The sequence below is a fragment of the Ostrea edulis genome, chromosome 1 (assembly GCF_947568905.1).
Source record: "Ostrea edulis chromosome 1, xbOstEdul1.1, whole genome shotgun sequence".
NCBI lineage: Eukaryota > Metazoa > Mollusca > Bivalvia > Ostreida > Ostreidae > Ostrea > Ostrea edulis.
The window spans coordinates 63,993-136,081 of record NC_079164.1 but is presented as its reverse complement, the minus strand read 5'-3'; the positions used below and the strand labels follow the sequence as shown (position 1 = coordinate 136,081).

The window sequence follows — 72,089 nt, the reverse complement described above, 5'->3', positions numbered from 1 at the left end:
CCTGAGTTAAAAACGTTCTTACAATAATTACTGCAGAATACTACCGCGCGTTCGAACCATTTTCACCTAGTAGATAAATAAATAAATCGTTTCTACGATTTAAAAAGCAAAAGTTGCTACTCGCCATGCAAAGACGCATTGAATTAAATGAAATAATGTAAGAACAAGAGACGATATTGCCCAAAATTGGCCGCGTTTCAAAAGTCGACCATATCTTGCAGGTAGAAAGGTGATACTTTTCTCGTTTCATTTATATACAACATATACCATTTACTTGTTCCTGATATTGAGAAAATGACGTTACAATATAGGATTTACAGTCCTCTGATTCTTCTAGAATATTTTATCTAAAAGTTACACGGTATTAGTGTAACAGGTATTAGTTATTCTTAAAATGAACTCTGGGAAGTTATTTGAGTACCTATATAGACAATGTGGTACATCTAACTGCTTTTCCCAGGCACGTAGAATCGTATATAAGGGGGTGGGGGTGGAGGTGTCCCACTTTATTTTGTCAACGATCAATATTTGTTATTTTCATAAGCGAATACAGATATATTGGGTGATATCCCCACCCTTTTTGATAGTAGTTTTGAATGAGAAAAAAGTAAACTTGAAAATCATAAATTGAATTGGATGAGCTTTCGCCCCCTCCTTCTTATGATTATGATCTGTTATTTTCATATGCAAATGAAGATATGTTGAATGACACCCCAACCAAAAATTATGCCACATGTCTGTTTCCAAGAGACAATCAATGTAACTACAACGGAGGTTTTTGAAAACTAATTTTAATATATATCATGCATGTATTTTTGTTTTTCAATGTGAGAACCAAGTATATCTACAACACATTGAGATGAGACGGAGAGAGAGAGAGAGAGAGAGAGAGAGAGAGAGAGAGAGAGAGAGAGAGAGAGAGAGAGAGAGAGTCGTTAGATGTATATGCGTGTCTTTGATTTGATTTTTTAATTCAATTTATTCTTAAATAATTTTATTTTGAAAAGACAGGGCGTCCAAATATATTCCAGTCATCCTAAAAAACGAAAGTAGAGTAATTCTCATTAAACATGCAGTGGATTTTTCATCCGCCTCCGTAACTTAAAAGGCAGACATCTTCTGCATTTAGTATGTGCAGATCTTTATGTCGAATTAGGTAAAACATTATTTTTTTTTAAATTTTGTTTGCATCCAACAACCGACACCATATTAATATTGAGAGAGGAGCATTAATGGATAATTAAACATGCAAAATATAAATCTGATTGTGGCATGCAAAAGTGTTTGTTTTAGTTTAAGTTTATTAATATTTTATTTCAAAACAACAGATTCTGGGAAACAACTCATCTTTAGCGTATATCCATGACGTCAAAATAAAATATTACGTTATTTTCATGTCAGCGGGATAAGAACATCCTAGTTGTGTAAATAAAAATTAAGCATGGTAAAGTTGAAAAAATGGGGAAAAAATATCGGCGGTATGTAGCTAATAACGTCCCCTATTTTTTACTCCGAAGCAAAATAGTATACGATATGATACATTTATAATCTGATGTGGTAATTTAGTGACCGAAGTTGTGAATCATTATATGAGTTGTAAATAATTTGTACGATTTACTAAATTCTTGAACGATTTTTTTTTCTTCATATCTTCGAAATAACTCTTCCTACGAAGGAAGAAGATATACATGTAAAAAGTAGTTTCAACCATTTAAAAACAATCTTTTCGCAAATTTAGTAAATCGTACAAAGGATTTAAAACTCATTAAATGGTTCACCTCAGTTTCCAATCCTTACAGGTAGTGGTGAATAGTGGGCTTTACTCGGGGGATTCTATTTTTTGTTTGCCTACTATAAATATGCCCCTGCAGAAGAATATTAAAATATCGCATTTGACCTATTAAAAAAACGTATGTACCATCTATAATTGTTTGTTTAGTAGACAAGGAGTGATAAAAGAATTACATAGGTTACATAAGGAATATGTTTTGGTTCCAGCTGACAAAGCTTGTAACAACATTGTCTTTGTCTGTAAGGCTCATTTAGAATGAACTTGTCATTGATCTCACATTTGGTAATCGTACTTATACTCAAACTGCCCTTTCAAGATATTAAATTCCTCAAAACTATGCTTCAGCTTTAAACATATTTAATATCCCTGTCAATGAGGCGAAGGAATATGAGTTACCATAAGTATGCTGGATTCCTAAAGTACATACAAACCCTTACAAACAAAGATACATTGCTTGATCCACTAAGTGCTCTACCAAACCCCTATCTTTCCCCTTCACGAAAATATTAACAGTTGTGAAGGGGAAACTTCAAACTTGCTGTGCGACTACATATGCGAAAAGTGGTGAAAATCAAATGTGGATTCTAAAACATTCTAAAGAAGTTTTGTGTAACTTGACATCGCAGAAGTTTTCTCAGATCAACAACATCAAAACCTATGACTTTTCAACACTTTACACGACCATTCTTTAAGATAAACTAGTTCTAATTGTAACGGGGACCGTTACAGATGTTCCCCAAACCTCCCCAATTAAAAAGTGATGTCCTTGTGAATCTATAGGAAAAAAATCATTTTATTTTAGCCTTTAATTACATGTAGTACGTTCAATATGGTCATTTCAGTACCAAGAAATGAAAGAAAGCGTTGCACGTGCAATTTTTGTTGATGTCGTTCAACAGGCATTTGTATCATATACCCACAGTATGAATTTCATAACCTTTCCACCAAATATAAGGAAGTTATAGCGATTTCAAAATCGTCCAATCAGAATTCAGCACACGTGCATGCACGTGCTGAGCAGTAATTCTAACCACAGCAATTTGTAAGGAGTACCAAGACACATCTAAACCCCTAATATCAATAGAATTTGATGAAAAACAAAAACGTTATCGTTCTTTAAATATTGAACATTTGAAAAACGTTGCACGCGCATGCGCGTGTGCATTGGCATTTTTTGTTACACCAAAATAAAGATACACATATTGTCTACGTATGCTGTGAATATCATCTCATTCGCTTCATCAATAAGATAGTTACAGACGTTTTAGTACTATCCAATCAAAATGAAGCGAACGTGCATGCGCGTGCAAATTGGTAATTTTGACCATGCAAATCAGTTAAGGGTCTCAATATCTACCTATGATATGAATATCAAGCCATTTCAATGAAGAACAAAAAAGTTAGACTGATTCCAAAGTTAGAGTACAAATTTTGTAATGCACGTGCACGCGTATGCGTGCGCGTGCAGACAAAATAAATATCATTTTTGATATCTACAAATGATACACTACCATCCTATTTAGGTTTCATATCGATCCCTTTAATATTCTGATTTTCCATTTTTTGTACCCAAATTGCAGTGCACGTGCGCGCGCGTGCATGCATGTGCAGACAAAATGACTATCACTATGCACATCTACAAACGTTATACTATCATCCTGGAAAGTTTCATATCGATCCCTTTTGTAGTTTCTGAGAACACTACCGGACAAAAAAGTACCGGAGAAAAAGAACAATAATAATAATAAGAAACAGAGTAAAAACAATATGTTCCCAAACTTTGTTTGGGGAACATAATTAAAGACTAGACTTTTTTAAATCATAGGCCGTTGCTTCTTCAACAAAAATGGAAAACGGTAACATTCATATCTAGTGATCATTCATCGAAAGAAAAATGTTTTTTTAAACGCCGCTCTGATTCGACGCACAACACTGAAATAAAGAATATGTTAGAGTTCCTGATTGATGATGTCTTCGTGGTCTTTGGTGATCTGGTCTTCCAACAGTCTGTTGGAATTCCCACGGGCACGAATTGTACTCTTTTGTTAGCTTACCTGTTTTTATACTCATATGAATCAGAATTTATTTAGAAACTTCTACGTGAGAAGAAAAATATCTTGCCGTGGCCTTTAATTCGACATTTAGATATATCGACGACGTTTTATCTATTAACAATAATAACTTTCATTCATATGTCGATTCGATATATCCCTGTGATAGACATCATGTTGCCTATCAAACATTTCTGATGTTTAGGATATATAGAATCGTCTAACATGTTTATCATGGAATATAAAACATATCATTTCTTCTCATAGAATTCATGAAACAATGTTGGGACAGATTTCTCAGAGTTTCCTGTTAGCTGACTTATTTTCTTATTGTAATGAAGCACAGCACAAGTTATTCAAAAACTTCTACCTGAGAAGAAAAAATCTCTTGCTGTGGCCTTCAATGCGTCATGTAGATATATCGACGACGTTTGATCTATTAACAATGATAATCTTTATTCATTTGTCGATTCGATATATCTCTGTTACTTGAAATAAAAGACACAACATAGTCGTCCACTTTTGCTTCATACTTTGATATTTTATTGAAAGTAGATATTAACGGCAAACTAACAACTCCACTCTATCACAAACGGGATTATTTCAGCTTCTCCATCTTTAATTCTTCATAATTATGTAGCAATATTCCATTTTCACCTGCATATGGTGTTTAGATCTCTTTACTGATTCAATACGCAAGAGATTGTTCTACGTATGATCAGTTTTTAGATCGAGGCAATCTACTAACCAACGAGTTGATGGTACAGGGGTTTCAATAGTCTCGTTTAAAGTCAGGATTTCGCAACTGCTATGGTCGTTATTACGATTTAGTTTGCCAATATTCGGTCAAATGCTATCTGACGTGTTTAATACCGATTGTTAGACCGTTCTTGGCACCATAATTTTGACTACGGATAACTCCATTTACCTGATCAAGATATAGGGCTCACGGCGGGTGTGACCGGTCAACAGGGGATGCTTACTCCTCCTAGGCACCTGATCCCACCTCTGGTGTATCCAGGGATCCGTGTTTGTCCACCTGTCTATTTTGTATTGCTTATGGGATTTAAGAGATTGATCACCGTTCGTTATCTTCACCTTTTTGAAGCATCAAAGGTGAAGATAATGAACAGCGATCAAATTCAAAACTCCTATTAGGAATACAAAATAGGGAAATGGACAAACATGGATTCCTGGATAAACCAATGGTGGGATCAGGTGCGTAGGCGTAAGCATCCCCTGTCGACCGGTCAAACCCGCTGCGAGCCTAATATCTTGATTAAGTATATAGTATATGCTAATATATTCCAAATTGTGTTACCTGGTAGAGCCGGAAAAGGTTTTAGTATATGTCATAGTATAGGCTTGCTAAAGAAATATTGTAAACATTTTTCGGAAATTCGAATTAAGAAAAGATCTTTTAAATGACAACGTTAAGCATAGTAAATGGTGCAGAATTTCAAACAGTTACGAATAAGGTGAACATTTTTGGAACGTGCGTGAAGGTTAAAATGTATGGTTTAGACAAACAGTTCTTCAGTATCCGATTAAATACTGTTAATTCATTTACAAAGGAAATATTTGAGTATACGTGCACACTTTTCAGTAAAACTTAAAAATTTTGAGATCGCTCGATTGATCTCAATATATCATTTTTCTGTTCATTATCTTCACCAGCTCATTATGTTTGTAATATTTGATTGTTTGGGTATTTACTGAAATATCTAGTATCTATATCAAATTAATGGAATGTTTATTCAAAAAGTTTTGATTCTGCAGGTTGTGTGCAAGAAAGTTACTCTACTCAACCTGCGGATCAAGTCCAATGATCACCAGAGAGTATAAACATCACCGACTGCAGTGATATGCAATACATCTACATACACATGTGTGGTGTGGACGAGTTATTCATCTTTCAACATACATTGTCGGAAATATACAATGTCATTCAAATGTATGAGTGTCAATCTTTGTGCAACCGCCGAACTGCAAATGTCTCACCAATTCATGAGCAGGTTAAATAAGTTCAAATAAGTTATGATGCAAAACTTGACCCATAAAAACTCTTTAGGTTTAAATTTTTGTCGACAAATTGTCCGCTTCCTAAAGATGATTTGGATAACCACAACATGTTGTTCTACAATAAACATCTGTGTATCTTTGTATGTTTTTTCCCTCTGTAGATTTCTTCTTCAAAATGTTGAGTATGGTATTCTTTTCCCTCTAATCTCCATCAGTAAAGTTTCCAAAAAAAAAAATAACTGATCATTTCTTGTGAAAAAATCTTTATCTGGAATGTTGTCTATGGATTCAATATTGTAGATTGGTACAACATACTATTTCCGCACTTTCTGTATAACGTCATTTATACAATCCACATAACCTCTATAACCCCAAAAAGAGTTATTAAATTTCTAATAGCGTTTTCCTTTCTGAAAATCATTGAAAGAAATTTACAACAGTATCATGGAATGGTAAGATATGTAGCTGCATTGAATTGAACATTTATTCAAAATGGGTAGCAATGGCTCTGATAAAAGAAACAAATCTAATGTACTTTGATTAAAGGGCCTCTTCTTACGCCAAGAATAACGTCTTGCTTACACTCGTCTTGAGATATTTGAGCTCTGATAGAATATGTTTTAAGCTTTTGTCACGGCTGTGAAGTTTCTCTTCGTGCCATTCTCGCTTATGTTTTCAGCAGAGTTAGTAGCTTTACTCTCTTGTCTCTCTTCCTGCGACATGTTTTCAAAGACACTCTTCTTACTTCCTTGAGGTTACAAAACAATGTTCTAGCAGACAGCACACAGTCTAATACCACTTTGTAAGTGATTTAAAATTTCGATGTGCACGTACTGTCTTTATGAAAACTGCTCATCATGGCACACACGCTTACACAATGAAAAGAAATACAAAATTATCCCGATACTAAATAATAAGAAAATAAAAGTGGCAACTTACTGCCAAAAAGTCCTTTTATCTAACGGCGGTCGTTGTCCACTCCAAAAACCTAAACATCATAAAACGTGTTGTCAATAGTACGGAGCCTTAATTTAAGCGTCCATCTAGCTCGGTGTCATTACCAGATTTCTGGAAGAACATGCATCTGATAGAAACCTGGCCAATTTAGAAATCAAAAACAAAATTTAGAAAGTTTAAGAAAACATAAATTACAAGGGCAGTACATATAAGAAGTAGAGCTAAATGGTTATACGAAGGGGAGAAAACCCACACATCAATTTTGTTCTCTATAATCTAGAAATTTTACAATTAAAATAATCCCAAAACTAGAAATTGATGATGGGAAAATAATAGTATAACAACATAAAATGTTGAAAGAAACAGTCTTTTTATCAACATCTGTATGCTAATTCTAACGATAATAAAAACACTGAAGATTTAGATGAGATGTTAGATTTTAATGATATTCCAAAATTAACACATAAAGAGTCATTAGAATTAGAAGGCAAATTAACATTACAAAAAGTCTCAAAAACTCTTAGAAACATGGAATCTAACAAATCGCTAGGTTCTGATGGTTTCTCGGCTGAGTTGTTTAAAGTATTTTGAAAACGAATTAGACACTTGTAGTGAGGTCACTTAACTATGCTTATGAGAATAAATCTCTGTCTTTTATCTATTACGCAGAGACAGTACCTTGAAACTGGCATCCAGTAATATTGTTAAACACAGGATATAAATTAGCTTCAGGTTCTATTGCCAATAGATTAAAAACACATATTCGTAAACTTAATACAGATCAAACTGGTTTTATTAGCAATAAATATATTGGTGAAAATACACGGTTGATATATGACATTATGCAGTTTACTAAATAAGAAGAAATTCATGGGTTTTTATTACTTTTAGATTTTGAGAAAGCTTTTGACACGATATCATGGGATTTTATTCAAAGCACATTACACTATTCTAATTTTGGGCCTTCCATTAAAGAATGGATAACAATATTTTATCACAGTATTACATCCGCAGTTATTCAAGGATATCATGTCTCTGAATCTTTCCATATATAATGTAGTTGTAGAGAAGGCGATCCTTTGTCACTGTAGATTTTTCTATTTTGTGCTGAAAGTTTACTTATTATGATAAGAATAAACAGTATACATTAAAGGAATTATTGTTAGAAATACTGGAAAAAATCTCAGTAGCAGAGAATCACTCCAAGAAACTGTAAGGACACTGAACAAGTTTTCTGAACTATCAGGTCTATGTATTAACTGCTCCAAAACTCATGAAGTCTGGATAGGTGCTAAGAGATTTAGTCAAGAAATTCTGTATTCAACTCTAAATTTTTCTTGGGGTACTGACTTTTGCGAGAAGGGCTGACTTTCACAATTAACGGCTGACTTGGACATTTAAACATGTCTATGGTATGGAAGCACAATATCGTTAAATATATGTAATATCGACTTGTTAGCATTTATACATGGGTATTTCTACTGCCTCGCTTTTGAGCTAGCCTTTTATTTTGTTGGTGATTTCTCTTGATCACGCAAAAGCAAAGGCGAGCGTGTTCAAACCACTGCACATTACAAAATTGTGGCAGGGTAGTGACTGATGTTTGGTGGGAGACATTATCACCTGCATATGATGTTTATATATCTCAACTGATTCGATATGCAAGAGCTTGTTCTGGGTATAGTCAGTTTTTAAATCGAGGTAAGCTACTGACAAACAAGTTGATGGTACAGGGATTTCAACAGTCTCGATTGAAGTCAGCATTTTGCAAATTCTATGGTCGTTATAACGATCTAGTTCGTCAGTACAACCTCGCATTGGGTCAAATGCTGTCTGACGTGTTTCATACCGATTGTTAAGCCGTTCTTGGCACACTGATTTCGACTGCGAATAACTCCGTTTACCTGATCAGGATATGGGGCTCACGGCGGGTGTGACCGGTCAACAGAGGATGTTTACTCTTCCTAGGCACCTGATTCCACCTCTGGTGTGTCCAGGAGTCCGTGTTTACCCAACTATCTATTTTGTATTGCTTATAGGAGTTATGAGATTGATCACTGTTCGTTATCTTCACCTTGCATGCTTCAGATAGAGTATATCTGGGATTTTGTGTCCATGTACGGACGAGGTTTCGTCCGGGGAGGACGGTGGTTGTCGTCGTGAAGGGCGGATGCCTTTGCCGAAGAGGTGCCAAACAATCAGAGAAGATCCATGCTAAGCTTCGGAATGAAGCTTTCCCGAGCGTAAGAAGTATAGCGAACAGTTTGTAAGGCATTTCTACTGCTTCGCTAGAGAGCTACATGTAGCGTTTCTAGTGATATGGTAGTATTTCTCTAAGCAACAGTGAGCGTGTTCAGATCACTGTACGTTACAATATTATTATTAATCATTAAAGCCTGTTAGGTTTTAAACCATCTGAACTTCTTTCATTTATCTGACAATTATCAAACAATAAAAACATTTCATTTCATTTTTGCATGCATACATACATTGTAGATGTAAAATCCTTACTCGCCCAGATAAATTGATTCATGTTCAAACTTTACAAAAAGTCATCGCAACATGATCAATCGAATGTACATGTAATTTTATTATTCAAGATGTTTGCGTTTTCTTTTATCATAAAAATGTATGAAGTCGTTATACAGGTTTATATAATCAAACACACACAGATACAAGACAGTACATGCTAAGCGTACCGACAATTCGGAATTACATGTACATCTGCACTAATGCAGACCTGTAGCTCTCTTGGAAAATATTTCGTCATACCAGAGAGCTACAGATTCACTCCTTATAAGAATATTCGATTTAAAGTGCAGGCCGCTGTATTCTTGCATCATAATATCAAAACATTCCTAGCATATTTCCCCAGTATATTTTTGTTCAAACATTTATCAAATTCCCATGTGAACCGAAAACTCGCAACTTCAAATGATTTCGTTTTTAAAGATAGCCATGTTACGTAGCAGTCAATTCGAACCCCGTCGATTTTTATATCCATTTATTCTATCCAATATAAAGTACGTATTCGGTTTTCATTTATGATAAACACGAATATCGGACGTTGATATTGAAAAGTAATCCTAGTTCGTTATGAAAGTCATCACTCTGGTCCACGTCCCCGATTAATATTTTCAATACTGACATATACAAACAGAACTTAGCGGGGATGGAACTGGAATTATTTCATCTAAAATATCTAACTAATAAGGGGCCCACAGTAAGGCATTAAAGAAGATATATGCTATCAATAACATTCAAAAATGGTTTACACATAAACATTATATATACTAAGTTTGGCCCCGCCTTGGAATCAGTACGTCTACCCCCGAGATCATAAAATTTTCAATTTCGGTAGAGGCCTAGATATATGCATTTTTTTTCTTACAGATGAAAGGTGAAGATAACGAACATTGATCAATCTCATAACTCCTATAAGCAATACAAAATAGATAGCTGGACAAACCCGGAGCCCTGGAAACACCAGAGGTGGGATCAGGTGCCTAGGAGGAGTAAGTATCCCTGTCGACCGGTGACACCCGCCGTGAGCCCTGTGAGGTTATAGGGAAGAAGCTTTAACTTTGATAAATTTTTACTCCATCCTTAAGGCTCCGGGGGTGCAGGATTGATTGAATAGTGTTTAGCGTCCCTCTCGAGAATGTTTCACTCATATGGAGACGTCACCTCTGCCGGTGAAGGGCTCCAAAATTTAGGCCTACGCTCGGCGCTTATGGCCTTTCAGCAGAAGGGATCTTTATGGTGTCACATTTGCTGTGACACGGGACCTCGGTTTTTGCGGTCTCATCTGAAGGACCGCCCTATTTAATCGTCTTCTACGGCAAGCAAGGGGTACTGAGGACCTATTCTAAACCGGATCCGTACAGGAGTGGGGGTGGAGGAGGAATATATGGCGATATTAGGTCACATAGTCGTTACTGTTCCAGAAACAGTACGAGTATGGAAATGAACCAGGACAACTCGGTACTCTTTGGACAACTGACATTTCTGTACAATGCATAGGTTCATCACTTATCCATGTATGTACACATATGTCACGAAAAGGTTTCCGTATTTTATGCTTGTGTCAAAGTCAGCCGTTGACTATAAAAGTTAGCCCTTTTCGCAAAAGTCCACTAGTAGATTTACTTTACTCTGAATTCCCTTTGATATTGACTTGCAAACGATTCCAAAAATAAATCATGAAACAAAGTTCATGCAGATGAAAGCAATTATCAGCCAGTGGAGCAAAATATATCTAACACCAATAGGAAGGATAACTGTACTTAAAACTTCAGTACTACCTCTTCTAAATCATATTCTGATGTTTATTCCTAATCCGTCTGAAGTGTTTTGTAAAGAATTAGAAAAACTCTTTTACTCCTTCGCATGAAATGGTACAGCCACCGCATTAAGAAAGATGTCATTACAACAACATATGAAAATGGTGGTTTACAAATGATTAAGATTGCATCTTTAAAACTTTTTTGGATGAGATAATTAATCTTTACAGATAAAGGCTTTGAACTCTTCATTCCCAAGCTTGATTTGACAAAATTAACTACATGTGGAATATATTATATACATGAGATTAAAAAAAACTCTCAAAAAATGTCTTTTGGATAGATGTCTTTAATGCTTGGATAGATTTAGTTCAGAAAAGCAGCCTTCTTATAGACCAGGCAACAGGTGATGTACAACGTTTTTTAAAAATCCAAACATTATGATAGGTGAAAAGAAATATTTCAATAAAAATCTGTTTGAGTATAACATACAATTTGTAAATGATATTATACATGAAGATGGTACTTTTTATACATGCAAGGTGAAGATAACGAACAGTGATCAATCTCATAACTCCTACAAGCAATACAAATTAGATAGTTAGGCAAACACGGACCCCTGGACACACCAGAGGTGGGATCAGGTGCCTAGGAGGAGTAAGCATCCCCTGTTGACCGGTCACACCCACCGTGAGCCCCATATCCTGATCAGGTAATCGGAGTTATCCACAGTCAAAATCAGTGTGCCAAGAATGGCTTAACAATCGGTATGAAACACGTCAGACAGCATTTGACCCAATGCGAGGTTGTATTGACGAACTAGATCGTTATAACGACCATAGAATTTGCGAAATGTTGACTTCAATCGAGACTGTTGAAATCCCTGTACCATCAACTTGTTTGTCAGTAGCTTACCTCGATTTAAAAACTGACTATACCCAGAACAAGCTCTTGCATATCGAATCAGTTGAGATATATAAACACCATATGCAGGTGATAATGGAATATTGCTACATAAATGTGGGAAGTTGACGATGGAGAAGCTGAAATCATCCCGTTTGTCATACAGTTGAGTTGTTAGTTTGCCGTTAATGTCTACTTTCAATGAAAAATTTCAGCCGTTCATCCTCATGTACATACTATTTTTAAAAAAAAATAATTTATGGGTATAGTAAAGGCAGTAAAAGCATGGATAAAAACAAAAAATAATGAAAGGGCTATATTTAAGGTACAAAATCCCTTGATTTTACCTAATATCTACAAATTGCCATGTTTAAAGAAATCGAAACATATTCATGATATTTTGAATTATAACGACACTGAACCAATCTGTAAAACAAAATGGAACACTCTACTTGGACTTCAAAAAAGTGAATGGAAAACAATTTATAAGTTACCATTTAAGTTAACAAAATATTCAAAATTTGAATGGTTCCAACATAGACTTATTAATAGAAGTTTTGCAACAAACACTTTCCTGCATAGAATTAAGAGGAAGGATGCGAAAAGCTGTACATTTTGTTAATTGGAAGAAGAAACATCACAAAACCTCTTCTGGGAATGTGTAAATGCTCAATCCTTTTTAGATACTTTGGAAAGATATGTTCAAGAAAATACAAATCTACAATTATCTATTACAAAAAGAATTTTTATTAGGATTTCTTGATTCAAACATATATTCAAAACACACTTTTTCTGTGGTTAAAGTATTACCTATATACAATTAGGTGTACAGAAAAGACATTAGATATAGTAGTAGCGATATCTCATTTGAAAAAGAACTATGAGATCTTGATATGCAAATTCTATAAAATTGGTGAAAAAAATTGACAAAACCTGCAATGCGTGGAACCTTTTATTCAATTGAAACAGCCTTTTGATATATATAATCTCTCTCTCTCTCTCTCTCTCTCTCTCTCTCTCTCTCTCTCTCTCTCTCTCTCTCTCTCTCTCTTTCTTTCTCTCTCTCTCTCTCTCTCTTACAGAATAGAAGTTAAAAAAAAGAATTATCAAAAAATATAAACATCTGTGTACCACTATCTATCATAATCAACTGTCATGATGTACAAGTATCTGTATGATATGTCTACATACATCTAACAAGCACGTTAATCCACGTAGATTTCGTCACAAAAAAGACCACAGAAAATTACATCATATAGAAACATGAATATCATTCTTGGTGCATTTTCTAATTGAAAATTCATTTCTGTATATTAGTATTTTACAGAACCGTCACAACCGGAAGCACGTTTTTTAAATCGTGTGTCCTCTGCAGAGTTTGCGTAGATACGAGTTGTAGAGGAAGTAGAGACAGAACAAGGAAACAATCCATTTGTAAGGTAGGAGTCATAACGACAAAAGACAACAATACCTGTACGTCCACATTGTGTCCACTTGAGCATTTAGAGAAAGGTGGATGTAAGGATAGCGTTCGGGTGACGCACTTTCACCGACCGTTCCTTACTACTCGTGGGTCGCAAGACTGCCACATTTCTCTTTTTCTATCTTTAGGATACACTCACGTACAAAATCTCAGACTTGTTGCTACGAAACTCTTTGGGTTTCACAGTTTAGTCTCTTTTTCTCTGTCCTTCCTCCTGCTATTTTTTTTCCTTTTTCTTTTGGTTACCTTTTCGTTCTGCGAGATCTAATTTCAAATGGCATGCTGCACGTGCAGGGGCTGTTTACGACTTTTAAACATGAAGACGTTTCAATATGAAAACTTACTTTGTAATGTCGATTTCATCCGTACGATGCCAATGCATCCGTCGTGCTCCACACTCTAAAACAAACTTATAGCTAATTACTGGACCATCTGATTTCTTCCCAAGTACTTGCTGTACGCATGCTTAGATTTTTTTCGAGAAGACCACGCGAGACCCGTAAATTCCTTGACACATTTTACCGTTAACACCCAATATAGTGGAAGTACATCAACTGTGACTGGAGCTTAATGCAATTAATCCTGTACCTCTTAGATATGTCGAAGAATGCATTCCACTATCCCCGTACTATCATTTTGCTGAAGACGTTCGCTGATGAAACAACTAACGCACGATATTTGGAGGACATTGGAAGTAAACAAATCGTACAACCTTTACACAGGAGACAAGCAGGCCCTACACAATTTCCGTGGGAGACTTGCGCACGGAGATGGTGCATAATAGCACGAGACTCAAATAATCTCCACACAGCCACCGTAGATCTACCCGAAAGCGCGTGCAAGAAACAGTACGATGACCATATAGTATCTAATGCAATACTTGTACCTGATTGACGCATATGACCTAGATTTTTCTACACGTTCAATGTTTGTCGATGTTTATCATTTCAATAGAAATATGACGTAACACTGATTATATGACTGTGTCTTTTGACTTTGTCTTTCATGAATGTTTCGGATACTTCATTTTTAGCAGAAATACACTGTGAATATAATGATACGAATATTGTCCTCTAGGAGACAATCACTTTAACCTCTTCTCAACCGTATCGGTCAGTTTGACCGGTGCGAGTAAACACAGGGCAAGTATTTGAAACTATGGTCATAAGATATATGATCTATATATCATATTTTTGTCTCTATATTTTAACTATGTAAATATCAGTCAAGTAAATAAAGCCGTTAAGTTAATAAAGGCATTTAAGTGAAAGATGGCTTTGTCTAAATATGACGCAACGCTTAGTTGCAAGGCCATTTCCCCCATCGATACGACTTTTTTAATTTCCCGTATGAATGCACTATTTTTTTTTTTATATTTTTGAAAAGCATATATCCCCTGCTTTCAGAACATATAAAAATTATTTTAATGCCTGGAAAAGTTATAAGAAAATGGCTATTTTCTGCACATGTGCTGTTTCTTACGATATTATTTATCAATGTTTAAACAGATCGGCGTTTTACCAATATTCATATATGGAAATAGGGAAAAGTTAATACAGTCTGTAAAAGTACAGGATTGTTTCTTTTTGATGGGCCCCTATTCAAGTTCTAATTCCCGGTAGTTTTTATATTACGATAACATGAAATTAAGACATGCTGTGCGGTTTCCTTAAAATCGGCGACCAAACGTTGCTGAAAGCGATCGACGCCCGTCGCACAATAAAGTAGTGAAAACTATTTGTATTGTCCTTTATTGGTAATTGAATACTTCTTGATACACTAAAACAATATACACATACACTGTATGCATGAAATAATCAGCCAGGTATTCTCTGCTTTTTAAGTATAAAACCATTATTGGTAAATGGCAGTTACACCACCTACTAGTAACTTTATAAAACACTTCATGAGAATGTTACATCGGTAGAGTGAATTAAAAAAATAAATAAAATACTTCAGATTCAGATATAAACGTTATGTAATATTTGGTCGGAAAAGAAATAATTCTTTCTGCCAAGCAAAGAAAACAAAATGACCAGTCTGCATATTGTATACACTTTTTTTTCGTGATCCGGATCGCGGTCATGGGGTTTTCTGAAAGAGAAAACAAATGTCTTGCTCCTCCAGTCACCTGATCCCACCTCTGGTGTATCCAGTGGTCCGTGCTTGCCCAACTATCTATTTTGAGCTGCTTATAGGAGTTGTGAGATTGGTCACTGTTCTTTTTTCGTATTTTTACGCGTTGATTCAGTAGAGAAGGAGTTAAGATAATCAAAAGCTTTGAATTATACTTTTTTTATGTCACAGGAAAAAGAACTCTTAGCATGGCTCATCAGCACAAGTGCTTGCTGATGATATGATCAGATATTAATACTCAAATAGTTATGTGCCCTGATGAAGCTGAAAATATTAATCACGATGATCATTTTTTGTATGAAATATTTGATCTTTTATGTATTTCTTTTCATTGTCTATTGTACTTGTTTTCCTCTGTCAGAGATCACAATTATAGTATAAAATGTTTCATAAATTACCATCATGCCAGCAGTAACATAGGGATCAGTATTACGATTGACATTGGTCTTCTTTTATTTCGGTTTTGGAAAGTTCTCCGCATGAAATAATTCATTCTTTTCTTCAGTAACTTGAAACTCTGTGTGATATTCCTGAACTTCATAAGGGAAGGGTTTCGAAATTGATTAATTTAACGGTCAAAGAAAAAAGCTTGAAAATCTTAACAAAGTCTGTGTATTAATGTATTCCCTATTACATTGCAAACACCTTTGAAATTTAAAAAGATCCATTTGTTTCCTTTAGTAAAGCTGGTTTCACTTGCCTTTGATCCTAGTTTTTAGGTCCCAGCTTTCTCACATCATTTCTGATGACCCCATGTGTCTATCAGTCCCAGTTCCCAAGTTTTACAAGGTTTTATGATCGAAGTCAAATATCAAGGTCACTGCAGTCACTTGACCTTGATACTACTTTGTAGGTTCTATCATCATCTCATCATTTATGATGATGCCAGGTCCCTCTCAGACCTGTTTTCAGAAGTTATATTAATGTTTATATTCATAGTTATGGAGTCACGTCACCTTGTTTGTAAGTCACACCATCCTTTTATCATTTTTTTAAATTCCAAATCTCTATCGGTTCCGCTTCTAAAATAATACGACTTTCTATCACTAAAAGGTAAAGGTCACATGAGTCATTTCACCTTGATAATAATTTGTATATTTCTATCTTTTCTGACTATCCCATGTCTTTATCAATTTCCGTTAACCAGTGGTCAATTTCAATGGAATCACTTGACCTTGATACTAGTTTGTAGGTCCTATCATATTCTGATGATTCTATCACATGTGTCAAGTTATATTTCTTGAATTTTGGATACAATTTTCCCCATAGACTTCTATATTAGACTCTACCCCATTTGATCCCCAAAATGTACTCTAACCCAATTCAACACAAATACAGACATATCTGCACAGCTAGACACTTTAACCATGGTACCCTTCAGTATCTACAGTGTAATACTTTTATCAACGATTTACAGAGAACGGCTGTGGATATTTTAAGCGTGAGAAAGAAGAACGTAACGAAGAAGCGGGAAAATAATTATAACTGTGCAAAACAGCAAGTCTCCAAACTTCATTTGTGAGACTTGATAAGAAACAGGGCAACCACAGTGTGTTCAAATCTTTTCGCTCAATACTCTCAGTTTGATAAAATATCTCAGTAAGATTTTTTACTCTCTGCATGAATCCCAGAATTTGGTAGAGGTCAAAGTAGTTGTAATCAATTTGATAAAACTAAGTGGGCATAAAGAATTGTTTGTGTTTATTTTCTTGGTTATAACTCATTATCTCTTGATATGACACATGGACAAGTTTCCCTTTAATACTTTTCATAATATTTGACATGTTGTAGAGGACAATGAATAGCTATACCCATACCTAATGTTTCTTGTATCACAGAAGTGTCAGACCTAGCTAACATATTTGTATTTCATGTCCTGCTAGGTGGCCAACTTTTTTGCCTTAGAAATTATTGAAACGCCAGAAAATCTACATGCTTTACTATTTTTTCTACAAATTTGTTTCTCCCCAATATCAATTATATACAGGATTTCTTTGGGGAAAGGGTTCTGTAGAAAACTTTTGTCCCGTATTTATTTGGAAAACTATTGAAAACAGTGCGGAGTTCTGCAAACTAGACATGTGTAAAGGGTTTAGAAGAGATACATATGATAATGGATAATGTCATGGTGCTTTTCGGAACATCAAACTTCTCACCAATATTTGACAATAAAGTGTGAAGAAACTACAACCGAACTGCTTAATATATATATATATATATATATATATATATATATATATATATATATATATATATATACATATACGTAACAAATTAAAAAAAAGATACACAAAGACATTTAGTAAAGCTTCACTAAACGTCTTCGTGTATCTTTTTTATTTTTTTACCTACACTCTTACCGATCATTGCGAAAAGTAATTATTATCCCTCTCTCTCTCTCTCTCTCTCTCTCTCTCTCTCTCTCTCTCTCTCTCTCTCTCTCTCTCTCTCTCTATATATATATATATATATATATATATATATATGTATGTATGTATGTATGTATGTATGTATGGAGAGAGAGAGAGAGAGAGAGAGAGAGAGAGAGAGAGAGAGAGAGAGAGAGAGAGAGAGATTATATATCATAAGGCTGTTTCAATTGAATAAAATGTTCCACGCATTGCAGGTTTTGTCAATTTTTTTCACCAATTTTATAGAATTTGCATATCAAGATATCATAGTTCTTTTTCAAATGAGATATCGCTACTACTATGTCTAATGTCTTCTTCAGTCGTGTTTATCTCTCATAGTATAGTCATATTTTAGGATGTGTCCACGAGGTTAGGTGAGTATTGTTCATTTTATTATTAGACTCTTACCTTTCTCAAAAGTTTTTGGCGCAATATCAACTTTGACGTTGATAATACTTACTGTGACGTCATAGTACTTTCGTGTATGTAGTCGTGCGTTACGTTGCTATGAGAGATAAGCACGACTGAAGAAGACCGGTAACACGGTCGAAATATTTCTACAAAGTGTTTAGAGGTTTTTTTCTAGATTTTACTTCCAAAACAGATACTTTATAGATAGATAGATATATAGATATACATGTGTGTGTACCATTTTTAGTTTCCATTACATTCTTTTTTTCATTTATCTGTTTTCATTCGGTTTATTATGTATTTGATTAATTGCTCTTTATTCACTTGAACTTCCTACATGATCACTGTACTTATCGCGGTATGATCTTTTATATTATAAGTTTCTATGACTTTCAAAGGAAATTGGGAGATTTCTTGCTTTTGCTCTCTTCTCCGAAAATCCCCAATCTTATTATCCCTCTAATAAAAACTCCAATCTCGATATCCCTATGAAAAAATCCCCAGTCTCGTTATCCTTCTAATAAAATTCAAAATTTTTTATCCCTCTAATAAAATTCCGAATCTTGATATCCCTGTGACAAAATCCCGAATCTTGATATCCCTGTGATAAAATCCCCAATCTCGTTATCCCTCTTATAAAATTCCAAATCTCTTTATCTCTCTCACAAAATCCCAAATCTTGTTATCCTTCCAATAAAATCCCAAATCTCGTTATCCTTCTAATAAAATCCCAAATCTCGTTATCCTTCTAATAAAATCCCAAATCTCGTTATCCTTCTAATAAAATCCCAAATCTTGTTATCCTAATAAAACCCCAAATCTCGTTATCCGCCTAGTTAGACCCACTCCTTGATCAGATCGATCATTAAGTTCCTGTGTAAGAAGGTGTTGAACGGTACTGACAAAATCCGGTTGGGTTCGTGAATTATGATTGCTGAAATTTTACGTTTTTTAATTGAATTCTAGAAATTATTATCTTATTCTCACATCCCAAATCATAATCTTGAAATTGATATCCATGTTTGATCATTTATACCTTACTAGAATTAATGATCTTGATTGCCCAATTAATACCTATCGTGATCTGGTGTATAAACACCCAATTAATAGTGCGGACAGCCCGTGTAGTTTTTTCAGATATAGTCCACAAGGAATTAATTACCCCGTTTGATTGAAAGCTTGTACACACAAAGGACACTGCGAATTTCAAAGAGTAAAACGTGCTGAACAAGGTATAAAGGGACCAAGAGATCGATAGTTTGTGCGATAAAGAGTAAATGCTCAGTTATATGGGAAAAACCAGTTCAAACGTTGAGCCATAGAGAGTTACTTGTTATACAATTGAATGCGTTAATGTTTTAGAAGCGTTATTTTACTTGTTACATGATTAAATGCGTTAATGTTTTACAAGATAACGATGCATTCGCCCTACTAGTAGGACGGAAAAAAAATAATGTACTATAACCTGGTAGATCAAAAGTATCATCAGCTTTTACCAAGCATTTATATAGACAAATTAAATCATATTTATTTACAAGTGCGACAAATTCAGTGTCATTTATTTTCTAACGCAGACCGCGACATACGTTCCAAGAGATAATGGAAACACAACTCTCCGTCCTGTCATTTGCTACCGGCTCGTTATCTGGATCCGCTCCTGGAGGATACACCCTGGGACCATCAACAAACAACTTGTTAGTTATGAGTACTGCTTTTTTATGTTCTGATCGTGCGCGTTTCCAAAGAGGAATTAAAGCATTTCGTCTTTCTTTGATTTCCTTTGGGAACTGTTCTTGTACCGTATTTGGTATCCTTCAGGTGTTTACTGGAAAGAAGAATTCTTTCACATTCAACATTTTTTCCTCAACATAATGCTAGGGCACTTTGTTGACTAATATTATACAAATTGGTGATTATCGTAAGACAGTATTATTGTGCATAAACTCATCATAATGGGCCGCAGCAGCTGCAGATTGTGCAGTCGTAGAGTTCGATTTTATATGCATGTTGATAAAACTTCTACAAAGATTTCCGACTATCAATTACAGCTTTAATTAACATGTCTTTTCTTAAAGCTCGTTATAAATCTTGCTCGCATATTTTTTGACGAGAATGTAGACTAACAAATACATACTATGAGATATTTTAGGTGTTTACAAGCAGATTCCCAACGGCCGATGATCATTTCAAACAGCATTTCATAACTCTCAGATACCAACTGCTTTCAAAGAAACAAAAGCTGATAGCTGGATACCAGTATCAAATGTGAAGATAACGAACAGTGATTAATCTCATAACTCCTATACGCAATACAGAATAGAGAATTGGGTAAAAGCGCAGCCCTGGATACACCAGGGAAGGGAGCTGGTGCCTAGGAGGAGTAAGCATCTACTGTCAACTGGTCACACCCACTGCGAGCCTATATCTGGATATGGTAGATGGAGTTATCTGTAGTCGAAATCAATGTGCCAAGAATACTTAAATAATAGGTATGAAACGCATCATACAACAGTAGACCAAACGACAGGTTGTATTGGCAAACTAGATCGTTATAACGACTATAGAATTTGCGAAATGCTGAATTTGAACTTTGAACTTTAAACTTATATGTCACTCCCTTGAAAATTGTTTGTATAGAAACGGCGGTTTCTACACACAAAACTATACCTTGAAGTACATGTATAAGTGGGATTTACACTTATGATAGTCGATATTCAAAACGACTAGTTATCAATTTGGTGCAATTTACAAAATCATGTACCTATGAAAGAAAACTATAAAGCAACATTTATGAAAAATGCTTAGTTAGTTGCAATGTTTTGTTGCAATGTTTAAGAAATATTTTGTGTTATATCCGTTTTTACTTGTTCATTTGTCGAACCACATTCCCTTGTTTTCTTCTGTACTGTTTTTTTTAAGTTTCTTATTCGAATTTTGTGTGGATGATTTATTATAGCTCAACTATATTTAACCTTCCAAAGCAAATACCTTTTTTTTGTCATAGATTCCCAAAGCAAATACAAATATTGTCACATTCTCCCGAAGGAAATAAGTATCGATTAGCGTACAGAACTTTACACTTGTGACTGAACTGTGGCTTATCATTTATATTTGTTAATATGAGACCTGTCTATGGAATATTTTCCTAATATACCACTTAGATTCGCATTAAAGTTATTGAAAATTTGTCGCCAATCAATTCCTTCTTCAACACAGGACTTCGATACGGCGATATTATTTACAAGATCCAGTCTTTGACTTGTAATTGTTCTTTCCATCTGACAGTAGGAATCGTAAATACATGTAAATGATCACCAAGAGAGGTTACGAGAGACAAGACCCTGGCTATATGGATGGATGAATTCGTTAAATCTATATGAACCACGGATCGACCATTTGGACGTCATTGAATGTCATATTTGGTAATCCTACGTACACTCCAAGTTCCTTTTCGAGAGATGAAATTCTTTAAAATCATGCTTCAGTTCTAAACACATTTACGAAATGAATATAAATTTCTATACCTATACTGGATTTCCAAACTCAACACAAACTTTACCGCCTTATTATGCGATACCCAGGGACACTACATACGCGATACAGGGAATATTAGATAATTCTGTAATCCAGCGCTTAAAGGGAAGGCATCCCCCAAAAATTCAGGATAAATGATAGGATTAATTATATGACAGGGGATGCTTACTCCTCCTAGGAACCTGATCCCACCTCTGGTGTGTCCAGGGGTCCCTGTTTGCCCAACTATTTATTTTGTATTGCTTGTACGAGTTATGACATTGATCACTGTTCGTTATCTTCACCTTTCACGATAAAAAAAAATTGTCATTCTATTCTGTTGCTAAACAGCCTAGATAAGTCAATTAAAATCTGCATTTCGCAAATTCTATGGTCGTTAAAACGATCTAGTTCGTCAATACAACCTATCATGGGGTGCAATACCAAGTTTGAGGTGTTTCATACCGATTATTAGGTCGTTCTTGCATGGCACATTGATTTTGACTACGGATAACTCCGTTTACCTGATCAGGATATAGGGCTCACGGCGAGTGTGACCGATCGACAGGGGACGCTTACTCCCCGTAGGCACATGATCCCACCTCTGGTGTGTCCAGGGGTCCGTGCTTGCCCAACTGCCTATTTTGTAATGTTTCTAGGAGTTATGATATTGATCCCTGTTCGTTATCTTCACCTTTCATCAACTTCAGTACTAATTTGAAAACGCTAGAAATTAAAATCCCTGCCATCTTTAGAATCTGCCATGATCTGGTACTCTTTTGTATTCAAGACCACAGAAATCAACAATTTTGACGTCACACCGTCTGTTCCGGTTTTGATAAGTTTCTAAGATCAACAAAGATGTGCATGTGGTAGATTTTACGAATTAATAGGTTGATGCCTTCCTTTCAAGATGTTAACTGCACTAATGCGAAGGGAAGACGTTATTTTTTTTTTGCAATTCCTGACCCAACCAAGTCATTTGAAAAGAAAAGACTATGTAAACTGTGGATCCATCATTTGGGTAACGACAAGTCGAGGTTCGAGATAGTTGCCTGGTCTGCGACCCGAGTGAATGTCTTTTCTCAATTTCTTCTTGCGAAATAACGGGCTCAAATCTATACGGCTCCAAACTTATCTGTTCGTGACTTGTCAAGTTTACAAAGCTGCTGATGAAATAAACCGGAACCGACTGTGTGGCATACTTCAATGGCCGCTCTCTTAGCTGCGGCTAATTTGAAATATATGGTAGATCAATATTGATCTAATCGTTAAGCAAGGATTGTTGTATAATAATAATAATAATAAATTCTTTTATTTAGACAGGATAGCACAATTAGTACAAATGACTAGTTTACATTGTCGTCCTGTATAAAACATTCACAGACAGATAAATGAGAGAATAGAAAAATAGATAACACAATATAAAATATATACATAAAATACACACACGATATCACTGGGGGGGAAATAAACACACACACACACACACACACACACACACACACACACATATATATATATATATATATATATATATATATATACACACACATACATACACATACACACATACATACACACACATACACACACATACACATACATATACACACATACACACACATACATACACATCATATCTATATATCACTTATTTGAGAAATAATGCTGCAAATATGCTGATTTAAAAGATGTAATAGAACCACAGCTTCTGACAGATTTGGGCAACTGATTCCATAAAATTGTGGAGGATACCTTAAAAGACCGTTTATAATATTCAGTTCGAACTTTTGGTAAATATAAAATGCCACTATCGCTACTTCTTGTTGTTCAGGAACTAACTTGGCTGACAAAATTAAAAACGTTCATATATTCTGGTGTCATGTTATTAAGAACCTTAAAAGCAAGCACTAGTTTGCTTTTAAACTTGTTGTTAAAGACTGTCATTTACGATATCAGTAAGTACTATCTTATTCATTAAAGGAACAGTGTGGTTAGGGTTGCCTTTCCCTTTAAAGAAAATATATCGTAATTAAACTAATCACACATAGTATATATAGTTAACATTAATGATGCATCTTCCACTAATCATATAAAATTGCATTGGTGGTCAAATTGCTGAATTTTCAAAATTAACCATAATTAACGAACTACCCTATCGTCCATTAATGATACAATTTCAAGAGAAGCTTACCGTCATAATTGCCACCCGATGAAGAAATATTATGTTCAGTAATATAAGATGCAGTACCGATATCCGCATTTCATATACAAACAATTCATTATCAGCCGCTTGAAGGCAACCGTGATTAACTGCGGGCATACAAGAGAGAATTATAAACGTAATCAAAGATATCCAAAGTTCTCATTATTATCTAATTAAATCACATTAAGGTAGTTGCACATAATTATTCAATCACAATTTTGATAGATAATTGAGATGTCTCTTAGTGTGCTGGACTTAAGACAGATAAAGGGAATTTATTACCTCTTACTATTTATTTTTGTAACGAAATAGCTGATTAACTTTATGGTTTTTCTTCAGGTACTCCGCTGTAGATTCTAGTTTTTATTTTCTCTTTATTATATGCTTTATTTGATTTATGTTTTCAATTTTCATTTGGTAAGTGGTTCAACAGCGTCATGTAAATATGATGTCCATATACATGTAAGTGTCGTAGGGCACGTCCTCAACATAATCCAATCAATTTAACTGTTTTTGTTCTATAACCAAAGCCAAAATGATTATGATTTTGATTGTGGATTAACAATTTCTATTTGGCTAAGGCTGGATTTGATGTGATCAATTAAAATGGCAATTTCGATTAAATTTAATTAATTCGTAGAAAGACACACTCACGATTGCCACTGGTAATCAGCGTCTCGGTATTTGAAGGCTACACTGTTACTCTATTTTTGGCCGAAAAGACATAAAAAGTGTTTTAAATTTACTATTTGGCATAGTTTGTAAGCTTAAAAGCGACAAAATTAAAAAAATCTTGTGATTTTTGCATATTCAATATCTGTATTTTATGCACCGTTATGTATGACGTCATATGAGTCCCTGAGCCACTCATCACGTCAACGGCTTATACACTAGGTTTTTTGAGCCGCTTACGTGTGTATTACTTGTCAAAAGAAGGGTGGTAGACCGAAAAAAGTCGGGTAATTTTGTGTCAGCGCAAGGACCCCCCTCCAAAAAAACCAATCGCTTTTGTTTTATGCACTTTTCCAAATAGCAGTTGAACAAATACAGAGCTTAACTGCGAAGGATTGACTATGTAGAAGCTAAACAAAGCTCCAATATTTGTATTTTGTTCTTGTCATCATTTAAAAAAAATACACACTCGCAAATTGTTGATAGAAATATGACCTTGTAACGTCATTGTCATCTACTTGTGCTGCCAATTCCTTTACAAAACTTTAAAAGACCGAAAATAGTTGAACTTACATTTATATATAATAGAATATTGTAATTCTTCTTATGAATTGAATTATTATGATGAATTCAAAATACCATGTGCAGTACAACATCGTGCTTGCTAAAGATGTGTATACCACTTTTCTAAAAAGGAAAAGAATGCTGCTTGCATTAAAACAAAATATGGCGATTTCTACTTTAAATTTTATTTTATTTTTCGAAACGCATCCATGACAGTAGGCCTGGTTGTCAGCGATAGTACATGTGTCATGATTGATAAATATTGATTGCACAATTTTTCATAAACACAACACAAAATACAGATGCTGAAAGGAACAACCTTATCAAATAGTGTTTAAATAGCGATCCTCTAAAACATTTACTAGTAGTTGCCGAGTCACACGGAGGTTTCTGCACTATATTCTTGGGTATTTTCATCATTATTTGCATGTACTAGTGACTAAACACATACAGTTTGAACGTTAAGACTTGTAGAATTTGTCAACATGGAAATAAATGCGATCACTGTTTATTATCTTCACTTTTGATGGTAAAGAAAAGTTGTTTAAAAGATATCTTACATTATTTTCACAATAAACAAATCAAAGAGGGTAGAATGTAACGTCACGAGACTATCTAGTGACTAATAAACGAGATATCATTTTACAATCGAGACGTACATTTAAATTCTTAATGTTACTAATTATCGAAATATTTCGGCGAACCAATTATTAGAATTAATTTCTATCAGCATAAGAAAGATAAATTGCATACGGTTTGTGTAATATGAAAGTATGCGATATGTCCTTTAAAGCAGGAACAATAACACCGTTATACCATTGTTCTGACTATAGATTATTGATGTCGAACATAAAACTCTCGGATTCATAGTTAACGATGTACAATTTGGATTCACATTCAATAATTTGTTTTAGAGAATCTGCGTAGCGAGAACCCGACTCCTATATAAAGGATCTCCAAATGATCGTTTGTCAACAGAGGGTGCATTGCCATCGAATGATGAGCAACAAATCATCGATAATTTCCTGTTTTTATTTTCATTTTCAAAAAAGGATGATACAGAAAGATTACGAAAATGAGGTGCTGAAAAAAATGTAAGTAGCATTTCAATCCTCTATGCAAATATTTTTTGCATTTATATTTGCTTTCGGATTGTACGTTATCAATGGTTTGAAATATGATATTAATACATCTAGTCTAGAGGAAGAAAATAATTTACAAAATGCATTGTTTTATTAAACGATTTTATATATCACAGTAAAATATTAATTTACAACATTTGGAATTGGATGTTGATTTCATTTCGTTAGAAAGCAGCATATCAAATCCTACATATCAAATAATTGTCATAAAATGTGGTCTTGTTAGAATAAATCATTCTTTTGCATAATTATGTTTCTTCTTTCTATACTTCTGCTTACTAGATTTCTTTTCTATTTCGAACATAAGCACATAATGTACTGTACATACATGTAGCACTATATATTAACCATCTACCAACATATAATAACGAATTTAGATTTATTTGTTCTTTTAACCTTGCATGAGGAAGATAATTACAATAGTGTATTTTCTAGTTCCAAGTTCATTTAAGACTAAGATCTTTAATATCACTTATATGCCATTATTCTAATATTGACCATTATAATGAAATTCTCTTCATTTGACATATTTCTGATGTGCACTTTTGAATTGACACTCTTATTTTGTTTAGTGCCCTTTAATGTTTTCTATCCTGCTATATTCAGTGTGTCTTCATTTATGTCGCGTTTCTTGTTCAAAAAGAAAACAAAAACATCATGAGCCATATATTCAATACACTCTCTTACTTTTGTTGAAGTTATCTTGTTTGAAAAGTGACCGTTTTCGGTCTGTACCTCATCATATGAAACATTAAGAAAGGTGAAGATAACGAACAGGGTTAACCCTAACCCTCTCATAAGCAATACAAAATAGATAATTGGGCAAACACAGACCCCTGGACACACCAATGAAAAGATCAGGTGCCTAGGAGGAGTAAGCGTCCCCTGTCGACCGGTCACACACCCAAAACAGCGAAGCTTTGAGGGTAAAAACTGTACGGATTGAGTTTTCTTTTTCATGTTTAATAGAAGAATTAATTAACAATCATTTTCGAAAGTGTTCTTTTTAAGGTTGATCGATCCTCATGTGATGTCATAGGTTTTTGCAAAAATCTTAATAATTTCAACTTTGCGCATGATAGATATATATATTTTTCTTAGAAATTTTATTCACTGGATATAATAAAAAAATCTGGTAAACTATTAATACTGAAAAAGTTTATAGGTTTCATAGATAATCAATTATTTATGATTTAAAAAATGTTGTCAAGGGCAATAACTCCTATGCTGGAATTTCCTCTACTGGATGTCTATTATACATTATGTACATTGGTTTCCCTAATATCCACAATTAATCTAAACATATTTATGAATTAGCAGTTTTTTAAACTGTTGATAGTTAAATTTTGTCATTTCAACAAGTTTTTATCTATTTTTATTATTCTGTTTAACGAAAATGTTTGATTTTCCGATGATGATGAATACTTCTGTTTTTGTATGTATGACATCTTTCAAAAGGTGGCAATGTATACATTTTCTTTGGTTATTAATTAAACTATATTGAGTGGAAATTAATAAAGTTTTTCCACTTTTAACCATTAATATCGATAAGTGACATGAGGATGAAGCTACCTTAAGATATCAAGAAGAGTTCCCAACTTAATTAAAATGTGCTCATATGTTCTTGGTCAGGGGAAATAGTTGTTTAACAACAGTAATTCGTTTTATTTCCATTCGATATCGATTGTGTGACTCGAGTGGTTTGCTGACTCTTCCGTCAACAAGTTCCCCATTTTTGAAGAGAAAACGTGTTGCTATGAAATCCATCCTATGACTCTCAATGGTCATGAAGTTATCAATACCAATAAAGTTAAATCCCAATTTTGAAATAAAAAACGAACAGTGATCAATCTCATACATTTCACAAAATATACAAAATTAATCAACCGACGTGTTTTATATCAATTGTTAGACCGTTCTTTACATGATTAATTTGACTAAGGACTATTCTGTTTACCTGAACAAGATGTGGGCTCACGGCGTGTGTGATCGGTCTACAGGGAATTTTCACACCATCTGGACACCTGATCCGACCTCTGGTATGTCCATATGTGCCCTACTCATATGTTTAGGATCTAAGAGATTGATCACTGTTCGTTATCTTCACCTTTTCATTAAAGAGCTCAGGAAAATAAAGAGAGCTAAATGAGAACAAACTAAAAATATCACTGAATAGACAAAAAGAAGTGACTGCATACAAAGCAAGGACGCTCTGTTTGATAATTTATAGCAACAATCGTTTGTATGCTCCCAGTGTATGAAACCTGTATAAGAATAACCATGTGCGTAACACAAGATGAAAACAGGTCTAAATAATAGTTACAAAGTACCATTAGCCCCAATGGCTATATAATCTAGAAAAATTCCTTTCTTTCTATCTAAGCAAACTTCTACGATTCAAACAAGGTATGAACAAAAAGTATTATTCAACTTAAATGACCCCCGAAAGTACCTATACTGATGAAAGACTTTGCATACTATATTATATGTAACATTATCAAGATATGACTAATTTGGACCCGTCTTAGAGTCAATTTTACAAGTTTGGTATATCATCTTCTGCTTTTTCTAAATATGCATTAGTTTTATACCATATCAGTAGAGTTGAAGAAGTCTTGGAGATGTTCTATTTTTGGTCCCACGCTGGAACCAACTACCTTACACCTGGGATCATGAAATTTACGATTTTGTTAAAGGACTACTGACTACTTCCGTAGATATATTTAATTGCACTCTTAATTTTGTACTCCTTATAGGAGTTATGAGATTGATAACTGGGCCCGGTTTTTCGAAAGCTGGTTAACTTTAACACAGTGGTTAAGTTTAACGCAGATTAGTTAACACTGTGTCAACCGAGTTAACCACTTGCTAATCATTTGATTACCCATAATGCACATGTACTTCCTATTTAAACAATAAGAATGCAGGTGTAAATAAAAGTCTTGTTTGTGGGAGATAGCTGATGAAATGTTCATGTATTGTTTTGTTTCAAAATACATGACAGTGACTGTGAGTCATGCACTTATACTTGTATAAATGTATTTATTAGTCTATTCAATTTGAATAATCATAGAGGTATTGGATATAATGATATATACTAGGCCTTTAGAACCCTAGTTGAGAAAAACGGTGCTTATGTTGTAGAAAGCAGGCTCAAATGCATAGTTTATCAAAGTGGGGGTTTATAGGGAGTCGAACAAGTTGACTTCACAATTGCCTGAAAGTACTTGACTAGCCAAAACAAAATAATTTATACCCCCCCCCCCACCAAAATGAGTTGTTCTGTACAATCCGAACCTAAAATCCTAAGTTGCGTGATCGGGGGAGGGGGTCGGTTTCATCCTTTATCAGTAAAATATACGGGTTCAGTTCAAGCTTACATTTCAACTACCAATCACTGGTGCTATGATATGAAAAAGCGGGGAAGTGGGGTGTCAAACTTTGCATGTAAAAATAACAGTAAACGTATGTTGTCAGAAATAAGGGGGTGAGGTGCTACATGTTTTGGACTAGGAAATAAAACATATGGTTTTCTATATTGTTTGATTCACAATTGTACAAAATTTATGGGAGGGGTTTAACGACGATGCTAGCCTATAAAAAATTCTAAATTTCTAAGAATATCTAACTTTCTTTTTTTTAAATACTCTTTAAAAGTCTTATTTTCCCCAAAACAGTTAAAGATATTCATGAAGAAAATGAGAAATAAATTTACCTTATGATAGTCTGTTCACATACATATCTAAAGCATTTTATATCTATGTTCTTTTTATGCATTTATTTATTTTAATATTCTTTTTATTTTAAACATAACACTTGATCCACCACTCCATTTCTACTAAGGGAGATTAATCTGGAATATCAACAATGAAAAACTCTTCTTCCCAAGTTTGTGTTAACAACTATTCTGTATTAGCCTGAATTGAATACTGTTCATATTAGATAGCCTTAAAAAAGAAAATACATGTATGTACGTTTCATGCTTGCAAATCTTCATTTGAATCAGTTGTAAATGATACAAGGGATTTTCAAAAGGTCAAGGCCAGTGCAGACGATAGTGTTTTTAAAGTTGGTGTTTCAATGGAGATTATCATCATGAACTAAGGGCCTGCATACACTTTGACATTTGGAAGCCAAAATTAGGTAAAAGTATATCTTAAGCATGGGTCCTGTTGCAGGATTTCATATAAGTGAATATAATGCGAGTTTTATTGACACCCCCTCCCCCCTTATTGAAAGTTTCTGCCAAAAGTATCTATAGATGCGTGCAAGATATTGCCACTGACAGAAAAGTGTAACACCATCATCCAACTGTACTAGTTTTTTCCATTAGCTGTTCCCCTTATGTAAATTTTATGAGATTTGACGAATATATCAATTTATGACAACATAAACAACACACCGTCATAGTTCAGCATCAATACACACCTCAGAATGTCTAAGCCTTTGAAATTTTCATGATTTTTGGTCTGAGGCGGACAGAAAATGAAGTAGGCGGCCATTTTTAACCACTGTGTTAAGACTCAACACAGGTACTGGAGGTGGATTAAAGTTAACACAACGTTAACACAGTGTTAACGCAAACTCGCATTTTGAAAAACAGTTAATCACATGGTTAACTTTAACACAGAAGTTAACACCGAGTTAACACTGTGTTAAAGTTAATCATCTTTCGAAAAACCGGGCCCTGTTCGTTATTTTCACCTTTGAAATTCAGTGTCAATAGTATCAAGAAGATATTACGTAAATGTTCTAAACATATACACTATATATACTAAGTTTGACGAGGGCCTGAAGTCAGAATAAATTTCTACCCAAGGGGATCATGACAACTTTGGTAGAAACCTTCCTGATTTAAATTACTATGCATTTAGTATCCCTTATATATTGTGGTTGTAGGAAGGATGTTTTTTGGAAAACCAATCTTTTTTGGCATTTCGCGTCCCATTACTAAAGCCAAGGCAGTACAGGGGTCATGACATTTACCAATTGTGTCACCCATGTCCTAAGGATCCTTCATACTATATCTAACAAGAATTGGAATGTTAGACATCAATAATTTAGAAATATTCAATTGTTAAAGCATTTAATCACATATCCCACCATCATACCAAAACCCTTCACCGGGGGCTTTGGTATTTTTACAATTTTGATAAAGGACCATCTGTTCTTTCTGAATATCTATATAGCTTCAATTTAGTATCAATAGCACTAGGGAAAATGTTATTTGATTTTTTACACATAAACACTATATATCTTCATATGGTGGGTATATATCTCAACTGATTCGAGCTTGTTCTGCGTATGATCAATTTTTAAATCGAAGCAGATTATTGACAAACAAGTTCCTGGTGCAGGAGTTTCAATTTTCTAGTTTAAAAGCAGCATTTCCGAGATTATATGGTCGTTATAACGATATAGTTTGCCAATACAGTCTATCATTGGGTCAAATGCTGTCTGGCATGTTTCATACAGATTGTTAGGCCGTTCTTAAAACACTGATTTCAGCTACGGATAACTCCGTTTACCTGACCAAGATATGGGTCTATCAGCGAGTGTGATCGGTCGATAGCGGATGCTTAGTCCATCTAGGCACCTGATCCCACATCTGGTATATCAAGGGTCCGTGTTTGTACAACTCTCTATTTTGTATTATTTATGTGATTGATCACTGTTTTTAATCATCACTTTTCATACCACATTTGGTTCCGCCCCAGAGTCAGAACCTTTATCCCGAGGATTACAGAATTTACAATTTTGATAGAGGCCTTTCTGCTCCATATGATTTTGCATGAAAATATTTGGAATGGTAGTTATGAAACAGATCTTATAATGTTAAATTGTTAACACGTGCACTGAACGGGCGACGCTGACCTATTACAAAAGGTCTCATTAGATTACTGAAGTGACCTAATAAAATGAACAAGAAGTTGTAAAAGGATCATACTGACCACCATAGTTACCATCGTCTGATGAAGCACGTCAGCTCTGTTCATCCCTATGTTTATATCGATCGCTCTCACCATCATGTACCCCAAATTAACAACCCTAGTTACATATATGTAACGATTCCATTTCGGAATTCTAAATCTAATAAAGCATAATGAACAACTCACTGATTAGTATATATGTCTGAAGACAATTTTTCATGATCTGACCAAAGCTGATATTTCTAGTCTCAAGATAAAGGGCTCACGGTGGGTGTGGTCGGTTGACAGGTGATATTTACTCCCTCCTAGGTACCTGATCCCCCCTGTGGTATGTGAAAGGCTCCGTGTTGGCCCTTCTCTTAATTTTAGATATTTCATAACATTTATTTGATCGATTAATGTTCATTATATTCACTTGTTCATTCTTACGTACCTAAACTAATTTTGGCGCATATATTAATTTCCCCACTAATCGTAACAAAATCCAATACGGATCAGTGAACCAGATGAAAATGTGATACAGCAAGGAAATTCTTAATTAAGATGAACCCCTAAAATATAGTTTAGCACTTTCCATAGCTAACCAGAAATCAGATTACAATATCACTCCATTGAATGCATCTCTGCTCTAGCTATTGGTTCCTTTATAACATGATATCTTAAAATGATAAAACCAAATGATTGTATATTCGTAAATCTTAGATGGTTATTTGTCGAAATGCGCATCTGGTGCATCAAAAGTGGTACCGTATAAGTTTTACATTATTACCCCTGGGTCGAGGCCTCTGCTGGTGGACTGTTAGTCCCCGAGGGTATTTACAGCCCAGTAGCTAAGTACTTCGTTACTAGCTTGAAAATACGGATGTATGTTTAATTGCTGTTACAAATTTTAGAAATTCATTTCAAAATTAAGGATTATCTCCCTCATGCATAGTTCTTATCCTTAGACGAATTTGACTCCACCTTTTTGGCACACTGTTTTTCCCTATAATAGCTCTAAAACTTCATTGTTATTTCGGATTTCAAACAGTTAGGTTGAGCATCACCAAAGAGACATTATTTGTCGAAATCGCATCTGGTGCATCAAAATCGGTACCGTATAAGTTTTACATGAGTAATATTTAGACAAATATATGCTATTTTCTATATTCCTTTTTCTAAAATGTTTAAAACTAAACGCAATTACATGTGACAAGAAGTTTTCACGAATTGACAATACTGATGCAATTAAAGATTTCGCGTTCATAAAGTAAAAATAAATTAGCAGAAATCAATAGTGCAATGATTTCATATTCATCGACAAAGTATTATAGGTTTCTGAAAATCACATTGGATATTAGGAAACTTTTAATTACAACTATAAAGATCAAGTCATTTAGAAGCATGGAGCTTATATGGAGAGGAATTGGTTTGTTGTCAACGTGCTTCCAATCATTTTGATGTATATGAATAAGAATATCTTCAAAACATTTGATCCTTTTGCACTCAGACATCATTGGATACAGGAAACTGTAAAGTAATATTTTGTCATACCGCCAGGCAGTACATTTATACAAATATTTCATATTCGACTGACTATGGTACCACAGACGTAGAATAGCACGCGCTCTTTTGGTCGTTTGTATGTAGTTTATGTCTTTGCATCACTTTGGCATATCGTGTTACATCTTTAGAGTTAAATGACACACGCCTTGTTAACAATTTTTGGCATGAGTTATGATGCAGTGATTGTTAAGGGGTTCTTTACATGGTGGTTTTGGCTACGGATTACTCCTTTGCCTAATCAAAGTATAGGGCTCTCGGCGGATGTGACCGATCAAATCCTCGTAGGCACCTGGGCACCTATTCACAAAATATCTTACGACTAAGATCAAATTTTACAAACACGGTAATTTCCTTATTTGTCATTGCTTGTAGCCTTTCTTAATTAATATGTAAAGTACATCCATGGTTTATAAAAGTTCAATACATACTTGTGACCTTGGGATCGGTATTTGATTATCAGACAGAATTATATTTTTCATCTTAGTCGTAAGATATTTTGTGAATATGGGCCCAGATCTCGCTTTTGGTGTTTATAGGGGTCCGTGTTTGTCCTTCTCCTGATTTTGTGTTATCTATAAGAATCACGAGATGGATAGCGCATGACTTTTTTCTTAATTGTTAATCGTCCAAAGATATTTTTAATATTTCAAAATCAAATCAAACCCATTATCAATGAAATATTACTTTATGAGTCTCGGGTACTTAGCAATAATAATGATAATGATAATATCCTTAATCTATCCAAGATGACACAAATCAGCATATAGCTAGTTTCCATTGTGGAAGGATATACTTGTTCATCCCCCCAATGAAAACATGTCAATGCAAGGTGAAGATAACGAACAGTGATCAATCTCATAACTCCTACAAGCAATACAAAATAGATAGTTGGGCAAACACGGACCCCTGGACACACCAGAGGTGGGATCAGGTGCCTAGGAGGAGTAAGCATCCCCTGTTGACCGGTCACACCCACCGTGAGCACCATATCCTGATCAGGTAAACGAAGTTATCAGCAGTCAAAATCAGTGTGCCAAGAACGGCTTAACAATCGGTATGAAACACGTCAAACATCATTTGACCCAATGCGAGGTTGTATTGACGAACTAGATCGTTATAACGACCATAGAATTTGCGAAATGCTGACTTCAATCGAGACTGTTGAAATCCCTGTACCATCAACTTGTTTGTAAGTAGCTTACCTCGATTTAAAAACTGACTATATCCAGAACAAGCTCTTGCATATCGAATCAGTTGAGATATATAAACACCATATGCAGGTGATAATGGAATATTGCTACACAAATATGTCATGATTTTCTGCATTTATGAGGGGATGACTGGATATGACCAGTTTAGAAAAAACATAGCAAACTAGGATATCAATAGCAACAACATTTATCAGCACTTCTCATTACCGATAGTGCTTTCCTCAGCACTTGTCAATATTTATAAGAACCCACAGTACAAACCACAGCATTTCTTATTACCAACAGTGATCATCAGTACCAACAGTACAAATATAGGTAGTTAGAGGAACTTATCAGTACCAACATTACAAATATAGGTAGTTATAGGAACTTATCAGCACCAACAGTACAAATATAGGTAGTTATGGGAACTTATCAGCACCAACAGTACAAATATAGGTAGTTAGAGGAACTTATCAGCACCAACATTACAAATATAGGTAATTATAGGAACTTATCAGCACCAACAGTACAAATATAGGTAGTTATGGGAACTTATCAGCACCAACAGTACAAATATAAGTAGTTATAGGAACTTATCAGCACCAACAGTACAAATATAGGTAGTTAGAGGAACTTATCAGCACCAACAGTACAAATATAGGTAGTTATGGGAACTTATCAGCACCAACAGTACAAATATAGGTAGTTAGAGGAACTTATCAGCACCAACAGTACAAATATAGGTAGTTAGAGGAACTTATCAGCACCAACAGTACAAATAATTTCACCAAATAGTAACCATGGGAACGTATCAACAAAACAATGCTACTCTCGGTACATTGTTTCCCCAAGTTGTGAATGTTAAGAGTAATTATGAATTGTGAATGTTAAGGGTATTCATGACTTTTAAATGTTAAGAGTATTCATGACTTGTAAATGTTATGGGTATTCATGACATGTGAATGTTATGGGTATTCATGACATGTGAATGTTAAGGGTATTCATGACATGTGAATGTTAAGTGTTTTCATGACTTGTGAATGTTAAGGGTATTTATGACACTTAGGGGTGTAGCAGTGAAGATTCCTTACCATAACAAGGTCTTTTGTGATATTATGCGGAGCACCACGACTTTCATTTCTAAATGCCAACTGTTTGGCGAAAGAACAATCATTAGCTATGTTTACGTTTTATGTTTGAGGCAAAATACAAGAGAGACTCGAACCCAATGCCTCCCTGTCATGAAGCGAAAATTCTCACCACTGTTTTATGGTCATATGTACTGCTTTTAACTACTACTACTACTGGACGTTTGCGAGTAGGCTGAGTTTTACAATCAACGGCTGACTTTAACACGAGTAAAATGTACGGAAACCTTTTGATGATATATACGTATACTTCAATTTAACAGTTGTTTGATGATAAACTGATGCAATATACAGAAATGTTGAAGTTTTCTAAGCACGATAGAGTCATGACTACACAACTGATACATAATGTACAGGGTTAGGGTTATGGTTAGGGTTATGAATAAATATTACTTAAAAGATATCGTAATTGACGGTCTTTAACAACAAAAATCCTTGATTAACAATTACATCAATATTAATCTATCATGTATTTTAAATTACCCGCCGCTAAGAGAGTGGCCATTGAAGTTTAATCTATGACCGTACCGTACCGTACTCCGTCTATTCCGGTTTATTTCATCCGCAGCACTGTAAACATGACAAGTCACGAACAGTTAAATTTGGAGCCGTATAGATTTGAGCCCGTTCTTTCGCAAGAATGAATTGAGAAAAGAAGACGTTCGGTCAAGTCGTAAACAAGGCAGACGGTAAACGTTCTTCATACAAATTTCTTGAACCTCAACTTGTCATTACGCAAATGATGGATCCACGGTTTACGTAGTCTTTTCTTTTCAAATGACTTGGCTGAGTCAGAAATTTCGAGGAAAAAAAAACGTTTATTCACATCTCCCCTTCGCATTAGTATAATTAACTGCTTGACAGGAAGGCATCAACCTATTTATTCGTAAAATCTACCACATGTACAACTTTGATGATATCACAGGTGCTTGGGTTCAGGACCCCCCCCCCCCTCCGAATAAGCTACATGAGTTGATTTAATGATTTTTTTTGTTGAAAATATTTCTAATGCTTGTCAACGTCTTGCATATCCATAAAGTCCAATATTCATGTAATTCAGAATAAGCCCTTTAAAAAATACCCTCACTGGTTATTATAAGTTCTGTTATTTTTTCAAAGGACTTATTTTGAATTATTTTGGACTTTATGGGTATGCAAGACGTTGCTGGCATTCAATAGAAATATTTTCAAGAAAAAAATAATTAAATCAACTCGTGTAGCTTATTCGGGGGGGGGGGGGTGTCCTTAACCCAAGCACCTGTGGATGATCTTAGAATCTCATCAAAACCGGAATAGACGTTGTGACGTCAAACTTAATGATTTTTGTGGTCTTGAATACAAAAGAGTTGCACATCGTGGCAACCTCTATAGATAGTGGGAATTTCAATTCTTAACATGTTCAAATTAGTACTGAAGCTTGTCTAGGCCGTATATCAACATAATGGTATGGCAAATCTTTATCATAGAATTATCATATCATTTATCCTGTAAAACATTTTTGGGTTGCCTTTCTCTTTAACATTTATTCATATAATGAAATTGATTGTTTTAGAATTTGTGATATTTTCACAAGACACGTTATATATATAACGGACAAACGACTAAAATGAACTCAAAATAATCTTTATTACATGAGATAGTTAGATAAACTGTTAGAGAATATAAAGAGTATCCACTCACTCTAAATACGCAGATGTTCTTCATTTATACGATTATTCTCTGGTTATATCTGCGCGATCGAAGCATATATCTTCAAATATATTTGTATTTACATTTCATACTGTTTTGTTTCTGTGATAACCCTTTGAAGTTTCAGTGTAATGAAAGCTCCATAGACAAAATCTCGTAAATCAGTGCGTGTCGTGAGGTTAATACCTAAAGGTGTGAACATCGCAATTTATAGATAATGTCGTGTGTATTTCAAATCTTAAATAGTGTATACCATATTTTGTTTTATTTCAAATGTGTCAAATGTAAGTATTCGGTATCAAACTTGTGGGTTATGTCAGTCATTAACTACTTTGGAAAAGATAATAATTAATGCATAGCGACGAGTATTTCATATTGTTAGAGGTCCCGTGTCTTACAAAAAATGGAAAGTGAGGCATATCATGAGACTGTATGATTCATCTTTCAGGTTTAGTTAAATTTTCAAAATATTTTTTTTCCATTTGGTGGAAGGCATGCACATGTATCTTTTGTGTTACACCTTTGATAAATGTTTTCTATCAAGTGTACTAATACAAAGTTTTGATTTTTCGTAATAAATTGAACATAATTCACTATTTTAGAATATACAGATGTAACTGGGGACATACAGCCCGGTTAGACCAGAGAGCTACATATCCACTCAGGTGACCTATTGTAATTAGTCAGCGTCCGTCATCGTGAGTCGTGCGTGAACATTTGGACATTTTAAACCTTTTTCTTGATAACTACCATTTTAATTCTTTTCTGATGTGGCATGAAGCATCTTTGGGACAAGGGGTTGTTATATTATAAATTTCGGGTAGGGGGATATAATAAATTCCAGGACTCCTAAGTCCCAGGAAGGCCTTTATGGTCGAGCAAACCAACCAAATGTTGCCCAATTTTCAAAAATATTCCTCTCTACAACCTCACATCTGTAAGAAAATGTTAAGGGTATCCATGTAAATATATAGACATCTAGAGCAGAAAGGCCTTTACCCAAATTGTATATTTCGTGATCTCTGTGATAGAGGTTCTGACTCCAGGACGGGGTCAAAATTGGTATATGATATAGTGTTTATGCGTAAAGCATTCTCTAATGCTATGCTATGCTGTTGGCCTCTTGGTAGTTAAATATTTTGATGAAATAATTCCAGTTCGATTAAAAAAAATTGTTTAAATAAAAAGAATCTTTTAGATAGATGTAAATATTGAATTAAATTCAGGGGTTTCGTTACTCATCCCCTCTTAATTTTTTTTAAATGTCTTTATTAAAAACGGATTGATCGGGGGCAGGGACCAGACGATAGGCTTTCACCCCAGAGCGAATTTTACGTCCAGTATTCATGTTTATTATAAATGAGGACCGAATACAAACTTTATATTGGATACAATGAATAAATGTAAAAATCAACGGGCTTCGAAATGACTGCTACCCAACATGGCTATAACAACAACAGAAATCATTTGAAGCTATGGGTTTTCGGTTAAAATGGAGATTTAATGAATGTTTGGACAGTCGTAATAGTGGGGAAATGTGTTAGGAAGCTTTTGATATTTTGAGGCGGTATTGCAAGAATACAGCGACATGAGGACACAATCGTGCGCAGAGTTTTCAGGGCCGTAAATCGAAGGTCTTAATACGGGCCTATGTAGCTCTCTGGTATATCCCCATATTCCGGAGAGCTACAGAAGATGAACATGCAATTCTGAAATGTCGGCACGATAAACTTGCTTTGTGTTGTACCTGTGTGTGTTTGATTGAATAAAGCCGTGTAACAATTTGATAGTTTTATAAAAAAAAAAAAAATAGAAACATAAAGCTCCTGCATAATGAAATTACATTCGATTTATTATAATGCAATGCATTTTTGTAAAGTTTAAATCTGCGCGAGCTAAAATTGTACACCTAGGTTTACATACAAAGACTTTAAACTAGCGTTGTTTTTATTTTTTGACAATTGTCGGATAAATGAAAGAAGTTCAGATGGTTTGAAATGTGACATGCCTACCGTAACACTATACATATATAAAACAAGCATTCGACATTTCATACATTTAACGATATTGTGCTTCCATACAATACGCAGGTTTAAATCGTTGACAGTAATAGTCAGCCCTTCTCGCAAATATTCACTACTACCACAACAAATTTCAATGGTTGAACTGCAAATCGAATATATCACAATCGTGGCATTATCTTATTATAAATGATGAATGTTCAAGTTTGACATGTATTCTAGAACAGATACTGATCACTATATACCTGAACTTTCTTCTAAAGTAAAATCAATAAGGTGAATATCGAATATAATATCTCACATAATTACGAATTGATGTTCTTATCATAAGGGGATAATAACAAATCAACTCTCTTGTTATTCATTAGTGGCTTTAACATGTATGTCATCACGAGACAATTATTGCACTATTGATTTTGCTCATAGTTTCTTTTCGTTTGAAAATTCACGTTTTCAATTTGCAATCACCACACGAACTCCATATAGGAGATAACGTCAGTCGTGAGTGATGTGAAGAAAACGAGATTCGTTTTAAAATTCAAACATCTATAACATCCAGTCTTATTTGCGAACTATAGAATTCCAAATCAACCAAATTGATCGTTTTGTTCCTCGCTTGATACTATTTCCACGAAAATACTTTTTTGAAATGACAATCCCTATTTGTATTCATCGACATCAAATACATTTTCCGTCATCATTGATACACTCTGAAATAGTTAAGGAGGTAGATTGACCGATTTTAGAAAAATCAGTTTAAAAATTAATACATAATCAATAATTTCCAATTTGTTGTCGTTGAAATGAGATAGGGCTTAAGTCAATGTGATTGCTAATACAACGTCAATAAATCATTATAATATGTATATTTATTAGTTTGATATCTTACATAATGCTTAATTGCAATAATGTTTTTTTCAGAATTCTCAAGAATTTTATGAAATGATACAAGACTGTCCAGTAAGGTAAGCATCTTATTGTATCGTGACATGATTTAAACTGGAGCATAAATTTCGTTGATTTCTTAATTCTGAAATATCCACAAATTTCCCTTTTTCAGACTTAATAATGACGCTACATTTAAACTTAGAAGTCAAATTCCTATTCATAAATCTCGTTGAAGTATGCCCGTTTAAGTGGGACATTAACTTCACAGTCATCATTTCACCCAAACTTAATCCCGTAAAATACAATACTAGAAATTGCGTTTAAAAAACGAAAGTAAGTTATTTCACTTCAAATTCCTCAAGTGTCAATGTCAAATTAAATATGTTCTAACCGTTTATGCTGATATAATAACCTGTAGTAAATAGATCTTAATATGATAATCTGTCATGATATGTATTATGTAATTTCTTTTACATCGGTTTATTTGAGCAGTGTATGGCAAAAATGAAGAAAGGAAAAGTGAACCCCGAACTTCCAGACATCGACGTCAAATCTGTGATGTCCGATAGGTCCCAGTTCTCCATCGGTAGTGCCCAAGATCTGGTACAGAAGAATATTCAGGACGGGGGGAGCTGTCGGCGTATCCTCGAACATTGGAGAATGATCCTTGTCATCATTGTCCCCATCATTGCCATGATGGTCTTTTCATCCTTCAACCTTAGCGAGGCAATACAGCTGAAAATGGCCACTGATTCCGCCATTACGCAGATTAACTCCGCTCAACTGGTTACCAATCTCATTCAGATGCTTCAGCGAGAGAGAGGACGATCCATCACTTATCTCAGCATTAATGGAAACATGTCAGAAGCGTGGAATTTACTCCAGATAGCACGACAGAACACGGACAAGAGTTTTCAAAATATACCCTTAGGAAGTAAAGTATTCTCTGTGAATAATATAGATTGCATAACAATTGATATACATTCAAATATAAATGAAGTGAGAGACGAAATTTGGAAATTGAATGCCACAGTCTCAGAAGTCTTAGATTTTTATACATGTATAGATAACGTATTGATGGATGACGTCTTATCCGATCTAGAAGTCCCTGAAGGAAACCGTCTTTACTCCAAACTAGTTGTGCTTATGGCTCTTCTCCATCACGTGGACCTTATTGGTATTCAGAGGGCTAAAATAGCTTATCTTTTCACAACTTGTGAATTTACAGACATTGAATACCTAGTATACAAATACATTGAAGGGAAAGCAAAGTCATATCTAGAAGTGGTATTTGCCTATGACTCGAGTATAAAGAAATCCTATAAAGAGAGTGGCTTAAACCCGGATGAATATCTCCAGGATGTTAGTCAAAGAGTCTGGTCAAATAGCTATTCTTCAGTATGCACAAGCCAGACTGAAGATGAAAGATTTGCGGCAAGCACTGAATGGTTTCAAAACATTACCCAAATTATGGACTTCGATTTTCTTGTACATCATAATTCTTCAACATTGTTAAAGGAGAATCTCTCAGAAATCCGAAGTGAGGCTGAATTTCGTTTCGCACTATATATATCCATACAGGTGTTTGTGACTTTATTGAGTTTCATATTGTTAGCTTGGTACATAACATGCGTTAACAAAATGACATTACGATTGGCTAAGTATGCCAGTAACATCAATTCCAAAACCAAGGAACTGGCCGTGGAAAAGCGTCTCACCGATAAACTTCTATATCGCATGTTACCTATGAAAATTGCAATGCAGCTGAAATCGAATGGATGCGCTCCTGCTGAGGAATTTTCCCAAGCTTCTGTCTATTTCAGCGACATCGTTGGTTTCACTTCCTTGTGTAGCAGATGTTCCCCTCTGCAAGTTATTGACCTGCTGAACGAAATGTATTCGTAAGTTGGATGATATGTTGACGGTGCTACCGTTTGAGCGAGCGCAGCTTCATGTATGCACATATGTTGTAATGTTCATGCTTTGATCAGGTTCAATTTAAACAATATCTATTTGCCAAATACTTATTAAATTAATGAAATTAGGTAGCTGAAACAGATATCCCGTTTTAGTTTTCTCCCAGTTTTTACATTATAAATCATGTGATTGAAATATTTTATGCTATATATACATTTTATTTATGCTACCTTCACTGTGACTTGCTTAACCTTTGATGCACGACTTCTTCTGAAATGCATGATCTCAGCAGTCGACTGTCTCTATTTTCCTTTTTTTACTCTCAATTTTTTCAAATTACTAATTGTATGATAAAAATGTCCAAACCTTTAAAGTTTGTAAAACTGTTTAAATAGCACTGCCTGTGAACATAAAACGCATTTCAATATAATGAAAATTTAAAAATAAATCGATAAATTCAACTATTGGGCATGTATATGCGCGGACCCCCCCCCCCCCTCCCCATGCGCACCTATCTATTCTTTAAAAATAAAATGACAATCCCTTTGTAGCAATGGTATGTTCCAAAAGAGAAAATTAGAACAATTTTTATATAAATTTCATGGCCACTTTCTAGGTATACAAGGGAAATAATAAGCTTTGAATTACCCCCTTTTTCGAAAACTGTGAATTTTACAAGATCATTCCGATTTTCAATTTAAAAACATAATGTGATGGAATTTTTATCTATATCTTTTACAATAATCTTTAAACTATATACAAAATATAAAATATATAATAATAACATGCTTAAACATAACCATATAATAAAACATTGGGAAAATTTAAGGATTTGGGGTGGAAATTAGTAATAAAAAACGGGGTAGTCCAGATACTAAAGAAAGGACTGCTCAAAAGCCTGTCAATGAATTTTTTTGCAAACACTGCAATTCAAAGCTATTCATATACCTAACTTTCTGTTGAAATATGAAGGGGTGAAGCTAATCTTGATTTTGAGGTAGGTCTCCTTTAACTTATTCATTGATAGGTTCACTTGGGGTTAGGCTTGACGAAATATTTGTTATTAATAACTTTCAAGCTTAAATTCTTTTCATGTACAACTACTGTTAAAAGTAATGGGGGAGGAGACAGTCTGAATTTATTTCCACTACAAATAAAATGCTCATTGTCAAAGACGGGGAAAGGATTATTCTCCCATGTCTGTTTTGGAAAACATTGTTAGAAACTATATTTGTTTTGACCCTATTGAAATATATAGAATTTTCATGATTATGGAACAAAAATTGAGTTAATGAAAACAAATTAAAATTCTAATTTTTTAAATATACATGTATATTAAACATGGCTTCGAACAAAACGTCTAGTCTAGCTCTATACAATACGTCTTTTTTCAAACCACGGGTTAGGTGTAGTTAATGTCAATATGAGCTACTACTTCCTTTACAAGATCAACAGGATTTCCTTGGCCATGGTAGCTAATGTCGCTTGACTTGATCGTCTCCATGCTATTTTTCAAGGTATTTAAGCCTATGTGTCGCACATGTTGTGATTTTGCACCTTTTTCTTTTTCACATGTCTGCTTCTCGCATACATTTCGACGTGTATCATATCCTTTTTACATTAGTTACAATTTCCGCAGCAGTTTTTCGTAAAGTTAGTAAAAATAATTTGGAATATGAAATAGTTTGAAAGATATTTTTCTTTATTGCTGAAGACATATGTCTTATGGCATACATGTTTACAAAAATAATAAACAAGTTAACAATTGTATTGTATGGCATGACATGACATTATATGGTATGCTACACAATACTGATGTGAATTTATAGACAGAGAATGCTATATAAGTAAATAATTATGTAGATTAAAGGCACAGTAAATATATTTCCCCAAATTACACAACTCTTTGAATTTTTTTACACTTAATAATTGTATAAGTTTAAAAACAGATGGGTTTTTCCAATAACACCTCTTGATATATTTCCTGCGCAATTCAATAAAGTAAGGACATTTTAAAATAAAATGAAATTCATCCTCAATATCTAAATTACAAAGTTTACAATAGCGGTTATATCTTGCTGCATTAAGACGTCCACTCTCAATGGCAAGATTATGCGAAGACATTCTAATTCTACTAATGTGTTTTTATAAGCATGTGGTATGGCCTTCATCAAGTAAAATTGCAATGAAAAATAGTCATGAATGTACATATAAATTTTACATCTTGGTGACGAGTTGATTTGTTCAACAATACACTGCACAAAAATATCAGAAATTCTTTGCTTAATTATTGGGAAATAAGTATTACAACATACGCCACTATATTCTTGATTACACCAAATATTACCCAAACCTATATCAAATTGTTAGTTTTTTATATGGATAGCCCAATTAATAACACGATTTCCATCCTTGTCATCTTCTTCACGTAAACCTTTGTAACATGTTTTCAAAATACAATTTTCACTTTGTAATAATTTAAACCAAAATTAAAAAATTCTAAACCAGCGCACAATGTTCATGGGCAGTCTGCCTGTTTCTACATATACCATAGCATTATTTGTATTTTTCCTGACACTCAGTACATATTTCAAATATTCCAAGTGCACTTTTTCAACATCTTTTATACTATGGCTACCCCAAACTTCACAACTGTAATCAAATATCCTTGCAACATATGTATCAAATAAGGATAACATTGTTTCTGTGTTTAAATACATTTGGCTGACTTAAGATTTCAAGGAAAACATTGCTTTTCTGGGCTGACTGGCCAATTGCTTTTGTGTGGTGCTAAACTTTCCATTGTAATTCATTAAAACACGCATGTATGTGAATTTATCAACAATGTCTATAGGCTCCCCATTCAGATGCCACCTTTCATCACTGCTAATTTTACTCCCATTTCTGAAAATAACTATTTTTGTTCTTTCTACATTCACTGAAAGATCCCACTTTGTAGTATAAGTAACAAGAGGCCCATGGGCCACATCGCTCACCTGAGTCACCTTGGTCCATATCAGAAGATTTTCCATATCTATTTGCATGTAAAACCGTAGTCCCTATTATGGCCCCAAACCTATCCCTGGAGGCCATGGTTTTTGCAAACTTGAATCTACACTGTCAGAAAGCTTTCATGTAAATATGAACTTCTTTGGCCCAATGGTTCTTGAGAAGATTTTTAAAGATTTTCCCTATATATTTGTATGTAAAACTTTGATCCCCTATTGTGGCCCCATCCTACCCCAGGGGGGCATGATTTCAACAAACCTGAATCTGCACTATATCAGAAAGCTTTCATATAAATCTCAGCTTTTCTGGCTTAGTGGTTCTGGGAAGAAAATTTTTAAAGATTTTTCCTATATATTTGTATGTAAAACTTTGACCCCCTATTGTGGCCCCATCCGATCCCCGGGGGCCATCATCTTAGCAATTTATAATCTGCACTATATCAGGAAGCTTTCATATAAATCTCAGCTTTTCTGGCTCAGTGGTTCTTGAGAAGAAGATTTTAAAAGATTTTTCCTATAAATTTGTATGTAAAACTTTGATGCCCCCCTTGAGGCCCCATTCAATCCCCGGGGTCCATGATTTTAACGAACTTGAATCTGCACTATATAAAAAAAAAAACCGAATTTTTTTTACCCCCTATTGTGGCCCCATCCGACCCCCGGGGGCCAGGATTTTAACAATTTAGAATCTGCATTACATAAGGAAGCTTTCATATAAATCTCAGCTATTCTGGCCCAATGGTTCTTGAGAAGAAGATTTTTAAAGATTTTCCCTATATATTTGTATGTAAAACTTTGACCCCCTATTGTGGCCCCATCCGACCCCCGGGGGCCATGATTTTAACAATTTAGAATTTGCACTATATCAGGAAGCTTTCATATAAATCTCAGCTTTTCTGGCTCAGTGGTTCTTGAGAAGAAGATTTTTAAAGATTTTTCCTATATATTTGTATGTAAAACTTTGATCCCCTATTGTGGCCCCATCCGACCCCCGGGGGCCATGATTTTAACAATTTAGAATTTGCATTATATAAGGAAGCTTTCATATAAATCTCAGCTTTTCTGACTCAGTACTTCTTGAGAAGAAGATTTTTAAAGATTTTCCCTATATATTTGTATGTAAAACTTTGATCCCCTATTGTGGCCCCATCTGACCCCCGGGGGCCATGATTTTAACAATTTAGAATTTGCATTATATAAGGAAGCTTTCATATAAATCTCAGCTATTCTGGCTCAGTGGTTCTTGAGAAGAAGATTTTAAAAGATCTTCCCTATATATTTGTATGTAAAACTTTGATCCCCTATTGTGGCCCCATCCTACCCCAGGGGGGCATGATTTCAACAAACCTGAATCTGCACTATATCAGAAAGCTTTCATATAAATCTCAGCTTTTCTGGCTTAGTGGTTCTGGGAAGAAAATTTTTAAAGATTTTTCCTATATATTTGTATGTAAAACTTTGACCCCCTATTGTGGCCCCATCCGATCCCCGGGGGCCATCATCTTAGCAATTTATAATCTGCACTATATCAGGAAGCTTTCATATAAATCTCAGCTTTTCTGGCTCAGTGGTTCTTGAGAAGAAGATTTTAAAAGATTTTTCCTATAAATTTGTATGTAAAACTTTGATGCCCCCCTTGAGGCCCCATTCAATCCCCGGGGTCCATGATTTTAACGAACTTGAATCTGCACTATATCAAAAAAAGAAAAACCCTAACCCTAACCCTAACCCTAACAATTTAGAATTTGCACTACCTAATAAAGCTTATCTATAAATTTCATCTTTTCTGGCCCAGTGGTTCTTGAGAAGATTTTTTAATGACCCTACCCTATTTTTACCTTTTCTTGATTATCTCCCCTTGGAAGGTGGCCTGGCCCTTTATTTTAACAATTTAGAATTCCCTTTACCTAAGGATGTTTTGTTCCAATTTTGTTGAAATTGGCCCAGTGGTTGTTGAGAAGAAGTTGAAAATGTGAAAAGTTTACAGACGGACGGACAGACGGACGGACAGACGGACGGACGGACGCCGGAATACAGGTGATCAGAAAAGCTCACTTGAGCTTTCAGCTCTGGTGAGCTAAAAATGTATCCAGCATGCTCTGCAAATCCTTAGCACTTTCGGAAAAAATAACCATGTCGTCTGTATACATCAAGACAAACAGATTTACTTCTTGTATTTGTACAGGGATCATCCCTTTTGTTAAGAATTCGATCATATAATGAAAAAAGTATGGGTGACAATACTTCCCCCTGTAATAAATCGATATCATTTTTGAACAACTCAGACAACATTCCTGCTGATCTGACACAAGACTTAATATTTTCATACATCTCACGAATAATACCGAGTATTTTCCCCTTTATGCCAACAGTGCTACGTTTTTTCCATAATTTTATTCTTTCAATACGCCGGTTTCGAGATTCACCCGAGTTATTTCCCTTTGGAGAACTCTCGTATATAGTGAGACGCGAAACAATTTGTTTACACGCGGGAGTGGGACTAATATTCATCACTGCGTAAGTGAATGTACTCAGTAAGTTTCCCATACACTGTTAGATCACCCGAATTCGACTGATACACAAACTAAGTAAGTTATATTTAGGGAGTAATTAACGTAGTTCCACACTCCTGTGACGTCATAAGATTTTGCAAAGTCAATAATTTAATGACTGGAACATAAATTTTGTTGGAGTCTTTTTCAGTAGTTATTGTAAAAATTCTTGTTAGCCATAAAATATTTCAAACGTCTTAGTTATATTTGAATAGTCAATGATGTGTTTAAAAATGTTGAATCCAAGGACAATAACTCTGTTTACATTAAATTATTTATCAAGTCCAGTATGCAATAGATTTCCTATATTTTTCACAAACATTTTACCAAGGTGACAAGGAATTATTATATGTGTCTTTTCATGAAATTACATAGAATTTTAATCCATGAGTGGTTTTGAATAGCTCAGCTGAATGGTGTCAGATTTAGGTTTTTTATGGGGGTATACATACTCTGGAAGCTATAGATTTGAAATTATTAAGGAAAGGTATGGATTTTTTCCCATAAATAAATATAACATATGTACATCTACTAATAAAAACAGAAAAAATGATATGTAAACCATGCTATAAGGAAATTATGTCCATATTTGTTTGTTTTTTAACATTTTGGAGAATTAGGCTAATTCAATAATTTTGCACTTATTGTACTAAAACTTGATGAACAGATTGAAAATGACATGTGTTTTAGTTATTGACATGTTTCCTGATAAATAAATGCAATTTAAATTATTTCTTTTGTTTTTATTTTAAAATAACAACAGATAACTGTTTCCAATGAATTTCATAAAAATCTACATAGGGGTGCATTACTTCAGTAGTGTCTGTAATGAAAATTAATATGGAAATCCTTAACTATTTTGCCTTTTCTCATTACTCTGAATGTTAATTTATTGATTCCAAACAAAAAAATGCTACCTAAACCCCAAAAATCCAGGACTAAGGACCCACCTTAAATACATAGAATTCTTATCATATCACGTTATTTCGTTGGTCATAAGTACCATATCTAAGACATCACTTGCAAACATGACATTGTTTTTATGTTTCCACTTTAGTAAAACATTTCTTTCGATAGTATATTGTATTTCCCACATTTACATATTAAAAGAAAAGCCGCTTTTAATACATTTCATCATCTTACTCACTGACTGTAGGTCCACTCTGTCCCACTTAGTCATTCAAAGTTCCACTAAATGCACCTCCTACACAGAAGAGTTCGTATCTCGAAACTGGCGTATTGAATCGAACGCCTTTTTAAAATCTATAAAACAGCAGTACAACTTTTTTTTCTTATGTAATGTCATATCAATAATTGAACTCAGGCTAAATATAGCCTCTGCTGTGTCCCGCTTTGGCTGAAAACCAAACTGCGCATCGGTAATAACATCATTGGAATTTGACCATAACAATAATCAGAGATAAAGTGTACTTATATTTACATGGAAATGCTTGCGAAAATTAAAAATTCCTAGTATGGACGTTAACATTTGACCAAAAGTTACGATTGTCGTCATAAGAGGGGGGGGGGGGTATTTTTACGGCCATTGAGCAGTGAGGGTCCTTTAGCGTACCACACCTACTGTGACACGGGTCATCCGTTTTTAAGGTCATCTCCGAGGACCCGTGACATTCACACCTGATGCCGAGCGTTTAGCGATGGAACTGTCACTACCTGTTTTAACGACTTGGGTGTGTCACGGTCGGGATTCGAACCCCGGGCCTTCTACGTGCGGGGCGAACGCTCTAGCCGCTTGGCCACCTGAATAGTTCGTACGTTTCCCAAGCAAGATTCGGAAAAATGTGTGTCCACTTCTAGTTATACCCCCGAGCGAAGTTCTGGGGGTATATAGGAATAACTCTGTCTGTCTGTCTGTCTGTCTGTCTGTCCGTCCGTCCGTCCGTCCGTCCGTCTGTCCGTCCGTCGGTCTCCATATTCGTGTCCGGGCCATAACTTCTTTGTTCTTTGACAAAGGCATACCATATTTGGCACACAGGTGGGTCACCACGAGACGATGTGTCGGGTACCTTCATGACCTCTATTTGACCTTGACCCTTGACCTTAAGGTCAAAATTAAAGGTTTTTTACAATGGATTCGTGTCCGGACCATAGCTTCTATGTTCTTTAAGATTGGCATACCATGTTTGACACATGAGTGTATCACCATGAGACGATGGGTCATGTACTTTCATGACCTCCATATGACCTTGACCTCAAGGTCAAAATTATAGGTTTTTACAATGAATTCGTATCAGGGCCATAACTTCTTTGTTCTTTGACATAGGCATACCATATTTGACACATGAGTGTATCACCATGAAACAATGTGTCAGGTACCTTCATTACCTCTATATGACTTTGAACTTTGACCTCAAGGTCAAAATTTATTATAGGGTTTTGACATAGTCATACCATAAGACATGGGTGTATCACCATGATACTATGTGTCATGTACATTTATGACCTCTTTATGACCTTGACCTTTGTTCTCAAGGTCAAAATTATAGGTTTATACCATGGATTTGTGTTAGGACTATATCTTCCATTTTCCTCTACAAAGGCATACTATATTTTTACACTCAGGAAAGAGGTAATTTATGCCGATTAATAACACCCTTTGGGAGATTGGGGTAACGGGGGTCTTCTTAGTGAGCATTGCTCACAGTACCTCTTGTTTCACACTACTAGAGTAAATATCAACAAATAAGCATCATCTTACACTTGCAATGAGTCATTGTTTATAGACGATTGACTTTCTTTTTGTAAATGCCTAACAGATGCATGTGCATGTAGCAGCGATTTCGGTGTCTTATAGGCTATATATGATATATACAATGTATATGAAAAGGAGATAATCACTATGAAATAAAATCAAAATTATCATTTAAAAAGAATTCAATCAACAGCTTTACACATGACACTTGACAGCGGTAGCAAATTACGATAAAATATGATGACATTTTCCCTGCGATACAACGTCGTGACGTGCTTTTTTATTATGACGTCATATATTATGTCTGTACAGCATTGTGATTTTTCTCGGGAAGCTTTAACTACGTTGCGTCCGGTTCTAAATTTATAATAAATTCGCAACCATCACGTGATCATCGTCCCGCATATCCTTAAGCCCCTCTCCACTGTTGTTGTGAGGATACATTCACAAAACTAGAATTATTAATGATTGTTCAGTAGTTAATAGCAAGTGGCATGGTTGGTTATCATGAGGGGGGGGGGGGGTCATCGTGGTTTGCATTACCGAACATGTTAAAAGGAAAGGGATTCAAGCACTCTTTATTTTTTGTCGCCAAAAAAGTTAATTAATTAATAAATAAAACTCAAAACAATAACAAAAAAACCCACATAGAATGATAAATTCCTATTGAAAATTTAATATTTTAATCAGATTTGTGGTTTGCAGTCGATTATACACAATTTGTATTCGATGCCATATTACGTATGGCTACTGTTTACGAATATTCAATATTGTCCCGGTAGTATGACTTTTACAAATGGAAATAACAAGTACGTATTTAGATCCGCCACTGTCAGTCTTATGACGTACGTCAAAACGTAAACATGACGTCACACATCATTTTAGCCTGCCTTTCATAAACATTGCACTTCGTTAAACATTTCGCCTAATGGTGCACTGAACGTTGGAGCTAGGAGGCCACAAGATTAGGATGATAATCCACGTAAGTTCAAATTAATATTCCAAGGTGTGACTTTGCGAGATATCAACCATTTTTGACAAGGGACTTCTGGGATTGGCGTCAAAAATGTTCCTTGTTAGAGGTTTAGAATTAGAAGTACGAGCCAGCGCTCGCTATAACCATTGAAAACGTTTGTCTTCTAGGGGTATGCTATGCTATCTGACACTATAAATTTTAATATGAATTTTTCGTATACATTTATTCGAAACGGTAAGTTTACGAGCCATTTAATGTTTTCCATAGCAACAGGACGACGAAGTGTGCGCCTATTTCTGCTGAATATTTCAATTTAGCTATATAGAATATTCCAGTGTATGTTAATGACATGTCCCAAAATTCAGGCTTGCAAAAATTCCTCGAGGTAATATCATATCATGAGAAATCAAACGTCATTAATGAGACACATACAATTACATGCACACAATAAAAATGTAAATATGGATTGATGTAATATGGAATTTGGACTTCAGGATTAAGGTTAAACATCAAGTGTTCATTGGAAATCGATAGAGATCAAGATGACAAAATAGTGCTAATATTTACAAAATAGGGTTGAATATTGAGAATGATAAGAAATGTATGTTGATATATACTGTAATGTGATGCTCGGTGGGCATTTTCTCTGTCATTTACAATAGTAGTGCAATCGTAGTTACATTGCTCTTTTCTCAAAAGTGAGGTTCCAGGTTGGATTCTCAATCACGCCCACCCTTTCAAATCTTAGGACATTAATGTCTGTAGTCACTATTTCTTCTTAAAGCGCCTAACAGGGGATGCTTACTCCTGATCCCACCTCTGGTGTGTCCAGGGGTCCGTGTTTGCCCAACTATCTATTTTGTATTGCTTGTAGGAGTTATCAGATTTATCACTGTTCGTTATCTTCACCTTGCATTAGAAGAAAGTCACAGTTCTTTGGGGCATTCTTTAAAACGGAGATAGCGTGTTGTGGTAGTCGTTGGCACGTTAAAAACCATAATAACTATGGGGGCCACAATCCGCATTCAAAGGTCACAATTTGTCACTTTTTACAGACATCTGATGAAGCCTAAGAACAATTTTGAAACAGCATATACACAATTTAGAAATCAGCACTGCATAACGTGTAAAAAAGAAATCTTTGAAATAGCAATGTACAGTGCAAAACGTTGAGAATTTTTTTTATGTTTAGTAGACAAATTACATTCGTATCTGTGGAAGAAGTTTGTATAAACCGATAGGGACATTTCAAACCATGGATAGTGTTGTTCTTTGTGACTTTTCATTATGTGATTTTAATGATCTATTTAAAGAACAGCCTCGTGATGGCGTTGCATTGTATCTTTTATCAGAACAAAAAAAAACAACTTTTTTAAGCAAATGCTAAAAATAACCTTAACTCATCCTGTTTCGTTGGCTCTCATTACTCACCAGGGCTGGTTTTTCGAAATCTGGTTAACTTTAACACAGTGGTTAAGTTTAATGCAGTGTTATCTCCTAACCAAGTGATCAGCTAACACAATGGTTCAATTCTGTTTTTCGAAAGCAATTTAAAACATTGGTTAGTTAACATTGCGTTAACCGAATTAACCACTTGCTAATCATTTGATTACCCATAATGCACATGCACTTCCTATATAAACAAAATAAGAATTCAGGAGTAAATAAAAGTCTTTTGTGTGGGAAATAGCTGGTGAAATGTTCATGTATGGATTAGTTTCGAAATACATGACGGTGACTGTGGGCCATGCACTTATACGTGTATACATGTATTCATTAGTTTATTCAATTTGAATAGTCATAGAGGTATTAAAGCATTATGTAATGATATATACTAGGCCTAAGCCTAGTTGAGAAAAACAGTGCTTATGTTGTAGAAAACAGACTCATTGCATAGTTTATCAAAGTGGTGGTTTATAGGGAGTCGGACAAGTTAACTTCACGTTGTCTGAAAATACTTGACAAGCCAAAACAAAATGCTTTATACAATCCCCCACCCTAAAATGATTTTTTTGCACCGGCCGAACCTCAAATCTTATATGTTGCGTGATGGGGGGGGGGGGTAAGGTAAAATCAGTAAAATATACGGGTTCAGTTCAAGCTTAAATTTCAACTACCAATCACTGTTATGATATGAAAGAGCGGGGAAGGAGGCGTTAGACTTTGTATATAAAACTAACAGTAAAAGTATGTTGTCAGAAATAAGGGGTGGGGTGCTACATGTTTTGATCTAGGAAATAAAACATAGGGTTTTCTATATTGTTTAATTCATAATTGGCCATAATTTATGAGAGGGGTTTAACGACGATGCTAGCCTATAAAAATGTCTAAAATTCTAAGAATATCTAACTTTATTTTATTTATATAGCCTTAGTCTTATTTTCCCAAAACAGTTAAAAATATTCATGAAGAAAATTTATCTTATCATTGTCTGTTTACATACATATCTAGAGCATTCTATATTTATATTATTTTTATGCATTTATTTATTTTAACATTCTTTTTGTTTTAAACACAATACTTGATCCACCACTTTACTTCTACTAAGGGAGATTAATCTTAATCTGGAATATCAACAATAAAAAACTCTTCTTCCAAAGTTTGTGTTAACAACTATTCTGTATTAGCCTGAATTGAATAATGTTCATATTAGATAACCTTTAAAAAAAGTACATGTATGTACGTTTCATGCATGCAAATCTTCATTCGACGCAGTTTTAAACGATACAAGGGATTTTCAAAAGGTTGAGGCCAGTGCAGACGATAGTGTTTTTAAAGTTGTTGTTTCAATGGACATTATCATCATGACCTAAGGGCCTGCATGTACTTTGACACTTGGAAGCAAAAACAAAGAAGGTAGAATTACATATTAAGCATGGGTCCTGTTGCAGGATTTCATATAAGTGAATATACTACAAGTTTTATTGACCCCCTATTGAAAGTTTATGCCGAAAGTATCTAAAGATACATGCAAGATGCTGCCCAGACCGACAAGGTTAACAACATCATCCAACTGTACTCGTTTTTCCATTACCTATTCACCTTAGGTAAATTTCATGAGATTTGACGAATATATCAATTTATGACAACATAATCAACACACCGTCATGGGTCAGCATCAGTACCCACCTTAACATATCTGATTTTCATGATTTTTGGTCTGAGGCGGACAGAAAATGAAGTCGTCGGCCATTTTAAACCACTGTGTTAAGACTTAACACAGGTACTGGAGGTAGATTAAAGTTAACACAACGTTAACTCAGTGTTAACGCAAACTCGCATTTTCAAAAACAGTTAATCACATGGTTAACTTTAACTCAGAAGTTAACACCGAGTCAACACTGTGTTAAAGTTAACCAGCTTTCGAAAAACCGGGCCCAGAACTAGAAATCCTACAAGCAAGGATGGGTCTTGTGATGAGTCTGAAAATCTGGTGCCAAAGTAAAGATTAGAGAATTTTTTTTTTTAAGGAAATGGAAATCATCGTGTTCTCTAGAAAGTACTGACAGTGATTACTATAGCATTCCGAGAATTACCTTTAAATTCTAGGCAAAAATCACAAGTAATCAAAAAACATAGTGCGTGCCATAGAAGCGCTAGTTCTTATCAATAATAAGAAATTCGAAGTGCCATAATTCTGTTAAGACAAAGCTGATAAATCTGAAAATCAATAGGTGTCTTTCCGTTGTCTAATCCAAGTATAGTGTGTGAAATTCATGAAAAATCTCCCAAGAATCACTATAAGAAACGGCGGGCTAACCCTAACCCTGGTAATGGTGACGATTCCTGTGCACTTGGTTTCTTTTTTACGAATTCATCTTGATTTATCCATGTACTCTCTAATACGCAAATTCTAACAGATATTCTACTCAATGCGAAAACCTATTTCATTCTATGGACGATTGAATATTTTTTCTCCGTATATCTTCTCTTGGGAATTTGTGATCATTCGATTCATTCAGTTTTACCAGTCTATCTTTGCTGTTTAGAAATTATATTTTAAAATAGTTATTTTATACTATCTGACATCTATATTAAACGATTGGAGTTAAGGATATTTTTATTGTCTGTATATCATATTGAAATAGCATCAGATATTGTGAAAAAGCAGATGTCATGATATTATTATGACATTACTGGAGCAATGCATCATAGTTATAACTGAAAGACACATTAATATGTCGTATTCCGTTACATATTTTCTACTTTTAACTTTAATGTAAATATATTCTTAATATATTTTCCTCCAGTCTGTTTGATGACTGCATTGACAAGTATGACGTCTACAAGGTTGAGACAATCGGAGATGCCTACATGGTCACCAGTGGAATCCCTGTTCCAAATGGCCACTCCCATGCGCTGCATATCTGTAATATGTCACTGGACATTCGAGACAGCATGGCTCACTTCCGGTCTCCTATACACACGAATGATGTTATTAGGATACGTATTGGTATACATTCAGGTGAGTTAACACCAATGGCACTTGTGTTCTTTAGCAATTTTCATATAGAGGCACGGTCTATTTTAGGTAGCAGCAGTGACCCATCATGCAAAGGGCATTGCGTATTTGACCAAAAGGTCTCTTGGTATTTGTATAATGTTGCATCGTCTTCCAGGGTATAACATATATAAAAAAAAAATATAGATATTATATTAAGTTTACAAAGAGACAATAATTCACCACCACGTGAAAATATTACTCTTAGTCATGATTAAAAAGGGAATAGGATGGTGACTTTACTAATAATCATTCATTTGTTAATTGAATAATTTTTACACATCTCGGTAGTTGCGACTCTTCGATTCTCGATCTCAATGTCACTTCAAAACTAATGAATATTACTTCGCAGAGCTGCCTCTATAAAAAGATATCCCACGTCACAAGACATTGATACGATAATCAAACCTCACCACCCTGGGTAGCTACAGAAATGTAGCTTTCTGAAAAAATATTGTGACGGAACAGAGAGCTACAGATCCACCCCTTTTAAAAACCTTCGATTTATGGCGCACAAAAAGCTGCGCACGGTTGAGGCCTGATATCGTTGTATTCTTGTGTTGCCGTCTCATAAATTTAATTTTAAAAAATTCTTAACATATTTTCTTTCTATACTTGTGTCCAAACATACCTTCAAATAGTTTTTGAAGCCTCATACGACCCACATATTCACAGCTTCAATTGATTTCGTTTGTTGCCGTAGCCATGTTAGGTAGCTGGCCAATTGGAACCCTATTGCTATTTATATCTATTCATAAAATTCGTTGTAAGTTATGGATTCGCCTAACCCTAACCCTGAATAATTAATAAAACTTAAACAATATAATTTATCTAAAGGTAACATAAGCTCTTGATAAATGAACATGCTACAAAAGCCCATTATGGTCCTTAACACCCGTGTGGCAGGGTTGGAGACCGGACCAGACTAATGAAAGCGGCATTGCCATGAGTTTAGCTATTTGGATAATTACCATCTAATGGAACTGGGATGTTATATTATTTAAAACATTTATAGCTTAAATATTTGTGGGATATTAGTTCACAAAATACGGATGTATATTTAATTGCTGTTATAAAATTTAGAAATTCATTTCAAAATTAAGGATTATCTCCCCCATGCATAGCTCTTATCCTTGGACGAATTTTGCTCCACTTTTTTGGCATGCTGTTTTTTGGCTATATTTAACTCTAAAACTTCCTAGTTATTTCGGATTTCAAACATTTCGGTTGAGCATCACTGAAGAGACATTATTTGTCGAAATGCGCATCTGGTGCATCAAAATTGGTACCGTATAAGTTTTCCATCTAGACGTTATTGTGCAAGTATGGAAATTAGTTCGAATTGACTGGTCACCTAACATGGATAGGTCAACGAACGAAATCATTTGAAGATGTGAGTTTTCGGGTCGTATGGGGCTTTAAAGAATATTTGAGGGTATGTTTTGACACAATTATGCAAGGTGAAGATAACGAACAGTGATCAATCTCATAACTCCTACAAGCAATACAAAATAGATAGTTGGGCAAACACGGACCCCTGGACACACAGAGGTGGGATCAGGTGCCTAGGAGGAGTAAGCATCCCCTGTTGACCGGTCACACCCGCCGTGAGCCCTATATCCTGATCAGGTAAACGGAGTTATCCGCAGTCAAAATCAGTGTGTCAAGAACGGCTTAACAATCGGTATGAAACACGTCAGACAGCATTTGACCCAATGCGAGGTTGTATTGACGAATTAGATCGTTATAACGACAATAGAATTTGCGAAATGCTGACTTCAATCGAGACTGTTGAAATCCCTGTACCATCAACTTGTTTGTCAGTAGCTTACCTCGATTTAAAAACTGACTATACCCAGAACAAGCTCTTGCATATCGAATCAGTTGAGATATATAAACACCATGTGCATGTGATAATGGAATATTGCTACATAAATGTGGGAAGTTGACGATGGAGAAGCTGAAATCATCCCGTTTGTCATACAGTTGAGTTGTTAGTTTGCCGTTAATGTCTACTTTCAATAAACTATCTAAGTATGAAGCAGAAGTGGACGACTCTGTGGTGTCCTTTATTTCGAGCTCACAGGGATATATCACATCGACATATGAATGAAAGCTATCATTGTTAATAGACAAAACGTCATCGATATATCTAAAAGTCGAATTGAAGGTCACAGCGAGAGATTTTTTCTTCTCACGTAGAATTATAGTAGGAAAATATGTTAGAAATTTTTTAATATTAAATTCATGAGATAACAATAGAGGAATACAACGATATCAGGCTTCATCCGCGCGCAGCTTTTTGTGCGCCGTAAATCGAATGATTTTATAGGGGTGTATCTGTAGCTCTCTGTTTCGTCACAATATTTATTCAGAGAGCTACGGTTCTTCGGCTAACCCTGGGCGTCATGCATAGGACAAAATTTGTGACACTTCACTAAGAACTGATGTCATCTCTACAAGAATGAACATTTTTTCAAATGGGACTTAGGATGACAAACTAAAGAAAACAAAGATTTTCTTTATAAATCAGCATACTGGAAAGTGAAGATTACCAACTGTGAACAATCTCATAACTTCTATAAAGAATATAAAGTCAAAAGTGGTACCTTAATTGCACCTGCCCTGAACCCTTTATCGCGATCTGGTAAACGAAATATTTCGGGGAAGTTCATGTCATCATAGGGCTTTTTTCATATCATTTTTATTTCTGAAAGGTGAAGATAACAAACAATAATCAGTTTCATAATTCCTATAAGCATTACAAAATAGAGAGTTGGGCAAACAGGGATCCCTGGATATACCAGATCTATAACAGATCCACTCATATTACGATAATTCAAATGACTACTGTAAGTTGATAAACAAATCTTACTCAATCCCATTTTTTTGCAATCCTGGTGAATAATATCATTAAAACTATTCACACATACTCTAAATCTATTTTGGTTAAAAACGCAACAAAGCTTGAAAAACTATTGTCCAGTCTTCAATCTATCTTTTATTTCCAAGATTTTTAAGAAAGTTGTTACTAGTAGATTGGACAGTCACATTAACTTATATTCTTTACGGGATTCACTACAATCAACATACCGTACTCGACAGTTTACAGAGACGGCCCTCGTTCAACATCTTACAATGGAAAAACAACGACAATATGTCGCCCCACGATCAACAACCAACGGTAATCCTTGTTCTTCTTGACTTGTCAACAGTCTTCGATATTAGGGACCTTCATACTACTTCAACGCTTTTCCGTATCCTATTGAGTTAATGTCAATGTCCTAGAAAGGATCAAATCCATTCTTGGCACACTGATTTTGAGTACGGATAACTCCGTTTACTTGATCAGGATATAAGGCTCACGGCGGGTGTGACCTGTCGACAGGAGATACTTACTCTTCCTAGGCACATTATCCCACCACTGTTGTGTCCAGGGGTCCGTGTTTGCCCAACTTTCTATTTTGTATTGTTATGAGATTGATCACTGTTCGTTATCTCCACCTTTCATTTACAAGATAGACACCAGTGTGTTACCATTGAGCCCATGAGGTGAAATACCCGTGAAGTACTATTTGGTGTTCCACAGGAATCTGTTTGAGACCCAAATTATACTGTCTTTCCGCAAGACACATAGGAACAATATGTCATCGCCATGGTATGCACTATCATTGTTATGCGGCTATACACAAGTCTGCAGAGCAATCAGACCATAGGAAAACTGCGAAAACTACGTATCCCGCATGGAATCCTGTATCGCAGACATAGCATCTTGGATGACATCTAGCTTTCTTAAATTCAATCTAGACAAGACTGAATTAATTATATTTCAACTAAACAAAACTTAGATTGCGCCCCTACGCTACATCTCAAGTAGGGAACCATACTTTCAAGAGTAGAACATGTGTGAAATATTTAGGCGTATTTTACGATCAACATCTTACAATAGAAAAACAACTGTCATCAGTCGATAAATCATGTCACTATCAAATTTTTAACAGAGGGCAGATAAGACGCTACTTAAGAAATTAAGCTTGAAAACCCTGGTAAACGCATTTGTAACATTTAAACATGATAATGGAAACTGTCTATATTTTGGAGTTGGGGAAAACATTGGACAGCTGCAACAGGTGCAAATTACTGCTACTCATCTAGTCACGAGCTCGCAGAAACGGGAACAAATATTTCCGATTCGGGTGGAACTCCACAGGCTTTCCATCCATTACCGACCCTAATCCAAGAGTTCGACCTATATATACGGTTTCTTCCACGTATCTGCACGGTGATACATCGCAAGTCTTTTAAATGAACACAAGCCAAAGTGATCATTTAACCCTAACCCTTATGGTCAGAATCAAAGTCGCAACTTGTGCTGCCAAGAGTAAAAAAGAAATACGGACAACGTCAAATCAGCTGGGCTGATATACATCTTTTGGAATGACCTTCCATATAAAGAAGTCAACAGCTCCTGAAATATGCAAAACGTCTTAAAACTAATATTGATTTTTTTTTTTATAAATCAGTTTTGTAGATTATGGCTGTGGCCCTCAATGTGACATTTGAATATATCGACGTTGTTTTCTCTATCAACAATGTTAATTTTCAGTCATATGTCAAATCGATATATCACTGTGAAGTAGAAATAAAAGACACCGCAGAGTCGTCCACTTCTGCTTCCTACTAAGATATTTTATTCAAAATAGATATTAACGGCAAACTAAAAATTCATCTTTATGATAAACGGGATGATTTCATCTTCTCCCTCGTCAACTTCCCATATCTATGTAGTAATCTTCCATTATCACCTGTACATGATGTGTATAGCTCTAAACTGATTCGATACACAAGAGCTTGTTCTGCATATGATCAGTTTTTAAATCGAGGCAGGTTACTGCAAAACAAGTTGATGGTGCAGGGGTTTCGACAGTCTCGTTTAAAGTCAGCATTTCGCAAATTATATGGTCGTTATAACAACGTAATTTGCCAATACAGCCTATCACTGAGTCAAATACTGTCTGGCGTGGTTCATATCGATTGTTAGAGCGTTCTTGGCACACTGATTTTGACTACGATAACTCCATTGACCACATCAGGATATAAGGATCACGGCGGATGTGACTGGTTGAAAGGGACTGTATACTTCTCCTCGGCACATGACCATACCTCTGGTATATCTAGTGATCCGTGTTTGCCCAATTTTCTTTTTTGTATCGCTTATTGTATTTATGAGATTGATCACTGTTCGTTATCTTCACCTTTCATATATGATGCCGTGATAGTGCATATATAACTTAATTTGTCTTCTGGAAAATGATATGTATTACTTAATGTAACGCTAATTTGTATATGTATCGTTTTATTACTTAATGTAACGCTAATTTGTATATGTATCGTTTTATTACTTAATGTAACGCTAATTTGTATATGTATCGTTTTATTACTTAATGTAACGCTAATTTGTATATGTATCGTTTTATTACTTAATGTAACGCTAATTTGTATATGTATCGTTTTATTACTTAATGTAACGCTAATTTGTATATGTATCGTTTTATTTATTACTTAATGTAACGCTAATTTGTATATGTATCGTTTTATTACTTAATGTAACGCTAATTTGTATATGTATCGTTTTATTACTTAATGTAACGCTAATTTGTGTATGTATCGTTTTATTACTTAATGTAACGCTAATTTGTATCTGTATCGTTTTATTACTTAATGTAACGCTAATTTGTATATGTATCGTTTTATTTATTACTTAATGTAACGCTAATTTGTATATGTATCGTTTTATTACTTAATGTAACGCTAATTTGTATATGTATCGTTTTATTACTTAATGTAACGCTAATTTGTATATGTATCGTTTTATTACTTAATGTAACGCTAATTTGTATATGTATCGTTTTATTACTTAATGTAACGCTAATTTGTATCGTTTAGGTCCCTGTGTGGCTGGAGTGGTAGGGAGGAAGATGCCTCGATACTGTCTGTTTGGTGACACTGTTAATACGGCTTCCAGAATGGAGTCAACAGGCGCAGGTTTGACATTCATTAAAAGTGATGTGTACGGATAAAATCACTTGTACTTCCATGTTGTCCTTGTTTAGATACTTTCTAAAAGCCTCAGTCGGATTTTTCCTGATTTTGCGAAAGTGTAAGAATACTACCAGAGCGGAGATTCGTTTTTTTTTCGGAAGTGACTTTAAATGTGTCGTTACATCAGACTCTGGGATGATAAAGTTCACCCACTGCTACGTCCCCGAGCTTCATGTATAGGTTTAAATTTGACGCTCTTTATTTTTATGTGGTGACGTTTTTTAAAAAAAAAACAAGTAATATAATACGAGCAAACAATATTAATCTGTTTTATCAAACTTTCATTAAAAAAATACATAGAATAATCGTGATCGCAAGTAGAGAACTAAAAAATGTGTACTAGATGGCATATGAAATGGTGCACCAATTGGGCTTGAAATGTTCAAATTGTTTGCTATTTTCAAAATAGTCGCCCAAATTGCGTCACATTTTCAACGGTGTTTATTTTATGTAAATGCCATTTAATATATATAGGGGCTTTCAAGATGGCGAATGATATAGTAAATTTCAAAATACTGCCGAAAATTTTCAAAGTAGTCGCCGAAAATGAGTCGATGTTGGAAATATTTTCCGATGTCGAATAAAATGGTGAACTGGACATTTTCAAAACGGTTGTAATACTAAATGGGTGGCCACCAAAATTCGTCTCAGTTTTTCAATGTTTTTCGGTCTCAACAAACTTTGGTTTATAGGGATAGCTGATGATGACGAATAAAATGAACTTGCTATTTTGAAAATGTCCACTAAAAGCGAATAAGATATCTGTATAAGGGAAGTACAGTTAATTTTTTCCAGTGTTCTAAAAATGCTTTTTAAAGGAATTTTCAGCAATTCACTGAATTATGAAAATGTCCACTAAAAGCGACTAAAATGTTGAGGATGTAATGAAACTTTGCATTTTAGGGGAGCTCCTGTTCAATGCATCAATGTTTAAAGGACACATCGCATGTTTCTAAACTTTTTAATTTCTTCAACAAAATTAATTCATTTCATACATAAATCTGCTTTAAATGTAAAACTTATACGGTACCAATTTTGATGCACCAGATGCGCATTTCAACAAATAATGTCTCTTCAGTGATGCTCAACCGAAATGTTTGAAATCCGAAATAACTATGAAGTTTTGGAGCTAAATATACATGTGTTTTAAATGAAACAGTTTGCGTAGTTTTCGAGTTTGAAAGCGATGAAATTCAAACTTTGCGATATGCATATTTTCTTCGATATTTTACGCGCAAGGCAGAACTTGTGGTTGCAGTTTCTACCAAATGCTAGTCATAAAAAAAGATTTTAAAGATAAAAAGATAATAGAACGTCCAATTATAAATAATAAAATACGATATTTTCCAATTTTGAATTGAATTATAATGCTTTCATTTTGCTTATGGAACACGTATACGTAACAACAATAACACGCCGCGCTCTCACTTCCGAAGAAACAACTTGTAGATTAAAAAAATAATGATTAATAAAATTATTGAATAGAATAATTAAAACGTATTGTGATTTTCACTATAAATTTGATCTTTTTCTTTTTGGAAATGCATCCTAATTGTCAATGATGCGTAATCGTATCATAATTTAGGCCTATCTATATTATGCAAAAATAAATTTAATAATAATTGCACTGTTTATTTTAGAAAAGCATCAACGCTAATTACAGTTGTTTAAAGAAATGGCATTATCAAAGTGTTTAGACAGCGATCCGATGTGAACATTGTTTACTCGCAAATACAGATTTCATACTCGCTTTCGTCGCTACATTTGGGTTGCTATTTATATGCACTGGTGGCTAAAAGATATAAGACTCGGGGAAATTGGTCAACATCAAAATAAACGTTATCCATGGTAAATAAATTAGGCTCCTAAAACCCGAGTTTTTAAAAACATCTAACACTACTTTTACAACAAGTTGATCGACGAAGGTCGCATATGACGTCACTGTACCACGTGAATATCTATCTAATTAACTAGGCTTTTTGAAATCGGGGCTTAGATTTAAGTCCGTATTGTGGCTAATTATCGCAATACTTCAGCGAACGAACTATTACACTTAATTTCTATAAGCATAAGGAAGACAAACTGCATATAATTTTGTATACTTTGAAAACACGAGGTGTTTCCTTTAAGCATGGGTTAAAAACAGAATTTGCTATGTTGCTATTGTTGAGGAAGGGAGCAATGGGGATGTCGATATTCCGAAAATGGCCGTAACATAAGCATCAAACGGTAAACAGTCAAATCAAAAGTATCAAAACTACTGCAATTTTCAAAAATTGACGCTGAAACGCGTCATTTTTTCCCCAATGTTGTCTGATCTCAATTTAATTTGGTACCTGTTGGTAGTTAAGAATGGTGAACTGCAAACACCGAAACCCCGCCGTCATTTTCAAAGGGCCGACAAAATTGCTTCACATTTCTTAAAACTTTAATGTATCATAAAACCCCATCCCATTTTTTTCATTCCATGGGTGTTTTGAAAATATATTAAATATAGTTCCAGATTTTACATACTGTAGAGGAGAAAATAGTGAACTTGAAATTCTGACAATGGCCGTCATTTTGAAATTGACCCCCAAATATGCGTCATATTTGTAACGTTTACTGATTTCAAAGATTTTCTTTTTCAGAGTAGGTTGTTGGCCATAGTGCATTGAATAGTTAACACGAAATTATGAAGTATGGCTAAAATTTTGAATAGGGCGCCAGATAAGTGTCAAATTTTCATTTTCCTATGTCATAGAAATATGGTAAACAGAGGTTGATGAGGATAACAGATAATCAGGTAGGAATTATCAACAATGGCAAAGCATTTTCAGAATGTCCCCTTTAAACGCGTCAGTTTTTCACTGTTGTCTGATCTCCATAACATTTCGTATACACTGGTACATGTAGTTGAGGATGATTAAGATTTGGAAATATATGGACGATATTAGGTACAGTTAGATAATTTAGGCTATGGTTGCATATTATCATCAACTTTTCAATTTCGTATGACGAACAACGTAGCCCATATTGCCGATATCTTGTAAAAAGATCAGCAAAATTTTCATTAGAAGCTACTCCATTGTCGAAACCTGTTTCAACTCAATGACCTACCCGAACTAGCTCGTTCTACACAAAAGACGATGTCACGTGATTTGGTTGTATTATCCGCTATTTAAGGAACTTAAATCGTGTGTTCGATACATACGGTATACATGTTTTTGTAATTTATTTACTAAATTTTGATAAATTGTATTAAGTTATATATACGTGTTGTTATTATCATCAGAGATAAGTTGACGTTTCTGAATCTAATTTTCTAAACAAATATTTATATATATTTTTTTGTTTACATTATATACACGTGTAGATATTATCATCAGAGATAAGTTGACGTTTCTGAATCTAATTTTCTGAACAAATAATTATATATTTTCTTTCTTTACATTATTTACAAATATTTATATATTTTCTTGCTTTACATTATATACACGTGTAGCTATCGTTATCAGGAATAAGTTGACGTTTCTGAATCTAATTTTCTAAACCAATAATTATATATTTTCTTTGTTTACATTATTTACAAATAATTATATATTTTCTTTGTTTACATTATATACAAATAATTATATATTTTCTTTCTTTACATTACATACACGTGTCGATATTATCATCAGAAATAAGTTGACGTTTCTGAATCTAATTTTCTAAGCAAATGATATATATATTTTCTTTTTTTACATTATATACACGTGTAGATATTCTTATCAGAAATAAGTTGACGTTTCTGAATGCAAGATGAAGATAACGAACGGTGAATCTAATTTTCTGAACAAATAATTCTATATTTTCTTTCTTTACATTATATACAAAGTGCAATGTACTAGTATGATTTTGCATTCTTTATTAAAATTTTACACATTACAGGTAGATCTTTTGGTTTATTACTCTACCTGTAATATAATTAACCGAACCATAAAGACTTATGCGTGTACTACATATACATGTACTTTCACAACACGTGCTTTTTTAATATAACAAAAGATAATCAATGTATTTTCATAAATAACCACACGGGCCGAGATATTTATAATATAGTTTGCTTCAGGGCAAATTCGATCAAGAGCCCCAACCCTAACCCTAACTCTAACCCTAACCCTAACCCAGAAAAGGAGAGTAGGTGTCTTTATTTCTTTATTTACTCGTCTAGTTTTTAGTAATTGTGACATATATTTAGTACATTACAATATAATATAGGGTTTGACCGAAACGTATGTTTACGATTAACAATTCTAATATAATTTCCTTATTTACTATAGAATCATTTGAATTCATGGGTGCCAATTTTCGTGCATTGTTGAATTTTTACGGGTTCGTGGGGACGTAATTTCGTGGATTTATATATTTGTAAGAAAGATAACTCTGGAATGTATAGTTGTCTTTATTCGTTGAGGATGTAAATTTGTGGGTGAGGGGTACCCACGAATTTCACGAAAATTGAGCCACCACGAATTGTAATGATTCCACAGTAGTTGAAGATTTGAATTACAATAAGATTTGTACTGATTTCTTATTCCGTTGTATTTACAATAATATTTGTACTGATTTCTTATTCCGTTGTAATTACAATAAGATTTGTACTGATTTGTTATTCCGTTGTATTTACAATAAGATTTGTACTGATTTCTTATTCCGTAGTATTTACAATAAGATTTGTACTGATTTCTTATTTCGTTGTAATTACAATAAGATTTGTACTGATTTCTTATTCCGTTGTAATTACAATAAGATTTGTACTGATTTCTTATTCCGTTGTTTTTTACAATAAGAGTTGTACTGATTTCTTATTCCGTTGTTTTTTACAATAAGATTTGTACTGATTTCTTATTCCGTTGTAATTACAATAAGATTTGTACTGATTTCTTATTCCGTTGTAATTACAATAAGATTTGTACTGATTTCTTATTCCGTTGTAATTACAATAAGATTTGTACTGATTTCTTATTCCGTTGTATTTACAATAAGATTTGTACTGATTTCTTATTTCGTTGTTTTTTACAATAAGATTTGTACTGATTCCTTATTTCGTTGTTTTTTTACAATAAGATTTGTACTGATTTCTTATTCCGTTGTTTTTTACAATAAGATTTGTACTGATTTCTTATTCCGTTGTAATTACAATAAGATTTGTACTGATTTCTTATTCCGTTGTATTTACAATAAGATTTGTATTGATTTCTTATTCCGTTGTAATTACAATAAGATTTGTACTGATTTCTTATTCCGTTGTAATTACAATAAGATTTGTACTGATTTCTTATTCCGTTGTAATTACAAGAAGATTTATGCTGATTTCTTATTCCGTTGTTTTTTACAATAAGATTTGTACTGATTTCTTATTCCGTTGTAATTACAAGAAGATTTATGCTGATTTCTTATTCCGTTGTTTTTTACAATAAGATTTGTACTGATTTCTTATTCCGTTGTTTTTTACAATAAGATTTGTACTGATTTCTTATTCCGTTATATTTACAATAAGATTTGTACTGATTTCTTATTCCGTTGTATTTACAATAAGATTTGTACTGATTTCTTATTCCGTTGTAATTACAATAAGATTTGTACTGATTTGTTATTCCGTTGTATTTACAATAAGATTTGTACTGATTTCTTATTCCGTAGTATTTACAATAAGATTTGTACTGATTTCTTATTTCGTTGTAATTACAATAAGATTTGTACTGATTTATTATTCCGTTGTAATTACAATAAGATTTGTACTGATTTCTTATTCCGTTGTTTTTTACAATAAGATTTGTACTGATTTCTTATTCCGTTGTTTTTTACAATAAGATTTGTACTGATTTCTTATTCCGTTGTAATTACAATAAGATTTGTACTGATTTCTTATTCCGTTGTAATTACAATAAGATTTGTACTGATTTCTTATTCCGTTGTAATTACAATAAGATTTGTACTGATTTCTTATTCCGTTGTAATTACAATAAGATTTGTACTGATTTCTTATTTCGTTGTTTTTTACAATAAGATTTGTACTGATTCCTTAGTTCGTTGTTTTTTACAATAAGATTTGTACTGATTCCTTATTTCGTTGTTTTTTTACAATAAGATTTGTACTGATTTCTTATTCCGTTGTTTTTTACAATAAGATTTGTACTGATTTCTTATTCCGTTGTAATTACAATAAGATTTGTACTGATTTCTTATTCCGTTGTATTTACAATAAGATTTGTATTGATTTCTTATTCCGTTGTAATTACAATAAGATTTGTACTGATTTCTTATTCCGTTGTAATTACAATAAGATTTGTACTGATTTCTTATTCCGTTGTAATTACAAGAAGATTTATGCTGATTTCTTATTCCGTTGTTTTTTACAATAAGATTTGTACTGATTTCTTATTCCGTTGTAATTACAAGAAGATTTATGCTGATTTCTTATTCCGTTGTTTTTTACAATAAGATTTGTACTGATTTCTTATTCCGTTATATTTACAATAAGATTTGTACTGATTTCTTATTCCGTTGTATTTACAATAAGATTTGTACTGATTTCTTATTCCGTTGTTTTTTTACAATAAGATTTGTACTGATTTCTTATTCCGTTGTAATTACAATAAGATTTGTACTGATTTCTTATTCCGTTGTATTTACAATAAGATTTGTATTGATTTCTTATTCCGTTGTAATTACAATAAGATTTGTACTGATTTCTTATTCCGTTGTAATTACAATAAGATTTGTACTGATTTCTTATTCCGTTGTAATTACAAGAAGATTTATGCTGATTTCTTATTCCGTTGTTTTTTACAATAAGATTTGTACTGATTTCTTATTCCGTTGTTTTTTACAATAAGATTTGTACTGATTTCTTATTCCGTTATATCTACAATAAGATTTGTACTGATTTCTTATTCCGTTGTATTTACAATAAGATTTGTACTGATTTCTTATTCCGTTGTTTTTTACAATAAGATTTGTACTGATTTCTTATTTCGTTGGGTTTTTTTTCAGCGACGGTATCTATGGCCGAATGTGTGCTTTTGATGTGTTTAGGTACACAGTATTACCAATATCATCACCACGAATAAATAGCATGTATTACAAATACCGATCACATATGTAGCATATATGTATTCAGTGAAAATCATGCATAGTTTCTCTTTAAGAAAAAAGAATATCAAAAGATTCTAACACATTTCAATGATGTCACGTGATTTGTAAACGGGGACAGCACGAAATATATTCATATGCCTTAAGTGAATGTTGTCATTTGTGTTAGGACCCGCCCACTTTGTGTATCATTATTCATGAAGAAGGACTATGACGAACACTGTTATATAAAAATCAATTGATATTTCGACAATCCTCGTGACAAAAAACATGGGGAACTATTAAAACCATTTAGAAACCATCGTCTGTGGCCTCAATGTATCTAATCTTAACTTTTCTGTGGTAGAACTGTTTCTATTATCCACAGAAAAGGGGTCAACTCTAAATGCTGTTTCGTCTCATCCTTTCTGAAATAAAAGTTTTATGCAAATGAAAATTTCTGCCTATTTTTCCAGTGGTCTAGGAAAAGTAGGCATCCCTTATTGGCCGGTCACACATGCCGTGAGCCCTATATCTCGATCATCCATCAATCCATGCTTATAATTTTATTTCAAAGACATACTTCCGGTACCCAATATAATATTTTCTAAGCCCCTTTTTAAACACTTGTACCTAACTTATTTCACTAGGAACGATCAAAAGCAGTTCGATTTCTTTTTTAATCTATTTGACAGTGAATTATTTTATATTTGTTTCTAGTACCTCTCCTCGAAAATTGGTCACTCCTACTGTACACCAGCTGTAGATAAACTACAAATTTAGACTTATGTGTGGTGTTCCGTGCCATAGCAGTGATGTGTTTTTTTAATTGCCAGTGCTCACCCTGTCGAGACACGGAATTTCCGTTTGTAAGGTCATATCCGAAAGACTTTGTCAAAGGAGCAATCACTGCCAATGTTTACGTCTTAAGTTTGAGCACTAGCGGAACTCGGACCCACGACCTTCCGGTTATGAAGCGAATGCTCTACCACTGCCCTACCGCGCTTGGTGATGGTGAAGTCGGATTTAAATACATTGAGATGAAAACTAAAACAAGACATAATCATTACTAATTATTAATTATCTTTTCTCTTTCATTCAGGTGGAAAAATACAAATAAGTTCTACAACTTTTGAAATCATCAGTCAGTACGGTTCTTTCCAATGCACACCGAGGGGGAAAATGGAAATCAAGGTGATAGAATCAGCTAAGCTATGAAAGTTTGACTGCGATATATCTTCTATATTTCAGCTTAATGTAGGTGTGACAGATACCTGAATATTTCTGATAATAAGGTTAACCTGGTGGGTTAACCCTGCGAACATGCAATATGTTTTCTAAAGTGTTGTTGATATGTTGTTAGACCGTTTACGACGGGTGTGACAGGTTGACAGCGAATGCTTATTCCTCCTTGGCACCTGATCCCACCTCTGGTATGTCCAGGGGTTCGTGTGTGCCCAATTCTCCCTTTCGCATTGCTTTTAAGGGTTATGAGTTTGATCATTGTCTGTTATTTTCACAAGAGTTATCTAATATTAGATCCTATATCTAAAAACCTTAGTCACAATAGTGACGATTTCACTTTTCAAAATGATTTTAATTTTATTATGTTGCATTACAGGGTAAAGGAGAAATGATGACTTACTGGTTGGATTCGTCGAATCAGAAGCCTGTTGTTACACTCGTTTGTTGAAAACATCCGTCACATTTGTAAAATATGTGATATACGAGAGTGAAACCCCGAAACCCTCACCAAGGCTTATCTCTATACTCACTGTCTTACAGCGACCCTCAAACATTATCCACTGTCGACATCGAATCGGTTGAACACTCTTTGGATATCACTCGTTGGTTGATACTTTGGTTTATATCAGATTACACTTTTATTAAATATTTCAGATTCAGCTTTTAATTTTATATTTTGGAAAAGATCAATCCAAATACGGTACAAGAGCCAAATAAACACTAGGTGCGCAATTGTGGAATAAACTGACATTAGAACTTCGAGAGCTTGAAACACATGGAGGATTCCCCAAGAGAACCTCAAACACTCTTATTCAAGCGTGACCATGCCCTGTGAGTGTAAAATTCCGTGCAATATCAAGCGTGAATATGCCCTGTGAGTGTAAAATTCCGTGCAATATCAAGGATTCCATGTGCAATCTCTTACAAACTGAATTTTGATCCAGTATACGAATAACTGTGTGCCAATTATATCTTGTCTAGTCAAAGTCAACCACTTTGTAATTTTACTACCAT

The 72,089-nt window shown here is 34.4% G+C and overlaps 1 protein-coding gene across 1 annotated transcript; it reads left to right on the top strand.

The window, feature by feature from the left end:
- The first annotated feature begins 41,310 nt into the window (after positions 1-41,310).
- Positions 41,311-71,523, top strand: LOC125649308 (uncharacterized). The gene is made up of 5 exons (XM_056152808.1): positions 41,311-42,864; positions 56,380-56,594; positions 62,577-62,675; positions 70,933-71,024; positions 71,452-71,523. The coding sequence occupies exons 1-5, from the start codon at positions 41,459-41,461 to the stop codon at positions 71,521-71,523; spliced, it is 1,884 nt and encodes a 627-aa protein (XP_056008783.1). The 5' UTR covers positions 41,311-41,458.
- Positions 71,524-72,089: the final 566 nt, after the last annotated feature.

Coding starts and splice junctions, on each gene's coding strand:
- LOC125649308 (XM_056152808.1), top strand. CDS start 41,459: ATGGCAAAAATGAAGAAAGGAAAAGTGAACCCCGAACTTCCAGACATC. Junction 62,676..70,932: donor AATGGAGTCAACAGGCGCAG/GTTTGACATTCA, acceptor TCTTTCATTCAG/GTGGAAAAATACAAATAAGT. Junction 71,025..71,451: donor GGGGGAAAATGGAAATCAAG/GTGATAGAATCA, acceptor GTTGCATTACAG/GGTAAAGGAGAAATGATGAC.